Consider the following 71,336-nt stretch of genomic DNA (forward strand, 5'->3'; position numbering starts at 1 on the left):
TGATATTTTATTGGTGAGGAACTCATTCTGATGAAGTCTTGGGGATATTTAACAAATATTTGTACCAAAGATATCACTTGGCAATAAACATTTCAGGGCAGATTTGGGAGGACATTAATGAGTTATAAGAAAACACGGTTTCAATTTTTTTTTCAAAATCTGAATGTGGAGGGTGAAGTTTTAAAAGGCTGATACCTTTTATTGACAGCCTATTTCAGGAAAAATATCTAAAATAAAAATAAACTCCTCAGTTTATTGGGAAGATGAGAGAGTGGTGGTTCTACCAAACTGTGGTTCTACCAGAGCTTAAAAAAGGTAATTCATCATGTAAGGAGCCCAGGTTGCAAAGCTCTCATCCCATGAAGCAATACACAATTAATCCAGCCTTAGGGATATATGCTGTAAATCCTGATGACCCATTGGCAGTGTGTTACAGAATGAGTAGCTCTGGGCACATAGAATGAAGTTCACCAAAGACAGGATGCCCTGGAGGAAAAAGACTACCTGGAAAATTAAAAAGGGAAATATCTCTTTCTCTTCTGCCATGTTCCACTCCCATCCCCATGTCTGCACACAACCTTTCATGTCTTAATTGATTTATGTGTGGGCAAACATCACCTGCATGACTTATTTCTGAAAGGATTTTAATGCTTTGGAAGTACTTAAGGGGGGGAACAGCCAGATTCATAGCTGGCATAACTCTGCACAGCTCTGCTGAAGTCAGGGGATTTATAATGACTTGAATACTTAGGAACCAGGCTTAAAATATGCAGCAACAGAACTGCAATGCTTCCTTACTCAGAAAAGTTTTCCTTTGGGTGAATCTCACACTGAAAGATGAAACAACTCAACCCTTTCACCAGGAAGAAAGAAGGAATGGTTCATACTGGACCTGTCAGAGCTGCTACATTTATGACCAGTATGGCTTAGGAAGATCTTCTGAGCACCAGCATGTGGGAGACAGCTCTGTGCAGGGAAGAGCAGTTTCTATGGATATCTTTCTGCCTTACCTGCTCTGATGCTGTGGCAAAAATTTATTTATGTCTGCAGTGCAGCTCTGTTGCTGCTGCCTTGTCTGAAGACACCATTTGTTCCCATCTGCTGCTGCAAGGGAGGAGCTAATGTAGCTGGATGGGAAGGGGAGCCCATGACCACAGTCTTTGCTGTGGATACTCTGCAGGCAAAACCCCCAAAACTATTTTGGTGGAATTTTTTGAATAGGTAAATGCTCCTGTGGGGAACCTGATCTCTTCTCTGGACAGACCATCATTTCTCAGGTGGTGACTGAGCTGGTGCAGTGCTCTCTCCAGGGGATCCAGTCAGACTCCCCAAACCTGTCCTGTGGTCCTGCCTGACCACTACAAGGAATGCAGGTTCCATCACTGCTCATTACCTTAAACTAGGTACAGATCAGCCCCACCAATTCAATTGTTTGGGGATGACTGGGAGGTGTCCTTTAGTTGCCCTGTGGCACATCGCTCTGATGGAGCCCAAGAAAAGATGCAACCAGAAAAAAGGGATGGCTCCATCCTTGCCTTGGGATCCCAACCACCAAATGAGAGACTAAATCAAGGACCAAACAAACTGTGCAGCCAGAGAAGGAATCATCTCATTCACACCAAGTTTTCCCTCAAAGTAGGTCTTGAGGAAGTATGCCCTGCAATGGGCTCCAACTCCACTGCTCTTTGAAGGGGGGTGAACAGAGGAGTAAGACCTGGAGCAAACTCAGAAAAGGAGTAAGATCTGGAGGAAACTCAGAGAAGGAGTTAGATGTGAGGCAAATAAAATGTTCAGGGTCATTTCAGGGTTGAGCCACTTCACTTCCATGAGATGACCTTATGCAACAGAGGAATGAAACTTGGCACCAAATCCTTTTAAGGAACTTGAAATATAATTTGTGTATATGTGAGAAGCAAAGTTATGCATCAAGAGTAGCCCCTGTGTTCCTGCTGCTTATCAGCCCTTTCAAGACAGTTGGCTAACAGCCTCATCTGGGAATTTTGATTCCTTTGAACATGGAGTTCCATTAGCTGCAAATTAATTGGATCTGTAGGTCAGTGGGAAGTGGATTACCACAGTGGAGGAAAGTGGTGAGCGCACTGCACATTTGTAGCACATTAGAAAACCTCTCCAGGAGCAATCTTTGGAATATTTCCACACAGGATGCATCTTGAGTCCTAGGATTTCAACAGTAGCCTGTGCCTCCAGCAGCAATGAAGACTGCTGGGAAAAATTGGAAATTGCTTTTCATTGTCCTGCGTATCTACTGGAGATATCCCTATTCTATTTTAAATAATAACAAACTTTTTAGTTCAGAGTGAGTGCCAGAGTGTTTTCAGGTGGCTTAGAAGGAATCCAGGCCTGTCCCAGACATGCTGTGGTCATAGGCCCAGGGCAGTGGCTGTCCTTTGTGCTGGCACTGCTGAGAGACCTCAGGTGCTGTGTCCAGTTCTGGGCCCTCATGGCCAGACAGACCTTGAGGGGCTGGAGCATGTTCAGGGAGGGAAATGGGGCTGGAGAAGAGTCTGGAGCAGCAGGAGCAGCTGAGGGAGCTGAGGAAGTTCATTCTGGAGAAGAGGAGGCTCAGGGGGGACCTTCTGGCTCTGCACAACTCCCTGACAGGAGGGGACAGCCAGGGGGGTCGGGCTCTGCTCCCAGGGAACAGGGACAGGAGGAGAGGGAACGGCCTCAGGCTGTGCCAGGGGAGGCTCAGGTTGGACATCAGGAGGAATTTCTTCCTGGAAAGGGTGGTCAGACCTTGGCAGGGGCTTCCCAGGGAGGTTTGAAGTCCCCAGCATAGAGGTGTTCAAGAAAGGCCTGGATGTGCTCTGGGCTGGTGACAAGGTAGAGATCAGGCATGGCCTGGACTCAATGGTCTTTGAGTGCTTTTCCAACGTCAGTGATTCTGGGATTCTGTGAGCAGACTGGCTTCCAGCACTTGATAGCATCCAGAAGCCACATGTGTGAATTTTAAAAAAGGGGTTGAGCTCAGCATCACAAATATAAAGAAAAAAGCGTGAGAATAAAGGTATGGTCTGAAAGGACAACTATGACATACTTAAAGCCTCTGAATTTTAGCTTAATTTTAAACAAAAAGTGCTCCAAATCTACTGAACTTCTGAGCTTTCCTAAGATTTTCTGTGGCTCTCCATATACACATTTACTATTTCCCCCTTGCTTTCTGTTTGGAGATTTTTTCCTTTATTTGTTCTGCTTGTTTTTATATTATGTTTTGGGGTTTTGGTTTTGTTTGTTTGGGCAGGGTTTTATTTGGGTTTTTTGTTGTTTTTTGTTTTTTGGTTTTTTTCTGGTTTATTTTTTTTTTTTGCTTGGTTTGGTTTTGATCTTGGTCTTTTTTCTTTTTTAGCAATTTCCATGAATTTATATAAACAAATCTTTAGTTCTTGTGATTTCCACCCCTAGTCTCATAATTTTCTGTTGTCCCTTTCAGATTACATCCTCGCCATCAGCTTCCTTCCTCCTTTTCTTTATTTCCTGTATTCTTTATTGGCACAGACTGGTAGTGGTTTGCCACAATGGGAGCTGAAGAAATTAATGTAAATCCCAATTTCCCCCATATCTTTACAAGGAGCTAATACACAGCTAACAAGTCATCTTCTATTTCCCAGAAATATCAGCTGCACTGAGCCAGTGTGTTAGATTAATTCAGTTTATTGTTTCAGCAGGTTTACAAAGTTTGCAGAATTCCACAGATTTCCGCAATGCTGGGGATTGGTGATGTTTGTATGGATTGGCCTGTTCCCCAGTGATGAAGTGTGTGTAATCATCATTTTCCAATATGCAAAAATTAGGAGCAAAAGCAGCCCAGTGCCTCCACTCTGTGATAATTGATGCTGGCGTTATGGATTATATTTTCTTTAGTGAGTACCTTCTTGCTGAGCAAATTTGACAAATGAAAACACTTGCTGTGATTTTATTTCTCTGGCAATTTTCCGTGTTCTCTTCCACTAGCAATATCATATTTTTGTTTGTGAAAGGAAGAGTTATTGTTTATCCTCATTATTTGCCTCTTAGAGCTGAAGTAAAAATAACTGATATTGAGGACACATTAAAATGGAAGCAGGTGGAAAAGAGCAGCTTCAAAAAAAAAAAAAAAAGCCATAATTATACAAAATTTTACAAACTTGCTTGTGGAAAACTACAACAAGTTACTCCAGAAGACAAATGATGATTAACTTACTGGGATATTTGGCTTTTTAAAAATCTTGCTGGACACCTTAAAAATCTAAAACACGCTTTTAAGAATTCCATTTATTTGTTTTTCTCTGGTAAGCACCAAGTCCAGGCTGTGCTGGAAATGCAGAGCAGGAAACAGCTCATTTTCCTGGGCATATTAAGCAGCTGAAGACATAGGATATATTGGAAAACTTGAGTGACAATGTCTGTTTCCCAAGCTCCCTTTCTGGAAGATCAATCAGCGTCCAACCTTCTTTTCCTGTCAATCTTTAGGAAGCACAGCTCACACGTGGCCCTTGGGAGATGGGTGAGCAGCACCAACAGGATTTATTCTGTCCATGGATACTTTGGTAAAGGGAAATAGGTGTGTGTGCAGCTGAAGGTTGGAATCTGGGACATCCTTGTTGTGGACTTACTGCTTGTTAGGGTGTACAACCAGAAGTATCTCATTTGTTCCTTCTGGAAAAAAATCACCAAAGAGAATTGTCCATGGAATTGCCCACAGTAAAGAGAAGAAATGCAGTGACTGTTTTTGCAAGATGACCTTCAGGACTTGCATTAATCATTCAGCTCCACCTGGCCAAGAAATATTCATCATAAAACAGCTGTCATTCATCCAAATGGCATTTAGGCATCATATGAAACTGTGGGGGTGTCTAAAATATTCATAGAATCCCAGAATCCCAGAATGGTTTGGGATGGAAGGGACCTTAAAGGACCTTAAAGCTCATCCTGTGCCACCCCTCCACGGGCAGGGACACCTTCCACTATCCCAGGTTGCTCCAAGCCCCATCCAGTCTGCCCCATCCCATTTCAGGTGCCCTCTCCTCTGCCTGGGCCACACAAACCAGTCTCAAGGTGTGCTCTGGCTGTCCCAGAATCTCTAAGAGGTTTTGCAAAACTCTTACCTTTTCAGGAATGCACAAAGCAACAAATTGGATTTAGGTTTTAAGGTTTTGGAAAATAAAGAAGACAAATAGACACAAAGCTTTTCAACCAGGCACATGGCTCTGTGCCATGCACGGAAATTAACTGGAATTAATCCTTTTTCTCTGCAAGTCTTGCAGGAAAGATGCCTCCAGACGCTTCTCACTGGGTAGGAATTCAGTATTTATCAGCAGATAAATGGGAGAGATGAGTTTATACACAAAACAAATAGGCTGAGAACTGGGATAACCACACTACCCCAAAGGGAATGACCTGGACAATGCTTATTTTTTTGTCAGAAGCTGAAGAAAGTGTCACTGTTAAATTTTGATGAGGAAATGCACACTCACACCCCCACTTAAAGCATCATCTGATGCTGATGTCATGAAATGTGGATGAAAACCGTGATTTTTTTTTCAAGTCCAAGCTGTCTGCTGCAAAATCTGTTCTTAATCAATCTTTCTTTTTCTTCCTTGTTTGTAAAGTGATTGAAATGGTCAAGCGTGGAAATTTCCAGCACTTTCTTTGTATAAATTAAAAACTTCATTTAGTGGCTTTTTAATTGAAAATTTTAACTTATTCTAACAGCATTTACAGTAAATAAAAAATAAACTTAGAAAAAGAATATTTAATCATTTCACTAGTGTAAAACAAAATTTATTTCTAATCTTAGATTTTATTCATGCAATGAAGAAATAGTTTTAGTAACCAATTCAGATACTGGCTCAGGCTCTAAAACATGATTTAAGGTGTGCTACAGCACAACAGGGCATCTTTAATTGTCACACTCTTAAGAAAAGTGTGATTGATGTCCTTTAAATGTTTCACAATTTTTTCTTTAAAAGAAAATAGATTTATTGGCATTCACTGGGGCCCAAGTTCCTCTATTATGTATGTCTGGAGCTGCTTAGAAATTTCAGATATAGTTACATCTCTTTTACATTCTTTTTTCTTTAACTTCATTAAGCAACCTTAAAGCCATGGGATCAGATCTGGTATTACTGATTTACGATTATCTTTTGAATTCCTTTTGTAACCTGCATATAAACCAATCCACAGAAGAAGCAGCATTTTGTTAAAGACAATCGAAAGACAAAATAATTCCACATTTCTTTTCATGTTTTACTGTTTGAAATCCCATTGAAATATTACTGCCAATTTTTTACCTTCTCTGTGCCTTAAAACAATTTAAGAAGAAAGTCTAATTAAAGCAATAGGTGCTAGTGATAAAAGAAAGGGTGACAACAATTCTTCTGTACTGGTAATTACAGCATAATGCAGGAATCCCTGTGAGGGTGGGGAGGCCCTGGCACAGGTGCCCAGTGAAGCTGTGGCTGCCCCTGGATCCCTGGAAGTGTCCAAGGCCAGACTGGATGGGGCTTGGAGCAGCCTTGGCTAGTGGAAGGTGTCCCTGCCCATGCCAAGGAGTGGAATGAAAAGATTTAAGGTTCCTTCCAGCTCAGGCTATTCTTTGATTCCTCTTTTTTTTCCTATTAATTATAATGAAATATATTTCTATTTAAGTAAATTACCTTTCCAATTGGTTTGTTTGGTTTTTGTTGGTGTTTTTTGGTTTCTTTTGTTCATTCGTTTGTTTTTTTTTGGGGGGGGGGGTTTGGTACTGTTTTGGATCTCAAAGTACTTCATAAGAAGCAAAACAATTTCCTTAGAATCTGTAAAATGGCACATATGGGGGGATTTAGCAACTTTGGAAGGATTGCTTGTGAAGGTGATGTGCATGAAGCAGTTGTCTCTCCCTATGCTGTGAACAATGGGATGGCTCTGGAGTCAGAGCAGGAAGAATGTTAAAAGCTGTGGGATATTTGTTGATAAATTTGCAGGAGTTGCAGTTGGCTGTACTGCTTCCCTCCCCCACATCCTTCACTGCAAATTCAGTGCTGAGTGACTCTCCCACCCACTCCCTGTCAAAAACTCTCTGAGTGCTTGGTTTGAAAAACATAATGTCTGAATTTTCTGTTGTAGCTGTTGCCAGCTCATGTAAACTCACAAAGCACCAAATTTTCTCCAAGCTCTAAAGGCAGAGCTCATGTTAGAAAATCATCTTCCCCAGATTAGTGGGGTTATTTCAAAACTTTGAAAAAAATAATAAAAAAGCTCAGTGATTAATGCTTCTATTAGCCAAATACACAAAGCAAAGAATGTCTTAAATTGTGTGCTTTGTTGGGAATTCCAAAAGTGATGGGTCTCCTGGGGCCTGTATAATTCATACAGCACTTTAACCTGTGATTAATTACAAAGGCAGCAGAAGCTTTGCTCCTTCTCACTTGTGCCTTCATCAACACTGAAAATCCTAAAGTAAATCTGGCCTGGGCTCTAAGAGACCCAAGTGACTTGATGGGCTGTTTATAAAGCAGCCATCCTGCCGAGCCTTGGAGCAGCACTGGGGAAAACCGGGATCTCTGGGAGGGAAACGTGGACCAGACACCAACGCTGGAGAGAGCAACTTTGTCATTGCGAGGTGAAAAGTAACATGGAAAGACAGAAAAAAGGGTTCTGCACAAATGCAAAGCTGGTATGTGGGATAACTGGTAGGAATTTAGGATTTAGGAATAGTGTTTTTTTATGGGGGTTTGTGAATTTCTGATGTGCTCTGGGGGTGGGGAGAGGAAGATGGTGATAACGCCATGGGAGCATCAGCTTCAGCTGAACCCCTGCAGTTTCGGGAGTTTGGCCATGAAATAAAAGCCTCTTGGCTGATGCTATTTGAAGCGCACATCTTCCTGGCTGAAGGTGAATGATCTGTGATCAGGGGTTTGCTCTCACTGCAGCCTAGAAATAAATGTTCCACAGAAAACCCAGCATCATTATGTGAACTTCTCCCCCAAGGACTACTCTGCTGTTTTTCTGTTTATTTGTGTTCCAGAGGCTCTCACAAAACTTTGAGGTTATTTGAATAAGGTGAAATGAAAGGGAAAGATAAAGAGCAGAGGAATAAGATTTTGTTCTGGATTTTTTGTTTGGTTTGAGCCACTTTTGTTCTTTGTCAACCTATTTCAGCCAGAAGCTGGGTCAGCCTTGTGTAGTGGAATGGTTTTCTGCAGATCATGAAAATGGCTCCCTGCCTGGGCTCTGCTGTGGCTGTAGCTCAGGAACAGAAGAGAAAGGAGGTGGGAACACAAGATCCATCTTCTTGTGAGTGGAGAGTGGGCACATCCAGTGCGTTGACTGAAAAAGAAAATATGGGTTTGTGGAAGGCAGCCAAGCTCTTGGGAGAGCTGGGAAAAGCAATCAGGAATACCTCTGGGAACCACAATTCCTTGAAGTGTGTCTCGCCCAACACAGAATGTATTTGTGAAGGATTAGGATCACTGAGACCACATAAAAAGCTGTTTACTATTACTTCATCATCCCCACTTTCCTCCCCTCACAGATTCTACAAACTTCATTGCTCTCAGCAGGAGGTGGAAGTGGAGAGCTATGAAAGTTGTGCTTTGGGGCTCGTTGTTGTCACTGTGGTGGTGGCACTGCCCCAGCTGTTGCTCCCTCCCCTGATCCTGCACCTGCCCCAGGGCACAGCCGGGCTCTTCTCCCTCCTTTCAGAGATATTCAGGGAGCTGCAAAAGGAAGTGAGATAACCCACATGAGCAAAATAAATCAGAGAAATAAGGAAGTAAATGGTTTTGCCTTTCATTTTTTGGAAATGCACAAGGAGAGGCAGCAGCTGGAGCTGAGCAGGGGAAGGGCAGAGCTGTAATCAAGATGCTCATTTTTCGGCAAGCCCCAGATGCAGATCAAGAAAAGCAAAGTTTGTGCTGACGAGGAGACAAGGGCCTCAGTTCTCATCCAGCAGAGGGTAAATTAAAAAATAATTATGGAGAACAGCAATTTCTCTCAAAGTGTTCAATGCCTTGCATATTTACCCCAGAGTTATTTTCTTAATGTGGATGAAATTGAAAGGTCTGGGGAAATTTAATGCCTGTTTGTTTCTCTAATAGCCCTACCCTGCCCACAAGCCATGACCCCTCCAGCTGGTAAGCATGAACTGGTCTGGAAGGGGAGTTTTCCAGGTGGTGTGGCCTAGGAGAGGTTGGAAAGAGTATAAGCAAACTTGTAAATGAGCAGAACTCCCAGGCAAGGAAACTCAGAAAAAGCAAAGACAGATTTTGCTCATTTGGTATTGCCATGGATTGAGAGAATTCAGTTTTGGGGGAGTCACAGAATCACCAAGTTGGAAGAGACCTTCTAGATCATTGAGTCCCACCCAGCCCTACCTAACACCTCAACTAGACCATGGCACAGAGAGCCACATCCAGTTTTTATTTAAACACATCCAGAGATGGGGACTCCACCACCTCCCTGGGCAAACCATTCCAATACTTTATCACCCTTTCTGTAAAAAACTTTTTCCTAATATACAACCTATATTTCCCTTGGCACAGCGTAAAACTGTGTCCTCTCGTTCTGTCAAGTGTTGTCTGGAGAAGGAGACTGAATGGAATGGACATCAGCAATATTTGCACACCTAAGTGAATATTGAACAAGTTTCTCAGGCTTGTCCTAGAAATATCTAAGCAGCCCCACTGCTGAATCATGGGTTCAGTTCAGCATAAACATGAAATCAGTGAAAATATCTGGGTCTTTGGTCTCTGGTCCTTTGGACAAGCTCACATTAAATCTTGATGTTACCCCTATGTGAACTATTCTTTGTCTGTCCTAACCGATAATTGAGATAGGTCTATAAAGAGTGTGGATTTAAGGAGAAAGTACATGTTCTTGGCCAGTTAAGTGGTTTTTATTTTATATTTCCATTGCACCATACATTACAGCATAGGCTGCTCTTCAGTATATCATGGGAATGCAGAGAAAATATGAATAGGTTGGCTCATACATTTAAAAGCACTGGATTGTTCCGTGTGTGCTCCCAGCTCCTCTTTGAAATTATCCTCAGCATAAAACATGTATTTACATTCAGATCAGAAGTATCCACAAGAGGCATGCAGCTGTGGAATATGTTACATATTGTAATTATAAAGATATATTTGTTCCCTTTTCCTGGGAATAGATTCTGGTATTGATTTGTTCTCACTTCTGCTCACCTCCACTGAGGCAGTGGGGGGAAGGTGGATTTTATGGGAAACAACGTTAATTGCCTTATCTCTGGGGAAGAAATACAGTCATTGAAAACCTCACTTACAACTGGGTAAGTAGTTCCTCCAAACAGACTTAGAATAATGATCCAAGCTACATTCTTTCTTAATTAAGACTATAGTTATAGATGGTTACTGGGATGCTTGGAAGGTTTGGGCAAAAGAGAAAGCCTAGAAAGTTAAAGGGGAAAAAATAAAATGTTGAGAACACATTTTTAAAATCAAATGAAAGCTGTAGATTCTCTAAATTGTTTTGAGGAGTTTTCCATCAGATTCAAAGGCATCTGATAAGAGAAAACCTGGACAAAAGCTCGAGTTTTGCTTTTAATCCTTAAAAAAAAAGAACCAACAAAGACTCAAAAGACCAAAAAAAAACCAACTCAATCCCCAGACCCCACAAAGAGATCTTTGTGGAACATTCTGACCCTCGGACTTGGCTCTTGTTTCCCTAGACATCAGTGGAGACAAACTCCACCAGAATAAGCAGATGAGGCCAGGGAGGCATACAAGGTCTATCAGTCCAGGATTAGCTGCATGAACAGAGAGGATTTGTAAGCTCTGAACCTTCTTTTCACCTCTCCTAGAGGCAGTGTCCCAAAATTGCTCATGGGCTGGATTGCTTTGGAGGTGCTGCTTTGAAAAGCAATAATGAGTGTGAAGAACTATTATGTTGGGTATTTTTCTTGAGCTGCAGGGCTTTTTTAGTTCTAAAATATGAGAGCCTCCAAAATTACTGCAGCAATATGGATATTGTTACTAGAAAGTTTTTCATGGTTGATATAACCCTTCTATTCCAGTTTGTTTTAAGAATGGTTACAATATGCCCATTTCCAAAAAAAAAAATAGAGGCGAGGAAAAACAAACTCTGTGTTGCAGAGAACGTTGCATCAGATAAATAGATCCATTTTCTTGGCAGAATAACAATATTTTTCCTTCTTTGATATGGGGCAAATGGAACTGCTGAGCTGTGTTCTCCGCTGAGATTAGAGATGTATTTGGAGCCCAGAGCTCCCCTGTATCTCAAGTTAGTATTAACAAAGCCACAAAAACCTCTCTGCTTTAAGCACTGCTGCTACTGCTATTAAAGAGTGTTTCTACCTGAAAGTAGAAATGAATGGCTCTGGCTTTTCATCCACAAAGAAATGTATTCAGCTCCTTCGCTGAAACACTTCGATTCATGGTGTTTGTTCTGCTGTGGTTTAGATGGAGACAGCACAATGGTTCTCTCTCTTATACCCCCAAGTGGAACATCCTCTCCCCTCTCATCTCAGCACCAACCCAAGCCAGGTCCTCTTCCTTTCCCCATTTTTGGTTTTCCAGGATTTTTTTTTTCTCCTTTATTTTCCTTCCCCCTTGCAATTATCTTAGGCACCTTTTGGCCCAGATGGTCTAGCCTTGCATGAAAATTAGATTTTAATTAATCTCTCACAAAAATTTCTGCGTCGTGTGGATGATGTCACATTCCCATTATCTAACCCTTAATAACTGATTATAGCCTAATTGAATGTACTAGAGGAAAAACGACAGGATGTCAGGATATAAAGTTCATTAAGGAAAATCAATTTGCAAGGCTTTAAATTGCATTAAGGGCTACCCTTTAAATCATGTAATGTATTTCCTCCTGGTTTGGGAAGGTAAATAGGCACATTGTGGAGAAATATGTGCAAGGAGAAGTGGTAGGTTTTGTGGGTAAATTAAATTGCAAATGACTGAAGATCAGACAACAATTCCATTATCAATGACAAGCTGCCAAGGTACTCAAAGAAATACTTTGCCAAGTGTCTTGTGTTTTCCATTTCTTTGTCATTTAGAAATAAATAAATCTTGCTTGGAGGCTGGACCGAGATCTTTCTCATTTTATTAAAAAAGCCAACCGAGAAGGGTTAATGAATATCAACTCCATTACTTGCTCTCCAGGATGGATTTGGCAGCCCCTTTCCATGCCAGACCGGATGTTTTCATCTTTTTCAAGTCTATAAACAGTGGAAGCTGCTCAGAGTCATACTCTTGGCACCAGCAGCAGCTTGGATGCATTTCAATTCGTGTCTTTTGTGCTCTGGAGTGAATTCATACCTTCGTGAATTGTTCAACAAAAACAGTCAGTGGGAGAGAACCTCACCTTGGCAGGCAGCTCCTGGGCTTGATTGAGGTTGGGGTGACACACTGGTGACAGCTGATGTCCCGTGGAACTGGGACACAACAGACATGGGGGTGTTCATGGCAGGGGCTCAGGGTACCTGCACCTGCTCCTGGCCTCCTGGGTGCCCAGGGGAGGTGAAATTTGGAACAATTCCAAGAGGGAAGGTAAGGATGGTGAGTGGACTCTGAGGGGTGGGGAAGGAGGATAAGGATGATTACTAGGCCCTGTGGTGTGAAGAAGGAAGATAAAGATGATAACTGCACTCTGAGGTGTGGACCAGCCTATGCTACCTTGCATGTACTGGTGTGGCCTGGCTGGTACTGGACCATCCCTTGCTCTTCATGATCTCTGTGCTTTAGCACCGGTCAAAAATGGGTTTGTTCAAAACCTAAATAAAGTTATAGGAAAACCCCACAGTTTTACAAAATAAATTCACTCAGATTCCATTCTGGAACAGAAGCTTTTATACCTAGCACCCAGATTTCTTCTTGATGCTGTTTTGGGCTGGATTTGGGGATCATAACAAGGACTGGTCCATTTATACCCCTTCTCTTTTAGCCTTTGGCATTCACACATTCCCAGCACTGACAAAGGTCTTCCTCCTGTCCCTGATTTCTTTCCAGTCCTGTTGTGTTGACTGCAAAGGTACATGAATAATAAAATAAATCCAGTATCATGGACCTGAGCCAGTCTCATTCTGCTCCTGGAATTCTTTGTCCAAGATCCAACTGTTCACCACAGTTCCAGGGTCTTGCTTGGCTTCAGTGGGATGAGGAACCCAGATATCTCAGTATGCAAAAGCAGCTTCCTGTTTATTGTGATTCTCAGGAAAAGATAATTAATTAGGACTTCAAAGGAAGAAGGTGGCATGTGTAGCATAAGCTTTAAGTCACATTTTGTCACCTCCCTAGAAGTTGTTTTAAGAGGGGAGAATTGGTACAGTGTGTCTTCCTCTCTGAGATGATTTATACAGTGGTTTTTAATTACTTTGGAGATTTCTTAAATGTAATTTTGTATGATGGCATCTGGTACAAACTGGATGCCTCGCTTTGATCTGCTGGGGAAGAAAGGGTGACAGTTTTCTTCAAATGAAGAGTAACATCAGCAGAAAAACAGAGAGGGAATTAACATATTGGAGCATCACTTTTCTTGTAATCATCACCCTATTAAATATGGAGGGGAGGATTTTGAAAATCAAGTTTGCATTTTGAACAACGTTACTGGGGCTGAGTTGCCCTCATTAGCTATTTTGTATTAAATTTGATAAAAAACATGATGCTGACAAGCACTGGAAATGCTTTTTTTTATCCTGTTTTTAATCATTTTAGATCACCTACTAAATATCTTTTAATATTTTAATGGGTCTCTCATTCACAGTAAAAAGGGGTGAATAAATTGAATAGAGAAAATAAAAATGCAAAAATCTTCTCAGGCTTTTCCTCCTCGTAACAGTACCAGAATGAAATTTATGGTGCATCTGTGTTTTGCTTTACTTTCAATTTGCAACCATATTTTTACATATTTGATATGACTGGAAAAGTATGTTGCATATTTTTGCAATGAATTTGCATTTCAGGTACTAAATTTTGGCCAGTTTTCTTCTAAATTTCAGATGACTCTAAGGCCATTTAGGGCTCTTTTTCTCTTTTTTCAGGATTTTATGACATTCCCAGTGTCTTCCCTGAGTGCAAATAAGATGCATCCAAATATACAGATGCTCACTTTTATGTCTTATCATCCCACAGATGAACTCCCAGTGAACATTTTCATTCTGAATAGGTTCCATTTTGTTGGCTTTATTTTCAAACCTACATATTTGGGAATGTTAAAGAGGGAGAAGATACCTTTTAATAATTCTTTTTTTGTTTATCGTGAAAACAGATAAAAATTCCTACAAATATTCATTGAAGTCTTTCTTCACTGAAGGCTTTTATTCCTAAGTGATATAATTTCTATGTTTTGTGTGCCAAAAGCATCAGGTTAATTTTTTTCGGGGGACTCCCTAAATCCTTTCTTTCAGGAGAAAGTTGCTGCTGGAAGGTTCCTGTTTTTTCAAGGCACTGGTTCCATGACAGACATCCAGAGAGAAGGGAAAGGCCAGTGTCCTTTCATTGACAACTCTTCTCTCAGATGGTTGAAGGGGGGCTTTAAATATGGTTAACCTGCTACAAAATTTATGATTTTGTAACATTCTTTTAATTGAAGATTTGTTGTGCTGCAGCATCTCCATCAGAAAAGCCATTGAATTTGGGGTGAAGCTCTTCGGCCAACAGTTCCAGTCTGTGCCATGTACTGTGGCCTTGGCAGCTCACCTCAGTCAGCCAGGGAATCATTAAAGCTGGGAAAGACCTCAAGATCTTCAAGTCCAACCTCTGGCTAAATCCCTCATGCCCCCAGTAACCTGCAGTAACTGACATCTCTACACATTTTATGGGCACTTCCAGGGATGGGGACTCACTCCACCACTGCCCTGGGGGGGCTGACAACCCTTTGAGAGAGGAAATGGCTTCTTTTTAATTTCAAGAGCTCTCTAAACCCTTCCCTTGGCTTTAATTGTATCAGGACAGCAGAGGAAAGTGGAATAAGGACCCAGCAATGTGTGGTACCAAAAAAAGCATCTCTTGGTCCCTCTCTGCTATGGTAGTACCCTCTTTAGAGTTGACAGAGGGGGTTTTGGAGGTGGGGAAAGACAGCAGGAAATGACACATCCTTGTGTCCTGTCCATTGTGCATCCCTGAGCCTGCAGGCTCCTGATCATTTGAATTGGCACTGATGGCCTCCTCCTTCTTTCTCCACAGCTCAGCAGAATCCCTGTCACTTGAGGCAACTGTGAAAATATTTAACCAAGTAGCCCAGTTTTCTCATTTTCTTAAGAGCTGGGACACCTCTGGAAAATAATCTTAGTAAAAACATAATAATTATGGTTGGCTTGCTCTTTGCAATTAGGAAATTTTGTTGTGTAAGGATTGCTGCTTAGCATGACAAAAAGTGAGACAAAGACAGAGCAGAGCTGCAGCAGGAAAACAGTAAAAGTGGTAAGGAATGAGAGGGAAAGCAGGGCTTTGTTAGGTTTGGGACAGTCAGAGGAGTGATAAGAAAATCCGTTGTGTGTTTTCCATCCTGCTGGAAATCAGTGCAGTTTAGGCAGTGTGGTTGTGCTGCAGGGATGGCAGGGAGAGGGAGGCAATCTGATAAATAAAATGATGCATAATTCAGTGCTGCAAGGGCAGTGTAGGAAAACAGTATCATCTCCAGACAAATTAATCTGTCTTACGTTTATGACTGTCTCAAGGCCGTTTGTTTCATTGTCAGTTCAGTCACAGGTAGAGATGTGATTATTATTTCCAATGGAAAGTTGTTTTCCAACATCCATTTTTGGAAACTGCTGTCTCAGAGCAGAGTCCCTTCCCTGAAGTAATGCTTTCATTTGGAAGTACAATAGCAACTGTCAGTTTTGCTTCCTTTTGTTTTATTTCCATCATCTGTATGTTATCATTTCAGCAAGGAAATGTGTCTGTGAGCAACCAGTGCCAGATGTCTGAACTTTCACTTGTCATTTGAGGTGTTGGCAGCACCACTCACCTACCCCAGTCACAACCAGCTGCAGGAAGTTGGCTCTACTCACAAATTGCAACAAAATCATATGACAGAGAGGGAAAGGAATATTATGGCACTTTGTAGGAGACTGAGGCATGAAGAAGTTTGGCCCCCTGCCCACAAAGGTGTCAGGAGGAGACCTGACAGGTATCTGTTGGAGACCCTTGTGCAGCTCTAGAAGTATCTGTCTGCACACTGTGATTAAAGTCCCTCAGCAAGGGCTGGTGCAGCTGGGACTGGAGGTTTGAGCTCAATGGATGAAACCCCTGGATTTATGATATCCCATCTTTGACAGCACTGAGGTTGACTCTAGATGCCACTAGAATGGATTCATGATAAATAATGAGTTTAATATATTTTAAATTATAATGTATATAATTATTATGCATAATACAATGTAATAGTGTATTATGCAATAATAGATGTTAAATATAATATATAGATACAATTACATACATTATATACATTATATACATTATATACATTATATACATTATATATTATATATTATATATTACACAGTCTATATTTATATATTTATATATTTATATATTTATATATTTATATATAAATATATTTATATATAAATATATTTATATATTTATATTTTATATTTTATATATTTATATTTTATATATTATATATGCAATTATAAACCCCAAGTTCAGCTTCTGGAGTGATTTCCATTTTCTCTCCTTTTATAGAATTGTGGAATGACAGAACAATTTGGGTTGAAGAGACATTCAATCTCATCCAGTCCCACACCCTGCTATGGGCAGGGACACCTTCCACCAGACCAGATTTTTCCAAGCGTGGCCTTGGACGCTTCCAGGGATGGGGCAGGCAGGATGGGGGCAATTTCCCCAAATATAACTCTGATCTGGAGCTTCTTTTCTTCTTTTCTTTCAAGTCTGGATATGTTTTCTTTCCTAGACATGACCAGCCTGAAATGAACAGGGCACTGAACCCTGCCCAACCTGCAGCCTGTGACCTTTCCAGGTGGGTTTGGTTTTCCAGCTGAACACACCTGGGCAGGAGGAGTTCAAATGTGAAAAAGCTGTATCCAGGGGGAGATGGAGGTGAAAGAAAGAGTTGTTTCAGCCTTGGCATTAGGGATTTCACATATGAAAATGGAAGATGCAGCAGCTTTTGTTCTCTTTAGGACTAGACATGCCAGGAGCATGTCAGTGGCTCTTATCCCTCAGGCTATCTGACAAAATTACAGATATTTCCTGCACTGTGGTGACACACTGAACATTCACACGTCTCATTCATGTCTCATTGTTCACAAACAGGGTCATGGCTTTAACATCCAGGGACAGAAAAATGTCCTTTTGAATTAGGCTAGTCCTTGTTCTGTGCTTTTTATCGAGTTCCTTGCCTATTACAAGAGGGTTTTTCTGGAAACAATAGAAGGCAGCAGATAAGGGAGCAGGCTACAACAGATAGGAGCACTTAGTTTCTGTCAGTAGACAAGCAGCTCCCTTCCTTCCTGATATAACGCCTAAAAAACAAGAACAAAAGCACATTTTCATTCACCAAGTTCCTTCAGTGCTGGAGCTGATAAAATCTGAAACATTCATCCTGAGCCAGCAGCAATGGAAGAGGAGAAGTGGGTAGCTAACAAAGGGAAGAGACAAAAATCCTAAATTGCTTAGTGGGAAGCAACAGGATAGAATTTGGGGAAGAAAGGTCGTGGGAGCAACGCTGTGATTTAAATTTCATAGAATTCAGAATGGTTTGGATTGGAAGGATCATTAAAGCCCACCCAGTGCCACCCCCTGCCATGGGTAGGGACACTTTCCACTAGCCCAGATTGTTTCAACCTGGCTTTGGACACTTCCAGGAATCCAGGGACAGCCACAGCGCTTCTCTGGGAAGCCTTTGGGAGCGCTTCCCTTTTTCTCAGGGCCTCCCCACCCTCACAGGGAAGAGGGGTAGGAATGTTCTCAAATTTTCCTTTTTTTTTTTAAAAAAAAAAAAAGAAAATAAATTATAGTACTTCCCTCATCTTTCTGGAAAATCTGCTATAGGAAGTAAGCAAGTTTAAACAGCCAAATCAGTATCGGTAGGTCTGAAATTATCTATTTAATTAGATTTTATGCTTTGAATCTACAGATGTTGGTATTAATTTATACTTAATTTTACAGAGCTGCCCACAAAGTATGCTGTGAAGGAACCAATAGTGTGTGTTGCTCACTTATTTCAGTCGGACCCAGAGTGTGTTTTAGGGCCCAGCTGGGGTTTATGGAAGGTTTGGGAGGAGAAACAGCACCAAATTTTCACTGCACCACTGGTGCAGGTGGGGAAAATTTTGTCTCATGGCTCTTTTCCCAGTGAAAACTGTAGTTAAAACTATCGGTTGAAACATTTCTGAAGCCAGCAGCTTTTTCTTTGCAGAATATTTCATGTTTATAATCAATGATTATGGCACTTGTTCCATCTGCTTTCATGTTATCGTTTACAAAGCCATAAAAAGAGAGATTTCCAGAATAACAATATTATTTAAAAAAAGGGAATAAGGAAATTTTCGGTTTCTCACCATAATATATTTATTTGGAGGAGATGAAATTTCCTCATATTCATAAAAAAACAAAATTTCTCTTTGGCCATCAGGACTGAGTCTATATTTCTAAAGGTTTTATTTCTGAAGGTCCTGGTAATTAGACTTTGTTCTTTGTGCACTGAAATATAAATAAATATTGTGTATCAATTTTAAACTTTTATTCATTTCAGAGGATAAGGCTCATAAAAATATCTCTTACTCCACTTGCTAATATCGAAAAAGAAACATTAAGACAGAGCACATAAACACAGCAAAAATGTAAATGAAAGAATTCTGGGAACAAGTGCTGCCTGAAGACATCCTCACCACACAGTGATATATATTTCCTCAAAAATAACTTGAAGATCTTTTTCTCTGCCTCCTGCACATTATAAAACACTCAGGAAAATATAGATGAAGTCCTGGAATGCATTTAGATCATTATTTGCAGTGACAACAATGCAATTCTCTGAACAGTGTGCATGTCATATATACAGAGGCAGTGGAATAAATAAGACATCTATTGCATTAGAAAAAAACTACATGTCATCATTCAGGGGCTTGGGAGAATAATGGGGACAGGGAGAAATCCCCTCAAAGAGATTATGAGAGTAATTGAATTGATTGATTGAATTGAACTGACACTGTGAGTAGTTGGTGAAGATTCAGTGAATAATTGCAGGCAATAATTTTGTTTTCTGCAATGCAATATAATGTTATACAAGTATATCAGCAACAGGGTAAACAAATCTTGAAAAACCACTGGCCTCAATGAAGTGCCACTGTCAGGGCAAAGTTTCTGCTTGGTACAGGGCTCACAGAAACACTGAATAGTCCCTTTGAACTCTGAGGAGTCATGGAATCATCCAGTGCCACCCCCTGCCATGGGCAGGGACACCTTCCACTTTCCCAGGTTGCTCCAAGCCTCATCCAGCCTGGACTTGCACACTTCCAGGGATCCAGGGGCAGCCACAGTTTAACTTCAGAGTCCTAGAAGGTTATTTCCAAGAACCTGCTGATGGCTGGGTTTGTTTTCACTCTTAAAGACATTGTGGTGTAACAACAAGCTCCAGTGATCATAGAGCAGAGGGGTCCTCATGGCATCAGGATGTGCCTAAGTCAGTGGAGTCAGTGGAGAAGTGACAAGGCCAAATCTCACTGCACTGATCATTCCTGTTGTCCTTTATCAGCTGTGGAAGAGACAGGAATGGAAAGCTGGAATTTTTGGGTTGTAAGTGGCCTATGGCAGATCAGAATTTCATGTCCATTTTAAGACATTTTAAGGGCTGGGAAAATGGGAAGCAAAGTCATTAAAAAGGATGCAATAACTGCCGTGCTTCGTGTCCCCATGCTTGGGGGTCATTAGGTCTGTGCTAATCATTAGGACTAAGGCTCATTAGCCAGCACTAATGATGCTGTCTGTCTATGGGATCAGTGAGCTAAGGGGAAGAATGTTTTTTAGATTGTCCTGAGGACTGGATTAAGGAGTGATCCACCCCAAAAATCTGTACCTGCAACAACAACCTGCACCAAAAGGCCATTTGGGCTCTTCTACCTACAACACTTCTGGTTGTTCTGCCAAAGTCTGTACCACCAACAGCCTGGGATCAGCTGAGTCTCATGGCATAAACCAGAACTAACAAACCCCCAATTCAAGGGCAGTCAAAAACCATTCAGCTTCAAACCTTTTTGAGTAGCAATTTGTCGAGTTCCATGTCTGTCATGCTGGAAACAGCTTGCTCTGATTGAATTAATTTTTTGGGGATGTGATTAGGAGTCACTGACATGAAATATAATGTGATAAATATCAATAATTGAATGTTGGATCGGTTTTCCTAGGACAGCTTAAATCCATTCACCCTGATTTGAAGACCTCATATTTAATAATTTTGTCTGTGTTTCTTTATAAATTGTGTTTTCACCAATCTTGATATTAAAAAAAACCCTTTGTAATAAAGTGCCTCAGAAATCCTGGCTGCTTTACAGTTTTTGTCTGGCCTGCTTTGGAGATTAGTTTAATTTAGGTGATATTTGATTTCCCTGCTGCTGCTGGTGATGTGATTTTTTTTGTTTTTCTTCAGTTCCTCTTCTTTTCTGCTTCTTGTGGAGATTAGCTTTCTATAAACATGTTATCCATAACATAAATCAAAGAAGCTGGAAATAGTAATATAGTATGGTCATGTATATTCATGGTTGTTTGATGAAGGAAAGACATTAACATATTTCTAGATTCTCTGTCATTCTCTTCCATTTTTTTATCTGTAAAAAAGAGAAAGAAGGAAAATATTCTGATAAATTCACATATCCAGGAGAATAAAATTCTCAAAACAGGTAGGGAAAGAAGTCTCCTTTTCTCTCTAATTTGGTGAGCTGTAAATTAGTGAGAAAAGAGCTGGGGTTTCTTTGGTTCTGTCGATCAGTGGTGAAGCAGATTTTACTCATGTAATTTAGTGCAGTTCTTCCTTTGTCCCCTTTACATGGAGAATTTAAATGCTTTGGAAATCACCACCATCAGCCCTTTGGGAAGCAGGAACACCTCTAGTGCTGCAAGTAGAGCTCACAGGAGCTCTGCACACCCTGTCAGGTGCATTTTAGTCCTTCCATCCATCTCCTGCTAGTGTAATTCCTGTTGAGTTACTTATCTGCTGCTTTGGATTATAGCTGAGACAGCCCTTCCTGCAAGCTCTGGGCCATCCGGTTATTCAGGAGAGGGGAAGGGCAGAATCTCACCTGGAGAATTCTGTGCTCATCCTACTATGGGCTCTTTCATGGTTTTTATACCTAACAGTCACACCAGAGATAAGAGTGCTACACCTTCTGTTCTCTTACAAGGTGACAGAATTACTGCGCGCTAAGTCAGGTAAATTCTTCCTTAATTTAAAATTAGGGTCATTCTTCCTTTCTTTACAAAATCTCAGTCATTCTGATCAACCTAACAAAGGTGTCGGGAAAGCTCAAGTTCTCCCTCATGCTTGGAGGTCTCATGTGAGCTGTCCCAGAGCTTTTCTTTGGTCAGGAGATCCAAATTCCTGCATCCATACAGGCCTGTCTGTACACTGAGCCTTCCAACCTGCATTGCATAACCTGCAATGGGATGTGGGGCTGTGCAAGACAAAGTCAGCACCTCTGACAAGCTGGATTTACTGTTCCTGCATGGAAAAATGCCAGTTCAGGCTTGTTAGGGCTCCTAAGGAGCTCCACTGGAGATAGAGGCAAAGGGGTCTCACTGGATGTGAATGTTGAAATGGCTTCAATGATTGCTGAAATCTTTGGCTTATTTATTACTGAAGCTAAATCAACAAATCTCAGCAGACCACCTTTGAGCTAAATAAAACCATAGCTTCTCCTCTCCTTTAAATATTTCATACTTAAAACAGATAAAACTGGTTTTTTTGCAGCAGCTTTGGTTATACCTGAGGTGGAGAAGATCAAAGGTGAGATTTTCTGTCCATGGGATATCTGTGATTTGACAAAAAAGGGGGAGAGGTCATTCCTGCATTTGTGAATGAAAAATTGGAGTTCTGAAAGTTTCCCAAAGAGGGGAAAAAAAAAAGAGAAAAAGATAAAAGAAGCTTGGCAATAAATGAAATTGAAAAGCCTGCAGTGAGCTGGAGGCTGTGCCCAGTTTCTGGGGGTCCCCTGTGCAGCCCCTCTCTTCTGTCATTGTCCCCAGCCCAGGGCAGCAGCCAGGACAGCCAGGACAGGAGATTCTGGATTCTCCTCCAGCATCAGTCATATCTGCAGACCTTGAGAGTATGCTAGGAGCTCTCCAGGTTTCTTCAAGCTCTAGAGGTAGGAGGGAAGCCCTGATTAACCCAAGGTTCCTTTGCAAGGCTTTCATCACTGCCTTGTTGAATAAGTGAAGTGAGACCTAGCACTGCAAGCTTAGATAAGCCTGAAGAAAGAAAAAACTGACAATTACCAGTTTGATCTAATAATGCAGTAATGTGAGAAACTGAATTTAATACACAGGAAAACAATATGAGGCAATGGTGATACTATAATTAAGTAAATAACTTAATACATACAGGTTTAATTAAACCCCCCATTTATCTGAGAACACTCTGTTTGGAACAGCAATTTGAAATCACTAAAGCTCAAGCTGAACAATATAATTTTCATTTAATACTAATCTTGGACCAACACATTGAAGACATTTATTAAGCACAGTGGAAATTAGATTTTCAGGGAACTGTATCATAGGTTGTCTCTGGAATCCCAAACTGTGAAACTGTGGATCATGGAAGCCCTTCACATAATTACCCGGGCTGCATAATGCAGTGTCCTGACTCTGGAATAATATTGTAAGGGTTTCTAATTGTAGTCTCCACAGCTTTGAAAAAAACCCAAATTTCATTCAAGATGGAATTTGGAATTGTCCAATTTAATTTTAGAATGCATTGGCATTGAATAAAATCACATGCTCTGTGTTTCCTTTGATGTTTTATACAGTTTATTTACAGGGAATTGGAAAAATAGTATAATGAAAATAATAGTATAATATAAAAATAGTATAATGAAAAATTAATCCCTTCCCTTCCCTTCCCTTCCCTTCCCTTCCCTTCCCTTCCCTTCCCTTCCCTTCCCTTCCCTTCCCTTCCCTTCCCTCCTCTGCCCTCTCCCTTTTTTGTTCATTTTGTTTGTTTGAAAAAAAAGTTCCTTTCCCCTTTTGTTCATTTGGGATTTTTATGTGTTTAGTTGGTTGTTGTGGATTTTTTTCCCTCCTTAACAAAATACTATGGAAAACCACATGCATTTTACCAAATGCTTCCAGAACTATGGGCCAAACAAAATTTATCCATGAAAATGCAGATAATAGGAAAAAATGAAAACTACAATTTCAGAGTGCAACAGGGTGTGAAGTGAAGCTGGATTTGTGGAATGATGTTTTCCAAGAACAGCTTGGGGCTTAATCACTTAATTATCTCACCACATTCATTCTTTTCATACTTTCACTGATATTTTTCTTTTTGTTTCTGTTTTAATTTTGTAAGAATTAGAAAAACACTTACAGAATTAAAAACTTGGCTTCAGCTCTTATAGAAGCTTCTAGAATGTAATGTTTTTCCTTTGAAAGTCATCAAGCTTGACCTCAGCTTTCTTACCAGAACTCTTAATCCACTTATTGGAAAGAATGAGACATTTCACTGACTTTTCTTTTATTGAAGTTTCCACATGTCCCCTCTTGTTTTCTCAGCTGGGCACTTAAGCTGCTTCCCAGGAAGTTGTAAATGTCATTTTGTCAATGTTGCTTTTGGATACACAGGTTTTTGATAGCCTCAGTTATTTGGAAGGTATGGACCCTCCAGAATGTGGTGATGGAACCAATGGAATTATGGATTGGGTTGAGCTGGGAGGGACCTTAAAGCCCATCCTGTTCTGCCCCTGCCATGGGCAGGGACACCTTCCACTATCCCAGGTGGCTCCAACCTGGCCTTGGACACTTTCAGGGTTCATTCTTCCACCTTGTTCCTTCCTTGTTCTAGCTTGTTCTTCCCACTGTTGGAATTTTGAATTAAATATACATAGCAGACTTCCATGCATTTATATAATGAAAAATATAAATGGAATGTGGAAATGCTGCTGCTGGTGGTGGTCCTGGTGAATGAGTATTACACAGGGTCAGACTGAGGAAGAGAAATGACACTGCCCGCTCTCCGGCCACTGGTGTTCTGGCTAGCTCTTGGCCGATGGCAGTGCCAAGAGTGGGGAACCACGTGGGGACTATGTTTCCCAGCGCGGAACCCTCAGAGCTCTGCGTACACCGGGCTCTGTAGCTCTCGGGTGTCAGCGGTCGTGGCGAAAGGACCTGAGAGGAATCAGTTTCTTCAACTTCCCAGGAGCAAGTTTATTTATAGGAACAGGGAGCTAGACAGGGTGAGGGCTGGGACGACAGGAAGAAGCCTGAACCAAGACTCCCCGAGCACCTCTGTGCGTCGGGTTATAAGGACAATGGGCGGTCAGAACATCAACCAATGGGAAGATCGTGAGGGAGGAGTTGGGGGAGTGGAATACAACATCAAGGACCAATGGTAGGGACGCAGGGGAGGGGCGGCGGCTGTACAAGCAATGGGGCATCGAGGAAAGGGTGATGAGCAGGGAAGGGACTAGAACAAAAGGTGGGGTTTACATTGACTGATAGGGCTCGGGGGCAGGATAAAGGTGATGGATGGGGAACACTCTGGAAAAAGGGGAAGGGCTTACAATGATTGAGAACTGGGGACAAACCATTCAGGGATAACAGGGGAGCAACTGGGGCAAACCAACTTAAACTTAACATCAAACAAACATCAAACGAATAGGCGGCAACATCTCCCCCTTTCTTTTTCAAGAAGAGGGAGATGCAGGGTTTGGGGGAGCAGAGGGTACAGTGAACCATTCCGCGGATGGAGAGGGTGGAGGAGGAGGATGAGAAGTAACATAATTGACGTGAGGTGGGGGGGATACAAGATGTAAAACGGACTGAACTAAACATCTTTTTAACACTGCGAAAGCAGCTAAAACTATAAAAATGACAAAAACAACCCATAACACAGTTCGAATAACGGAGGAGAGTCATCCGGACACACCCAATCCTGAGAACAAGTTAGTGACCCAGTCACCGGTTTCCTGATGAATCTGCTGGATCATGCCCTTCATCTCGGAGATGGTCTTCTGAATGTCGGGGCTCCTGCTGGTAAGGTTCAAGCAGCAGAGCCCCTCGAAGTCTCTGCAATCATGGTTATGGAGGAGCAGTAGGAAATTGATGGCTGCTCGGTTTTGCAGAGTGGCCCACCTGGTTATTTCCTCGTCTTCGAGGAGGTTGCTTAGCGCAGTTGACATCAAATTGGCCTGTTTAACTACCCAACACTTGAACTGGCCTAATTCACCCAGGGCTTGAGCAGCGGCCAACCATGGTAAAAACACAGACACTGCCACCCGTTTTGGCTTGCTCCAATGAAAAATTTCGGAATCACAGTCCGGGTCTAGGTCTTCCAGACTGCGCTTCTTGATAACCGAATTATTTTTTGGCATCCAATTTTCAATTTGGGTCGCGCTGGGGGAAAACAGGGACAACTGGCCTAAGGTACACAACCCTCCGAGAAGGCGAGAGGGGATGCCAGCCCATGCCCAGTCCCCACAGATCAGGAACATTCCCTTCGGCAGCTTAAGAGGGTGAGAATCTAATGTGGAAGGCATTCTCACGTGTGCGATGTTTTTGCACCACGCTGCTGCCTGGAATTTTTTGTTATCTTGAATCATTTTTGGATATAGGGAAGGATTATCTGGGTAGTAACGGAACTGAATGCAAAAGGGTGCCGGGGAAGAATTTAATAAATCAAATTCTTGAGGCTCAGCGACAGCCCACTCCAGGTAAGCCTGCCAGTCCCTCCAAAGGAGGAGGGGATTCTGGACGGGTTTCTTTACCTTATAAGATGGAATGGAGCGGACCACTCGCTGAGCTGGCCTACCTTTGTTGGCCTCTTTCACTAATTCCATCAAGAATTTGGGGTACTCCTCTGGCTTTAATGGGATCCCCACCAGGCAGGTGGTCATCGGATTTCCTGCCGCTCCGGTGGACAAACATAACTCATCCCTTTGCAGAGACTTCGCCAACATTACCCAAACATTCTGCTTGGGTTGGGGCACGATCCACGTGGCTATCTGGGCCACCAGTAGAATCAGGAGTGCAATGTTCAGGGTGAGACTCGCTGCTGTCATTTTCGGATGGCTCTCTGAAACGAAAAACGGACACTTTTACTCAACATAATAAGGGAGCAGTTCATCCAAAGGAAAGGGGAATTCGAGATCTTCCTTCTCCTCATTGCTTTCAGGGGTCACAGGGGTGGCTTGCACAGACACAACGCTATTTTCTTGTTCGTCTGGTGGCCTGGTAGGATGTTTTGGGACATAAGGCTTCACCCACTTTTGTGGGATCCACCTTAGTCCCTGGGGCGAGGAAACACAAGCATAGCCTTGCCCCCAGGTCACCAGATCGAACTGACCCAGAACCTTTTGGGTCTCTGGGTCTTGGACCAGCACTGGAGGGCGATGTTGTAGCCTGTAGTTGCTGGTGGACTGGAAGTGCCGGGCCACTGGAGGGTTGGGATCCTGGTCACTGCAATTCAAAAAGTTGTTGGTAAACAATGCTTTATATAATCTCTCATGAGGCGTGCAGCCTCTCATCATCCCTTTCTGATGGGCTAAGACACGTTTGAGTGATTGGTGGGCTCGCTCAACAACCGCTTGGCCGGTGGGGGAGTGTGGGATGCCTCTTTTGTGTTCTACTCCCCACTCTTGCAGGAATTCCTCCAGTTTCCTGGAGGTATACGATGGGCCGTTGTCTGTTTTGAGTTCCTTGGGGACCCCCAGCATGGAGAAAGCTTGCATGAGATGTTTGCAGACATGCTCAGCTTTCTCCCCTGTGTGGGCAGAAGCAAAGACCGCACCTGAGAAAGTATCGATGGAGACATGTACAAACCGAAGCCTACCAAACTCGGGGATGTGCGTCACATCCATTTGCCACACTTCACAGCTCCCCAGGCCTCGAGGGTTGACTCCCGATCCCAGGGAGGGCATGGCGGTGGTCTGGCAGTGTGGGTATGTGGCCACAATGGCTCTGGCCTGATCCCGCCGCAGGTGGAATTGGCGGACCAGACCAGGCACATTTTGATGGAACATTTGGTGGCTCAGCTTGGCTTGTTGGAACAGATCGGTGAATTGAGCCATTGAAACAGGGGTGGCGAGGGAATCGGCTATCCGATTCCCTTTGGCCACTGGGCCAGGGAGGTCCGTGTGTGACCTCACATGCATTACAAAAAAGGGTTGCTTTCTGTGGGAAACAGTGTAAATTAATGCAGATAGCAACTCTAACAGCTTTGGGTTTGAGACCTCCTTCAGGGCTGCATGTTCAGCCCTGGCAACCACCCCTGCTACATAAGCCGAATCTGTTATTAGATTGAAAGGTTCAGAAAACCTCTCAAAGGCCCTGACGACTGCATCCAACTCAGCAACTTGTGGAGATCCCTCCACATACTTAACATCTGTTTCCCATTGCTGAGTCTCGGGATCTTGCCAAGCCACTACAGACTTGTGAGATGCCCCGGCTGTGTCAGTGAACACAGTCAAGGCTTTGAGGGGCTTTCTGCTCCGCACTGCTTTTGGAAGTGCATTGAATTTGGAATTGAAAAATTTATGGGCAGGGGCATGGACGGAAACTTGTCCTTCATAGCTGTCAAATGCAATTTGGAGGATCTCATTTTCCCGAAGCAATTGATCGAACATTTCTTTGGTAACCTATCTGGGGACGCTTTGTCCCGAGACTGGTAGTCGAATGCATGCAAAATCACACCCGGCCATCTCCCTAAGCCTAGCCTGAGCTCTCCCGATGAGCTGAGCCATCAATTCCTGTGGCCGGGTGACACTTTTGGACCTTTGATGGCTCAAGAACACCCACTCTATTATCAAGAGGGGATCCTTAGAGCCTTGGTCCCATTGGAAAATCATCCCATGTAGATGTGGTATCTTTCCTAACACTATAAACTCAAATGGTAGGGTCGGTTCATACCGATGCACCTGCCTCTCAGCCAAGGCATCTTCTACCTTCTCCAGGGCTTTCTTCGCTTCTGGGGTCAGGGTCCTGGGAGAACCAAGCTCCTTCTCCCCCTTCAAAAGCATGAAGAGGGGGGCTAGGTCCTCAGTAGTGAGGCCCAGCCAAGGCCTGACCCAGTTCAAGGTCCCACACAGCGAATGGAGGTCCGCCAAAGTCTTCGGATTGCTGTTAATGGCCAATTTTTGCGGCACAATGGTCCGCTCAGCAATCCGCAGACCCAGATACTTCCAGGGCGGCATCCTCTGAACCTTGTCCTCCTGGAGCTGAAAACCTGCAGATGTTAAAATGTTAACCACTTGGTCAAGAGATTGCGTAAGTAGATTGTCATGGGGGGCGCATACCAGGACATCATCCATGTAATGATGGATGATGACCTCCCCCATTTCGGCGCGCAAAGGGGACAGCAGTGAGGCGACATACCACTGGCAGATAGTGGGCGAGTTCTTCATGCCCTGGGGCAATACCCGCCAGTGGAATCTCCTCACTAGGGCTTCTTGGTTAAGGGTTGGAACTGAGAAGGCAAACCGCGGGGCATCTTCAGGGTGTAGGGGAATCTGGAAAAAGCAATCTTTAATATCAATGACGGCCAAATTCCAATTTCAGGGGAGCATAGTCGGGGTAGGCATCCCTGGTTGGAGGGGCCCCATGTCAACAATGACTTTATTAATAGCCCGAAGGTCACGGAGGAGCCGCCACTTGTCCTTCCCCAGCTTCCGGATGACAAAGACCGGGGAATTCCAAGGGCTCATGGTCTCAACTATATTTCCCTTCGCTAGTTGCTCCTCCACAAGTTCGTTGAGCGCCTTTGTCTTTTCGAAGCGGCCACTGATCAATCCAAATAGCTTCATCAGTGGTCCAATCTAACTTTTGGAAAGGGCGCTCCACAGTGGCCGCTATCAAAAATCCTGAGGGGTTTTCGGGATCTCTATTTTTACCCCACATTGTGACATTAGGTCCCTCCCCCACAAGGGAACTTGGAAATCCACAACGAATGGGCGTAAATTTGCCAATTGCCCATCCGGCCCCATAATTTGCACTACGCTCTTTGAGATTTGTGCCAATTGGGTACCCCCTATACCCTGTATTTTGCCAGCCACGGGTTGCAACTCCCAACGTGACGGCCATCTCCTTTCGGGGATGATCGTCACATCTGCCCCCGTGTCAAGCAGACCCTTCATGTTGATTAACTCTGCACCTTGCTTGACACTGCAATCAACTATAGGTTTGTTTTCTCCCACCACCTCTGCCCAGTAGACGCCTGGTGCATGGTCGTCTACTGGGATTCCTTCAGGGACAGGGATGTACTGGGCAATGATGTGGCCTTTGGGAAGGAAGTATGGTGGGTGATTGCAACGCGCCAAAAGAATGAGATCCTCCGGACCACCTGGGAAGGTGATCGGGGAGATCTCAATCTCTGGGGGTGTATGCTTTGTGTCCCCGATGGCAGCGTACTTACACACGTGTCTGTCGTCCATCCGGTTTCCCTCCAGTGAGTCCACAGCAACTACTATCCAGTGCTGGGACCGAAACAGGATGTCTTTCACGGTTATCAAATGTCGTGTCCGGTGAATTGTCCAAGCCTGGGAATGTGAGCCCCCCTCCCTCGCGACACCTGCCCCATTTGTAGCATCACGCGGGGCAGGTTCGTGCTGCTCCCCTAGTTTTTTTTTATTAAACTTTCTTTCGCCCTCGCCCCCAAGTTGCTCCCTTGGCTAGGGTGTGCTGCTGGGCAATCCCTAGCCATGTGCCCCGGCTGTCCGCAGCCATAACAATGTAGTGGTGGACGCGCTGGTGTTGCTGGCATTGGCTGCGTCATGGCTGCGGTTGGTATCTTCCTCAACAGCGGCGGTGGTAAGGCCCTGGACATCCCTGCCATTGGAGCTTTCTTGGTGCACGCTTCAATCAGGGTGTCCAGCGTTGGGGTAGGATAGAGCGGCAGGCTGAAGATGATTTGACGGCAGAGCTCGTTGGCGTTCACCTTCACCGCTTCCAACACCATTTGTTCCTGGAGCTCCGCCTTTTCAACATGCCTTTCTACCTGCTTCTGTAATCTATCAACAAATTTATTGAAGGGCTCATCTGGGAGCTGGTAAATACTCATTAGATGAACTTGGGGTCCCTCCTCAGGCAAGGTATAAAATACCTTCTCAGCAGTCTCCATGATTTTTTTTATCACAGGCCGGGGCAACACCCTGTCCTGCTCTTCCAGTTTATCCCAATCCCCTTCACTGCACAAATGTTCCAAGGTTAGAGGGACTCCATCTGCGACATCCACAGTTTCATTACTGCGCAAAAGCTCTGGAAAGATGGTTTCCAATGATCTCTTCCATCCCTGTTTCCACAGCCTGAAATCGGCTGAGGAAAGGAGACAGGACTTAGATCATGGGGAACCATTTCATTTGCTGAGAAGGTAGCCTTTAATAACCCTTTAAAATACTCGCTACCCCTCCCAAACTCCTTCTGTGCCTTGCACAGCTCCCTCTTTGTTTGGAATGAGAAGGCTTCCCATTCTCGGGATCGCCCTCCCCTCCCACGAAAAGACACCGGTGCGGCAAGGGGGATATTTACCAGTTCCGGGTTCTGGTTCTCATGCCCAGCTCCCCCGATTCCCAAAGCGTGGGAACCGGATGTTGAAGCATGGGAACCGAAGGGGGAGCGTGGGAACCAGGAGCCGGAAGGGGCGGGACTGGAGGACCCACTGAGTAGGAGGGTGAAGGGGCGGAGTGGTAACCGGAAAGGGAGTGGCTTGGAGGAGTGGTGTTGTCAGGACCCACCCTTGAGGAGGAGGAACTTCTTGAGGGGTAGTGGGAGGAATCATGGTAGGGGGAAGGGGAGGAGTTAGGGAACCGGATGTTGAAGCATGGGAACCGAAGGGGGAGCGTGGGAACCAGGAGCCGGAAGGGGCGGGACTGGAGGACCCACTGAGTAGGAGGGTGAAGGGGCGGAGTGGTAACCGGAAAGGGAGTGGCTTGGAGGAGTGGTGTTGTCAGGACCCACCCTTGAGGAGGAGGAACTTCTTGAGGGGTAGTGGGAGGAATCATGGTAGGGGGAAGGGGAGGAGTTAGGGAGGAAAGGGTTGAACTTGGAAGGACGGAAGGGATTATGGGAAGAAGGGGCACAAGGGAAGGTCCCAGCTATGTGGTCCCCGCCATCTTGTGCCCTTCGGGAGCCATTTTGTGGATCACAGGTAGGATAGGGGAACATAGGGGAGTAATGGGAAGAAGGGGAAACTGAGGCACAGGGATCCGGGGGTAAAGGCTGGGGATTTGCAATGTCACACAACGGGGGATTTTGAACCTGGGGAGTATTTAACTGGGGGTTTACAACTGGGGAAGCAGGGGAATGGGTGGGTGCTCTGATAGCTTGGCCAGGGCTGCCAGGGCAAAGGTTCTGCAGGAGATGTGGGGAGCCAGGGATCCTAGTACCCTTAGGGGAGCCCTGCGCAGGGCAGCTTGCTCTGCAGGTCACTCTGCAGGTCTCCCGCAACTCAGGATCAGGGGGAGAGGAACACGGGGAAGGAGAAAGTGGGGAAACTGGGGACGATTGGGGTGGCTGCTCTTGCACTTTCTTTTTTGCTATTAATGCGCTCCAAATTAAAATAAAAAGTGTAACCAATTTAGAGGCTGATTTGTCCTCCTCATTCACTAGTTCAGTTAATTTAATTCCAACAGAATTCCAAAACTCCACCGAATTCACCTGGTCGGGGGTTACATGTAGGAAGTGCAAGAACAACCATCTCACTAATCGCTTAACCCTCCCTTTTGAAAACTTTTTGTTCCCCCCTTCAAGGATGCCCACAACTTGGAAATAAACTCTCATTTGCTGAGCCGACATACGCGCCCCCATTCTGCCCCCGGCTCAACAATCCTACCACCCCCTAGCAGCAAACGCGAACTTTAAGAACTAAAAATAAGGGTCAGGACTGGGCTACAACACACTACTCCCTCCCCGAGAGAGTCACAACACCACACAGGGGGTCCACCACACACTCCCCCTCTTCCCCCACTGGGGAATACTCACCCAGTCCTGACAGGAGCTGCAGGAGATGTCCACGACCACCAAAGCAATCTTCGGCACGTCAAAGACTGCTGCCTTGATCCCCAGGAGCGCCACCCGACGAAAGTGGGTCTGCTCTGCACTGGGGTAACTGCTGCCCACAGTCTTTTGTAAATCCACAGGAAAGGTTTACACGACCACTCCGGGGGTCTCCTCATGGCGGAGAGGCCCCACTTTGGGCACCAGCTGACACTGCCCGCTCTCCGGCCACTGGTGTTCTGGCTAGCTCTTGGCCAATGGCAGTGCCAAGAGTGGGGAACCACATGGGGACTATGTTTCCCAGCGCAGAACCCCCAGAGCTCTGCGTACACCGGGCTCTGTAGCTCTCGGGTGTCAGCAGTCATGGCGAAAGGACCTGAGAGGAATCAGTTTCTTCAACTTCCCAGGAACAAGTTTATTTATAGGAACAGGGAGCTAGACAGGGTGAGGGCTGGGACGACGGGAAGAAGCCTGAGCCAAGACTCCCCGAGCACCTCTGTGCGTCGGGTTATAAGGACAGTGGGCGGTCAGAACATCAACCAATGGGAAGATCGTGAGGGAGGAGTTGGGGGAGTGGAATACAACATCAAGGACCAATGGTAGGGACGCAGGGGAGGGGCGGTGGCTGTACAAGCAATGGGGCATCGAGGAAAGGGTGATGAGCAGGGAAGGGACTAGAACAAAAGGTGGGGTTTACATTGACTGATAGGGCTCGGGGGCAGGATAAAGGTGATGGATGGGGAACACTCTGGAAAAAGGGGAAGGGCTTACAATGATTGAGAACTGGGGACAAACCATTCAGGGAAAACAGGGGAGCAACTGGGGCAAACCAACTTAAACTTAACATCAAACAAGCATCAAACGAATAGGCGGCAACAAGGAAACACCTTTCTGTATATGGGAAACTCCTGCTGTGTTGTGAAAACAGGAATTCCTACCATGGTAAGTGGTTGGGTAGCAAAGCCACCAGATCCAGTGAAAAGCCAGGAATAACTTGGGAAGCCAGCTGGAGCCTGGCCAGTGCTTTTTGAGAAGAGTTTGAGGTATTGTAGAAATCTCAGCTTTTGATGATTAACTGTGTCTTGGACAAGATAATCCCTCCAAGGGCTGTCTCCTTGATTTGCAGGACACAGCAGAACTTGCTCAAACTGCAAGATCTTTGGGAGCAGTTTGCCACTCCCACAGATTTATGGGAACAAAACAGAGCCTTGGGAAAATGGTGGGAAAATGCACACGAATTCCTGAAATTTGGGTTCCTCATTTACACTGAAATTATTTTCTGTCTGAAACAGGACTTGGAGATTTAATAATCCGTGTTTTAAAATACTTGAGGCATCCAGTGGAATGAACTGTACAGATTTTGCCCTCTGTTGTGCTATGAAAATGAAATGTATGGAAGCTGAAGGCTTTGCTGCTGGAAGCCTCATGGAGACAATGTGGGTGTTGCCTATGTTCAAAGCTGATCACTGGTTTGTTTGGGTTTTTGTGTTAAAAGCTGGAACTTTAAAAAGAGGCTTCTTTTGATGAATTTCCTGTTCTGTGTTCAGGTTTTGTCAATTTGTTCAGCAAATTCTTTCAAGATGTAAACGCAATACATAGTGGAAAACAATAGGAAAAAAACTAAAAAAAGGATAAAAAAAAAGTAAATTTAAATTTGGTTGAAATTTGACCTTTCAGGGGATCCAATACAATTTGGATGAACTTTAGATCTGAAATATCTCAGCTTTTGCCTTTTTTCCCAGCTCAGGGCACATTTTCTTCCCAAAGATCTTGTAGAGCTTGTGGCTTGTGATGTGTTTTTGCCATGCTCTGCTTAACAATGGGATGGTCCCCAGATATAATGATTGTTTCAGAGGATTTGAAGAGGGAGCAGCAGATGTTTAGAAGCCTAAGCCTAACCCAAACCCTTACCCTCTCCTAACCCTAACGCTTAACCTCAAAACCCTAACCTTAGCCCAGACTAAATGATATGTTAGAGAATTTGAAGAGGGAGCAGCAAATATTCAGAACCTTAACCCTAACCTACCCTACCCATAACCTTAACCCTTAACCCCTGAACTCTAAACCCTAAACCCAACCCCAATGCTAATGCTAACCTTAACCCAACACTAACCCAAATCTAACCCTGACCCTAACCCTAAACCCAAACCTTAAAACTTTTGGGTTTTTTAGAGTTTCTTTGGAAATTATTATTTCCTTGAAATCTTGGCAAATGGTTCTTTATTAGCTTCTCTCTCCTCCCTAAACAAGCCCAACAGACCTGAGCCCCCAGCATTTTCGTGTCCAGAAAAATCTCACTTCACTTGAGGCCTCACCATGGAATGGGAAAAGGGTCCATTCAGTGGAGATTTTCTGCTGAGTTTTCATTAAATTTCATGGTAGGATTCCAATTAGTTTTCAGCTGGGGCTCAAAAATCTTCTGTAACTGCTAAAGCCTCAGGGAGATAACACCTCCCTGCTCCCCCAGACCTGGTTCTTGCTGAAAATTTGCTGCATGTGTTCTCATGAAACTGAGAATTTTCAAAATGTGTGGTGCCAACTGTATGTCCTTCTTTTTGCTTTATAACATCAGGTGGGGCTGATGAAATACAGTTGTTGGGGTGGTTCAATGAGGAAAGTCCTGCATGTGTCGGTATTTGGATGAAATTACCTGGATTTTAAAATTTTTTTATTTAAAAGAAAACACTATTTTTCTTATTGACTGTGTATTTTAAAACACCATAGTGAATGAGGTGGTAAAATCTTTGGGAAGTGTGTGATCTAAATGACTGGCATGTGAGGAAAACAGATTTTCTGTAAAAAAATTAATTTATTTAAATCAACCTGTGCAACCAAAGTCATGCACATCACTGGGAGCCTAATACCCATGAAATCACTGTTCACCACAATCACAACAGCACAGGGCCCTCAAGGCTCCTGATTCCCTGTGCATGTGTAGCATTTCAGGGACAGAATTAGGGATGGGAGAAGAGCAAAACAGCTGAAAAAATCTTGGCTGATTTTCCAGCTTGAGTGGCTTTTCCAGACATGCTAAAATAATGCAAATTTAAATGTCTCCTATTTTGCATCAAGCTGATAACTTTATTGTCAGCTTTCATATTCTTTAATCTTTGATTACTTCTCCTAGGTGCTATTTATTATATCCTAGAGTCCCAAAATCCCAGAATGGTTTATGATGGAAGGAACCTTAAAGTCTATCCAGTGCCACTCTCTGACTTGGGAGGGACAATTTTTGTTAGCCCAGGTTTCTCCAAGCCCCATCCAGCCTGGCCTGGGACATTTCCAGGGATCCAGGGGCAGCTACAGCTTCTGTGGGCACTCTGTGCCAGGGACTCCCCACCCTCACAGGGGAGAATTTCTTCCCAGAATCCCATCTAACCCTGCCCTCTGCCAGTGGGAGGACATTCCCTGTGTCCTGTCACTCCAGGCCCTCATAAATAGTCTCTTGTCCATATCCATGAGGTTTCTCACAATTCAAGTGTCCAAACATGAGGGGACTGTACCAATTTAGCTCACTGGTATTTTAAACAAAGTTGGTTGAATTAATGTGTCTCTCCATTTATTTCTAATTTAATTGTGGTCTCTAACAGTGGTTAGAGCTTAGTGATGGGTAACTGCAAGAGACAAAATGTCCCAAGAACCACTTCTCTGGGAATTACCCAGGAGAAAAACAGGATTTCTATTCATGAGGTTTAAACAGCATCAAGAAATTGCTTGTTTATTGCAAATCTTGCTTGTAATCTTAGCAGGCCCACTGGAGCTGAAATTCAGACTTTTATCTCTTGGGTGCTTTTTTGTTTTCTTTTTAACCTTTCAGGTTAATATATTTTAAAAACATATAACTCTGAAAAAAAAAAATCACCTTTTGGGAGTAAAACCTTCCTGATATGAGGGCACTTTTGGAAAGAAGCTCTGATTGCAACAAGTTGAGCCCTGTAAAACAGCTTAAAGAGAGTTTGGGCACCAAAATAACTCTTTTTTCCATCATGAAGCATGGACCCAGCAGAGACTTTAACTCAGCAGCACTACCCACAGTCAGCCAACACCTCAGATAATCACTTGCAAGGCTCTATCCATAAGGGAATTTGATTTTGTCACTGCTTTCCTTGCTAACATCCCCCTCTGCTCCAAAGTTGCTAACCACCATTTCATCTCAGATTGTCAAGCTAATTAATGTAATTAAGTTAAACTCATGCTGCCACCCACAGCTGTAGGTGGCAAAGCCATTTTTAGGGAGTTTGCACCTTTGGTCCCCCACAGCCGAGGCAACATTTGCTAAAATATCATTGGCGTCTTCTCTTGGAGGAGGAAAAGCCAGGGTGAGCTTCTTGTGCTGGAGCTCTGCTGACGGATGACATCTCTTGTGTGCCATTTGCTCTGATTTTGGGCAAAGGAGGCACAACAGGCTCAGGATGAAGGTGATCTGCAGAGGTTTGGTCATCTCTGAGCTTTTCCTGAAATGTCTTGGGGAGGAAAGGGAAGGGCAGGGATGCCCACGAGCTGTGAGGGCCAGAGGCCTTTGGGGATTTGTCGTTCTGATTGGGAACGGCGATAAAGAACGACATAGACTCTCTAGGAGTCACAACAGGAGAATCTCTCTAGTTTATTGCTCTAGGCTTGTCTTATAGACAGATACGTGGAAAAGTACAGAAAAGAAACTCTTATTGGTTAGCAAAGTGCTACATCACCATCATTGGTCAGTAGGGCACACTACCCCCCTAACTCTCTCCTGCAAGGAAAACAAGAGGACAGACAAACAGCACCTGGCAGTTGTTTTCTGTCTCTGAGGATTGTTTTGAAATCCTCCTATGAAGTTCTCAGGCTAGCTTCTCAGGCAGGACTGAGAGGCCATGGGCCTGCAGTTTCTGCAGCTCCCTGCAGCCTGTTCCAAAGCTAGCATCCATAGGGATTGGGTGCCTGTAGCCCCTTTCAGCTGGGGAAGGCACAGGGACATCACCTTGACTCAGCCTCGTCCAGAAGAGGACACTGCTTTAATCCTCTTCCCGTGAGGGAATGGACAACATGGATATCAGGATGCTTTACTGCAGGGACGCCAGGATGCATGGGAAACTGGAGTTTTGGGGACAGGAATCTTGTTAAAGTGGTGTGATCTTTGTGTCAAGAGCAGGTGGGGGACCAGGTAATGGAGAACTCAGTGTTCCCCAGTTTTCTTTCACTGGTGTTTAACCTATAAAAATGCTCTCATCTCCAGCTGTATAGTTTGGTATAAAATGGGAAAAAGGAAGTTTAACAGCCTTCTGCAGTTTCTGTTGCCTTCCCATCTGTCAAAGCTTTCTTTTATATGGAGCTTTCTGGCTTCTATGAGTCACTGGGGAGGCTCTGCCTTGATTTATGTTGCAGTGTCATAAAGCAAGGTGTGCTCAATCCAATGCTAATAAAAGCTAATGATACAAGTAGAACAATAAAAGGTGGGACAATGCTAATGTTATACCTTTCTGAGAGCATAGAAATAAACCTTTGTCAAGTTTTCTACCTCTCGGTGTGGGTGTTCCCCCAACATCTCAAGGTTACATTTACATATTTTAAAGGGTTTGGTATTTGTGCTGAATTCCTCACCATAGAGGACAATAGTGGTGTATGTGTGTTTTTTAATCACTGATTGATTTGTTCTCTATGAAACTTTTCAGTTGTTTTAGCCACAACGAAAACCCTCACTTCCATGGAAATCATTCCTGGGTTTTGGTAGCTGAAAATCTGGTCATCTTCCTGATTTTAGGAGTTAAAACCCAAATGCTGTGCTTTCTCCACAGGAGAATGAGGCAAGGAAGTTCCATCCTACATCTGGGAGTAATTCCCAGCTTCTGCCTGTTGGTACAGTGCTGCACAGACATCCTTCACTTATTGGGTCTGGCAGGGGAGAAGCTTAGCAGAATTTCAGGTGTCAAGCACAATTAGGTGTTAATTAAAATGATCCATTTGCTTGTCCCCCAAGGTCCTCTGCTCCAGTTCAATGACAACATGCAATAAAAATATCGGGGCACGTTTATTTTCCAGCTGTCCCTGTGACAGGGCAAGTGACAAATACCCTGTGACAGAGGGGGAGGGAAATCTTGTGAGTCCCCCTCTACTAATTCACTTTTTCTTGGGTATCTTGTCCTGGGTGCTGGGAGATTCTGCTGGAAGGGGTTCACAACATACAGAATCCTTGAAAACTCAGCATTACACACATAGTATCTAACTGCCATGTAATTAGGCTGATTCTTCATTACCCCCACAGTAGGGAAATTTTGGACTCTGTTGCTTTTCAGAATGAACCAATGCTTGGCTTCTTGTCTTATTTTTTGCTTTCATTCTTTTCCTTAAGGTTTAAAAACTTTAAAAAAATATTTTACACCCTCTAAACATTTAAAATACATGAGTATTTTTATCCTGAGTTGCTAAGCATTGCCATTTGAAATATTTCTTTCCTATATTTCGATTTTTCTTATCTTCTGGGGCATAAATTCTGATATATTTGCACAGCATAAAATCCCACTGTGCCCTCAACCAATATGAATGCAAGGTATGACTTGTATTTAGGAGTAGGAAGTGATCAGTTCCTGCCCAAAGCCATAGGAGAAATATTCTTATCTTTCCCACTGGGATTCAAAGCCCAGGAGCAGAACAACAACCATGTGACGTATGTGAATAATCATAACTTGCTGCTCCAGCTGGAGGGTGGATTGCTCAGTACTGATGGGTGACAGTGTTTTGTCTTTGGGTAAAAAAAAAAGGAGAAAAAGTTGTAAACGAAGGGAAAATAAAGGAAAAGAAAAAATGTTAAAGAAAGTAGAGTTTGATCTGGTCTAAATCTGCTTGGTGATATTACAAGCTGAATATTAAGCTAAATTCAGCACATAAACATATGTTCACCCAGTTTTTTTTGTGGGATGGGAGTAGTGGAAGAATGGGAGTGACACAATAAGTTTTGCATTACTCCTCTCTTTTTATTTTGTCTCCTAAACTCTGTATGTCTCATTTTCTTCCACTTTGAACACTCCCTTCCAATGTCCCACTCCTTTTCTCACACTGGCAGCTTAGTATTCTCTAGAAGTTTGCTTTCCAGTCCTACCCTGCTTCCACCTCCTCTTGGCCTGTGTCTCACTGGATGATTCACCCACTTCTGCTGTGGCATGTTCTCCCTGCATCCGGATGCATCTCACTTTGCATCTCCAGCTCTAATTCTTGTCACAGCTGATCCATCAGCATTAATTCAAGGCCATAAATTAATTACAGATTCATTTTGCTCTCAGCTGGCTCTCCTCTACTTTGCGTCCCTGGGTCTTTCCTCTCCAGCCACACCGGAGACTTGGCTTGTGAGGTTCCCGTGTCCTTCACCCCATCCTTCTCCCTTTGTACTCTCATTTCCACTGGGATTTCTCCATTCTCAACTACCCATTCCTGATCTAAACCTTCTCCATGACTTTTTATGAGTTTTGTGTCAAATAGAGAATTTATTTGGAGTAGAAATTCAACTCCTGTTGGCACAGCAAATAAAATGGAGAGTATTGAATCCCAGCATATGGGAGAAGATGTCATGGCAGTGCAAGACAGGCTAAAAACTTTTGGGGGGAATGACTTAGACATTCAGAACTGTGACAAAACTGAAGCAATTGATGCCATTGTAGGTCCCAATCCTGTGGATTTTGGAGCTGATGAGATTTGCTGTTTCAAAGTTGTAGTGTTACAGGCAAATCAAATGTCAGAGAAAGGGAAGCTGGGAATTTTTGCGTAGGAAATTAAAGGGGGAGGAAGAGTTGCCAGGGAGGATGTTGTGGTGCTCCTTTCCACCTGGGAATGCAGTTTTGCACCAGGTTTACAGGATGTGAGATGGAATGCATCACAAATAAGCAAATTTTCCTTGCTGTTAGCCTGGTGTTGAAGTGGTCAATGCTGGCAAAAGAGAAGACAGAAAAAAATTATCAAGTGTTAATTAGGCCTGCTTTGTTTAGCCAAAAATATCTGAAATGTTAAAAGAGACTGAAGAGAGACAGGAAGTCAAATCCATGATGGAAGATGGGTGTCAGGGTGCTTCTGTATGAAATCTGTTTTTCTTTTGTATTCAACAAAACAGATGATTTTACGAGAGTGTTTGAAAAGTGGAAAGGATGGACCAAATGATCTGCCCCTGGATTTCTGGAAGTATCCAAGGCTAGGCTGGACAGGGCTTGGAGCAGCCTGGGCTAGTGAAAAGTGTCCCTGCCCATGGCAAAGGGTGACACTGGATGGGCTTTAAGGTCTCTTCCAACCCAAACCATTCTGGGATTTTATGATTGGTGAACAAAGATAATCTCTAAAATTATTCACTAATAAGGTATCAGGGCAAATTAATAAGCAAGACAAGTCTGATATCCTGTCAAAAAATATCTTACGTGAACAACTGTTCACCAAATATTTACTGCTGGGAACAAATAACAAGGTAAAAGATGGTCAAAAGCCACCAAAATAAATTTAAATTAGTTTTGTAGGAGAAAAATTTAGTGTCTGATGCTTAGGAACAAACACTGATGAAGGAGGAAACGCTTGAAAATCTTTATGAAAATCAGTTCGGTATGAAATTGCCTTCTTTGGAGCGTCTCTCATCTGTGTGTTTGTGTTAGGATTAAAATTTTTCCTTTTTTCTTTCTTTTTTTTTTTTTCTTTTTTTTTTTTTTTTGATCAATCATAAGATGTAAGAACAACCACATCAGCAGTTTTGTCAGCAGAGAACTGAAGAAAATATTCAAACATGTACTTAGCCTCAGCCTCGATGATATTTGAGGGTAGTTAAAAAGGCTTTTCAGGGAGAAATCCGATGCAATTAACCAGCTTCCGATCTGCCTTATCAGCAAATCACATATTTGTGTGTGGAGACAAATGCTGACACACAGCTCTGGAAGTTTACTGAGTTTACTGCTAGACTGAACTAAAGAGATTAAAAAGGCGTTTGAGGCAGAATCTGCAAAATGAGCCTGTTGATGAAAAAGAATGAGTTCACTCTCACGTTTCATCAAACAGATGAAGGTGTAGAGATCTACAAGGGAGATGGTGAAGGACAGTTTACAAGGGCCTGGAGTGACAGGAGAAGGGGGAATGACTTCCCACTGCCAGAGGGCAGGGTGAGATGGGATATTAGGAAGGAATTATTCCCTGTGAGGGTGGGGAGGCCCTGGCACAGGGTGCCCACAGAAGCTGTGGTGGCCCCTGGACCCCTGGAAGTGTCCAAGGCCAGATGGCCTTGGTTAGATGGGGCGGGGAGCAACCTGGGAATGTGGAAGGTGTCTCTGCCCATGGCTGGGAATTGGAATGATGATTTTAAAGTTCCCTTCCAACACCAAACATTCTGGAATCCCCTGATTCTATGATCCAACAGAGGTGGTTCACTGGTACCACAGGATCCATTCCTGCTTTCAGGGAATATTTAAGAGTTACCTTTTTGATAACAGTGGTTCTAATTTAATTTTTGATGATTTCTTTATTTATTTTAACTCTTCAGACAGCTGTGCAGTCAATCCTGCTTCCAGACACTATCCTGGGCTGGGTACTTCAGGTTCCTCCAGACTCATCACCCCAGAAGGCACAAAATCCTTTATACTTCCTGTGAGCCTTGGACAGCAAAGTTGTCTTTCTTTGCCTCAGTGACACTTGAGACTGTTGCCTCAAATTAATTAAAGGTGTGACATGAACACATTAATTAAACGCCATGAACACCTGCATGGATCCTCTCAGTCATAACTCATATCCTGTTAAATTGCTTTTGCATAATAACAGACATACTTTGGGACTGAGCAGAACTGAAAAGGGCCCTCCTGAAAGCAGACAGGAAAAAGCCCCTCCCTTGCAGGGGCTTTGGCTTGGCCATGGCCTTGGAACGGGGCCCAACCTCATAAAAAACCTATGAGAATGTTTTAAGCACACTTGGGACAAGATAATTTCAAATGAAGGTGACACTTGTGGTCTGAGGCAGCAGTGAAACACCATGATTTGGAGAGGACTCTGCTTGGGGACTGAAGATTTAGTGGCCTGTCAAGCTCAAAGTCAACACAGCAGAATTTAATGCTGTGTAAATGGGAGCCAAAGACAAAGCCCTTGTGAATCCACGGGATAGATATGCACCTGTCCCACAGCTGCCCTCTCCAGCATCAGGGCTTTGCTCAGAAATAACCATTATTCCTAGCAAAAAGAAAACACTATTGATTTTCAGTCCTCACTGAAGCTTTCTGAAGTATTTTTTACGTGAGAGAAAGCCTTTGCAGTTTTTAAATTAAAATTTCCTCTCTATTTTTTTCCCCCCGTTAAAAATCTGGTCAGGTGAACTTGTGAGCACGGCCAGAATTGGATGCATTTGAGACTGATCCTTGAAGGAAGGAGTAAGTAAGAAATGTCTAATCCATGCCACACAAAGATGTGCAGGACCCCAAACAGCTGGAATGTCTCTGACAGTCAGTGACACTTCTCCTCATGAGCTGCTTTGCTTTTTTTTTACTGAGCTCCCTCTCATGGAGTGCTTTGGCTACCTTTAACTGCATGTTGTGATTTCACCTGGCAGCTTTCAGCGCTCCCCAGCAGCTGAAGGATGTGGATAAAACATGAGAAACACTGTAAGAAAACAAAGCTGTCTCTTGTAATATTTGAGAGCATTTTTAAAGTGAAGTTTCTGTGACACTTCAGTGCAGCAGCGCTTGGTGAAAGTGGAGAGGTGTTTTATTTATGAGTTTCAATGAAGTTGAGGTTGCTTCTTCCTCTTTCGTATAAACCAGACAGTCTTAGGAGTAAATAACATCCCATGCTGGGGAAGTGCAAGATAAATGCCTCTTCAAACTAAGGTGTTCATCCTAGTATGGATTTTTTACCAATTTTTTAACATGTGGGATGCATATTCTCTATTTCATTTCAGACAGACTTCTCTCTTGCACCTGTCTTTCATTTTAGTGATATCCTATTTTCCCCAGTTTCACATCCATGTAGTGTTTGTCTGAAAAGGCTGTGTTCACATTAGCTCAAAGCATGTTGACTTTATTCCTGGTCTTTTGCTACACAAAACTTGTTAAACTTTCCTGCAAACACACTAATTATCGCTGAATGTAACTATTTTTAAATCAGATGTCATTTATTCTGATTTTGTTTTGATCAGGAAAGGATTTCAACAAATTTCTTGTTGGATTGATTTCAAACTTATTTTTGAAAAACTTTAATCAAAAATTAATTCTTGATGAAAAGAACAAATAACTAAGCAAGCTAAATGCTTGTGGAGTTTAAACAGTCGCAGCAGTTCTCAGGCCTGAGAATACTTACCTTGTCCCCAGGTTTTCCTCCTTTGTTTTTCCTACAGAAAATAAAGGAAAAGAGAGAAGAGTTGAAATAACAAGCCTAAGTGCCTATTTGTTGATACTTCAATTTTCTTGCTATGCTACCAAAAAAGAAAAAGAAAAAGAAAAAAAAAAAAAGAAAAAAAAAAAAAAAAAAAAGAGGAAAAAAAGACTCTTATGGAATCTTGTGGCAAGAATCCCTTTAAAATGAAGCTAAATTAAGTTGTTTGAAATGTGACCTTTGGCAAAATGTTTCAGTTATTGTCATCCCCTTTCCATTCCCCCACCTCCATGCTGCTCCCATTTGTAGAGCACACCTGATTCAGAGCATCTGCCTCTAAACATGATGAAGTTGTTATGGAGAGAACGGCTAGAGAATATTTCTGTGGAAAAGTGGAATCCCTCATTTGTTTGATGGAGGCTGCAAGGTGTCTGTACTACAGAGCTGAACCCCAGCACAGCCAGTTTGCTGGATCTTTTGGGAGTTTAAGGGATGACAAACCCAGGAGCCGCTGGGCCAGAGATTGCCATGGACACTGCAGGGAGAGTGGGAGGATGAAAGCTAGACCAGGGGCAGAGAGATAAAGAGAGACAGCAGGAAGCATTTAAAGAGCTTCAGAAACTTATGAGGTAGAAGGTTTTAGAAGTAGGAGCCTTCCCTGGGAAGGCTGCTGCTTAATTTGGGATCTGTTGGGATAGTTACAGCAAAAATGCTGGGGTATTTGGCTGGTTTGGAGGGGAGTGTCTCCATGGCAGTGTTTTTCTGTCTGACTGGTTACAGAAACAGGAGAGAACCGAGGAACTCTGGTTTTTGTGCCAAGCTCACCTTGATGCTTTGGAAATTTACACTCAGAGGCAAAGCTGAAGTAGACCCAGAGGATCACCTTGTTTTTGGGGCTGCATTAGTGGTCATGTACATCTGTGCTCATGAGTCACTTTGCTGCTGAGGGTGACTCAGGAAGAATCCAGGTTCTTCTTTCTCTGGACACCCAGAGAAAGCAAAGCCAGGGGCGAGTTAGACTAGTTTGTATTCCAGATCTATTTCCCAGCCTGCACCCCTGACATCTGAGCAACCTCAACTCACTGAGGAGAAAAGCTCAAAGCTTTGGAAAGAAAGGGTGTAATGAATGTTTTCCAAAAGCAGGGACAGCAGGGAGCACAGCTCTGCAGAAGGGCTGAATCCACCTGAGTGGGTTCATTCTCTGTGTTTTGTGTGATGAATGAATGAGCTCTTCCTCTTTCATAGATCACTTCAATGCCTCTCATCTTTCTCTTTCTACCCAAAGAGAAAAAATCTCCAAGACCAACTTTATAGAGTTTGGTAACACTCACAAACTTTTATCTTTCCTAGAATCAGGAGGAAACAGAAGTCTGAAATTTCTTTACAAATGTATTTGAAGAACTTGTTTTTAATCTTTCTGTCTTCCCAAGTTTTATAAATAGACCCATATTATCAATGTTGTGGTTTTTTTTCAGAAAGGAAACTTCCCATTGTTGCTATGCATTCCTAGCTAAGCTCTGTCTATTCTTACGCTATATATTGTCTTCCACAGAAGTTTGAAAAGTTTTGGAGCTCTGACTTCATTCTCAATATGTCCTTTCCCAGTACTGTGGTGGCACAAGAGGAAATTTCTATGCTCAAAACAGACTCAAAGCAACTCAAAGCTGTCCAGACTGCAGAGAGGCTCTGGTAGCCAAATCATCTGGTGCCTATGGGGGTATTCTGACTCAGGGTGGACCTACAGGGTTATGATTTGGAACACACAGGTCCCAGTCCTGCAGTCTTAAATGCAGAGTGCAGTCAGAGCCCCCCAGTAGAGTCAATTCATATAAGCTTAGGAAAGTCTAAGCCTGTTACACTGATGCCATCTATTTTTATTTGTTTGTTTCCCTTGTATATCCATTTCATTTATTTTTCACAAAGTGATTCCTCTATCTGTTTGTCTGAGATATCACATTTCTGCTAAGTCCAATTATTTGTGTGCATTTCTTTTTCTGCCATAGTTCTGTCCTCCCTGGTTTTGATCTCTTGCAGGAGTACACACTTTTATTCCTCTCCTCTCTGGGAAAAAACTGTGCCTTAGAGCCACCAGACAGTAATTATGTGCATAGTGTACCATTTTTTCTTGCATTTAGAGTAGTTGCAGTGGTAAATAATATTTTATTTCTCTTTAGTATTCAGGGAGCAGAGAGGATGAGCCTGGCGTGACTGTCCCTGGGCGATGGCAGATCAGAGCACAGACATGAGGCTTCTTAACATTTCATTCCAGTGCCCTGTTAACCCCGGGAGCCAGCAGCAAACCCAAAGATCTTTGCCAAACTCCAATCTCTCTGTTCCTCCTGGACAGCACCTCACTGGTAAATGAAAGTATTTCCGAGTCCAGAGTGGGTCTGTGACATGAATAAAGCCAACACATCTGCCCTCTGAGCTCAGAGTCCAAGTGAATGCATGAGTTTGCAATTTCATGTTTGAAGTAGTTAAAATGGGTGAAAACAGCCAAGCTCCAATTACATTTCAGACAAAAAGCCTGATTAAGCTCTGTGTTTTCTGCTGCAGTAAAACATGTGAAATACAAAAATTCCCAAGAGGCAGGAAGCACAAAAATGCTGCCTCTTATTTATTTGCTTGATGTGACGGCACAATTTAGAGAGGGCTGTGCTGAGCCAGGGTGGAACAAAAGCTTTGTCCCCCTACCCTACTCTTCAGTGCATCTTCCCATCTCTGTTAGGGATTTCATAATGGACCTGGAGATAATTTCAAGCTCCTGTTGATCCGAGATGAGTCAGACAAGCCAGCGCGATGATGAAGCAGGCAGTGAAATTCCAGCATGCGAGGGAGAAGATGAGAATTTGCTCATGCAGAGATATTCCCCAATCCCAGCAAACATGGAAATCTGGAGTTTGTTTTTCACAGGCCTTTGTGCAGCAAAAATAAACAATCACTTCCATTTACACCCCATGTCAGGGTGAGCTTTGTCTCACACTACTAAAATACCAGATGGCTGACATTAAAACCCTGAAATCTGCTGTGGCAAATCTTTGCTGCTCCAATTAATATTTTTCCATTACTGTAAAACAAGAGGTTAATTGTTAAAATTACATGAACAATACTGGCAGCAAATGTTTGTTGCCCAGAGAAGCTGTGGCTACCCCTGGATGCCCAGACATGTCCAAGACCAGGTTGGATAGGGCTTGGAGCAGCCTGGGACAGTGGTAGGTGTCTCTGCCCATGACAGGGGATTTGAGCTGGATGAGCCTTAAGGCCCCTTCCAACCCAGGCCATTCCAAGATTCTGTGATACTGTGATTTGTTAGCTTTGTGGTCATGGTTGTTTCCACACTTCCCTACAAGAAAACTTTGTCAGCATTTATTTACTCTTCACCTCCCCTGTCATGTGTTTATCTTGCTACAACATCCTTTGCTGTCTTAGTGCCCTGGCTTTTTGTGCAGCCACGTGAGGTTTCATGCAGCAAAAAGTGAGGTTTTTCACTTCTCACACCACCTCCCTCCTTCTCTCTACTCTATTTTAGTGCAAACTCTATGTTGCAAGGAGGAAAAAGAATTTAGTAGAAAATTTGTTTTTCTGTTTTCAAAGACAGACACCAAAAGCTTTATAAAGCAATCAGAAAGGAATGAAAGGACAGTCTAGCTTTGGAGAAGCTTTATTACACTGGGGAAAAACCCTGCCTTATGCAATTTTCTGTGGAATGATCCCATGCTGTCCAATTTGCCGGCTAACATTTTAATTGGATAATCCTACAAATGCTAAAGAACTGATCTGACTGCTCAAATAGGTTGAGTGAAATATGGGAGCGGTGTGGAGGTCTCTTGGTCTGACAGCTGGGAAGTGAAGGAAAACTTCTCTCTGCATGTCTTTAGCTGGTTTTCCTATGATTGGCTATGGCCTTTTCATGCCTCTTGACCACTGAAGGTCTAAGAGGTGGTGAAGCCACTGAAGGAGGTGGCTTTTCCTGCCCTCTTTAGAGATTCCTCCTAGGATAAAGTCCAGATTACTGTGTTAGGTAGGAAAAAAGTGAAGCTCCCCTAAGTTCAATGCCTGCTGAAGAACGGCAAGAAACGGAGTATCTGACCTACTCTGCTTGGGTTTGACCATAAAATAGTTTCATTTCAAAACCTTAGAAGAAAATAGATGAATTAGAAATATTTTTACCTTTCTAGACCTTTTACCTGATACTTGATTTATCAAAGAGTCATAGAATGGCCTGGGTTAGAAGAGATATTAAAGCCCATTCAGTTCCACCCCCTGCCATGGACAGGGACACCTTTCCAGGCTGCTCCAAGTCCCATCCAGCCTGGCCTTGGACACTGCCAGGGATCCAGGGACAGCCACAGCTTCTTTGGGTACCCTGTGCCAGAGTTTCACCACCCTGACAGAGAACAATTCCTTCCCAATATCCCATCTAACCCTGCCCTGTGGCAGTGGGAAGCCATTCCCCCTTGTCCCGTTACTCCAGGCCCTTGTCCTGACACTCCATTTTTCCTGTTCGCTTCTTCTGGAAAGGAACAATTAGATCACCCTGAAGCTTCTTCTCTCCAGGCTGAATAATCCCAATTCTCTAAGACAGATTGAATCCTGTGGTGCAACACCAATCCCCAAAACTGCTGCTGAAATCTGCTGGTGGATACATGATTTTTTTTGATTCTGCTCCATTGTAGTTGCACTTCTAAAAATGAACCAAATAATTCAATGTTGCTAATTGAGAGGAAAAACACATTATAATCTTGGGTGTATACATATGTACATATACACATACAATGTGCCAGCTGGGAATACACTCTCAGCTCTGGATGAACCTATGGACAAAAAGCCACATATGGGCTACTGGATTCACCATCCTCTGCTGCATCTGGCTGCTCCCCTTTTGGGGAGGAACATCAATAAACAATCAATAAAAAGTAGCCTTTCATATGTTAACCCCCACCCATCAGTCTTGCTCAAGGTTAAGACTGAATTCCTTTACTTGGAATATTCAGTGGGGTTTGCTGGATCTGTACTTCAGTGTAGTTCATCCTATGTAATAAAATAAGTGTAATTACAGCTGTAAATCACTTTATTAGTTCTTCTGCACACCAGCCAGTATGTGACATAGTGAAAACATCTGCTTTACAGAGATAACACATGCCCAGGTCTGCTGTTACTTTTTGTACTGTTATACGTTTAATTCTGAGTATTTTTCTTTCCTGGTTTGGCAGCTGAAGCGGGAGGTAACCCAGTTTGTGCTGCTGTTACTGACCCAGCTAAATCTTCTGCTTCAGCCACGATTGGTGTCTAGCCAGGATCCTACCAACTGCTTTGTTTTATAAGTGCTACAGAAATCTGCCTCTTTTCTATGTCTGACCAAAACATGGGCTTAATGAGTCTGGGATAAAGGAATAAAGAGCTGGGAAACCATGCAGCTCCAAGTCAGTGCCTCAAGGCCAGGGGCTGATTGTGCACCTCTGCAAAATGTCTGTGATCTTACAGACCTCTCCCTTTCCTGCAGGTGACAGATACTGGGCTTCTCTTCATTGCAACACTGCAGGTTTGTAAAATTAAAACCCCCAAGGGTTTTATTTATGTCTCAGAAAAAAATCTGGGTTCTTAGCTCTGAGAAGTCTCATTTTCCAGGATGGTGGATGCTCTGGGGAGATAGCTCACTGTCTTGGACTAAGCTACACCTGGTGGAAGATGAAACTCCTACCCCTCTGGAAATAGTTTTTGTGAGTCCTCAGCCCAGGCATCTATAGCAAGGGCTGCCAGCTCTCTTGCAATGCTCTTCAGGGCTCTGCCTCTCTCCAGGCCATTACAGACAGGGAATTACTTTGGGAAGCTGGTATTTAGGCTGAAACTCCTGAAAGATGGATTTGAACAGGAGCTCTTGGTGGCTATGTGTGTTCCCAGACTTCTGCAAAAATCAGAGAAAGCTGGTGCCACATGAGGAAGAGCCTTGGACACTTCCAGGGATCCAGGGGCTGCCACAGCTTCTAAGGCCGGGGCCTCACCTCCCTCTGAATAAATTATGTCATTGCCTTCCAAGGAACAGGTTCATAATCAGGAAGAAAGCCTTGGGAATCTCCCAGATCCCACATATTTCCGTATATTTCTTTTCACAATGTCTAAGCTCAACTTTTGTAGAGGCTTTCAGAAAGAAATCCAGAGCCAGAAGATGCTGTCACAGAACATGAATGGGACACGGCTTTGTGCTCCTCACTGAGAGCTGAATTTCTCACATCAATTAAATAAAAAAGGAATAAAAAGCCTTGTTAGCACAAGTATTGACATAATTTCTCCAAGTTCTCTATTTGAAGAAGGGAGGTGTCCTTCAAACAGAAGGGCAGACTAAGCAAGAGTGGAAAATAATTTCAAAAGGACAGAGGAAGCTACTCCATCTTCAGGAGTTGAAATGGTGCATAAGATTTTGAGTTTTCCTTGGTAATTATTCAACTGTAACCTTCTCAATGCCTTGTCACTTCTTAATTTATTCTGTATTGTAAACACCTGCAGGCGCAGATGGCTGAGCTATTCTCTAAAGCTTTGGCTATTTTGCACTGCTAAAATGAGGTAGGGCACTGGTGCAATACAGATTAAGTTTGTTGTGGAGATCTGATGGAATATTCACACTTCTACATTTTTGCAGTTCCTTTGAGTCTGTCCCAGCAAACTGGCTTAGGATCCTTCAGCACCCTCCTTCCCTTAGGTAATACCTTCTGGTGATTGAGTTATTTGTTGTTAATCTTTTATTTTAGTTACTTTTTTTTTACCCCTGATTTGGGGTAGCAATATTTCTCTGGGCCAGATTTTGTTTTCTGTGCTTTCATAATTTCAGGCAAGGCAGCAGGATTCTGATTCTTATTATATCCCTGCCCTCTGTTATGGAATCATGGAATCAGGGGATGGTTTGGGTTGCAAGTGACCTTGCAGCTTATCCAGTGCCATCCCAGACAGGGACATCTTCCAGTATCCCAGGTTGCTCCAAGCCCCATCCAACCTGGCCTTGGACACTTCCAGGGATCCAGGGGCAGCCATACCTGCTCTGGGCACCCTGTGCCAGGGCGTCCCCACCCTCACGGGGAACAATTCCTTCCCAATATCCCATCTGACCATGCCCTCTGGCAGCAGGAAGCCATTCACCCTGTCCTGTCACTCCTGATGAATTGTCCCTCCCTGGCTTCTCTGAAGGCTTCTTCTCCTTCATGTTCTGGAAGGTTCTGTGAGGTCTCCACATAACCTTCTCTTCTCCAGGCTGAACATTCCCATCTTTCCCATCCCAGTTCCATAAAGGAGGTACTCCTGCCCCCTCAGCAACTCCATGGTCTGCTCTGAACTTGCTCCAGCAGTTCCATGTCCTTGTGTCTGGGTCACAAGAACTGGACACAGTGCTCCAGGTGGGGTCTCACCAGGGTGGAGCAGAGGGGGAGAATCTGAAGTTCCATCTTAGTAAACAATGTTTAATTGATCTGTTGCATTTTCTGATAAGTAAAATGAGGGGGAAAAATCAATTCCCATCATTTGCTGCAAGCAGTCCTTGGAGGCTGTGACCTGAATTCCAGCAGAGCCAGGCAGGATGGACTTGGATCTTGACTAGTGATGGACATGGCTGCAGCATGGAGAACAACATTGATTTCTGTTTCCTTTATCACTGTGCTCATCACAATCAAATCCCTCTCCATGCACCAAGGGCAGAGGAAAAAAGGGATTAAAAGTCACTTGTGACCTCCACCAGTCAAATACCTGAATTCCTTAAGAATACTCATTCTGTCCTAGTGGGTAGCCACCCACTGGGAAATTTTCCCTGTACATGAATTAAAAAGAATGGAAAATTTATTACAACAAAAAAAATTGGAACAAAATCGTATTTTCAGAAAAAATAAGATGTTGTGGGTTTTGCATAACATATTTACATTATTTTTATTAAATCACTCAAAACTAGCTGATGGTTTACAAAGCCACTGAAAATAACATCTTTAATACACAGTAGCCATCTAAGAATAAAGAAAAAACCCTATTTTTTTCACAGATTAGAAGTATGTTGTGTTTATTATGCTGATTTGGGGATTGGAGACAGCAAATTGAAGTATCATTTTTCCAGTTCATTAGGATTTGACTTTTGACTACTGCTCTGCAATTGATTAGTTTAATTATGCAGATACAAAATGTTCTGAAGGCCATGAACATGGCCACATTCTACCTATGATAAAATGTGCTGTTGGTAAATGATAATGAGAGTTTTTCTAGAGAGGGAACTGCTCCATTTGGCTGTGAGTCCGAAATCCACCATCTCTTGTCAATACAAGCCATCGTGGTGTCCTGTAATTAATACATGGAGCATACATGTTCTTTGAGTGATGGAAATTGCATCTAAAGTGACAATTAGCCTCCACCACAGAGCAAGACTTTCACACTCCATTAACAATAAAATTAGGAATAGCATTTTCTCAGCATAATCCATGGTCATTATAAAGCCATCCATGGGGATCAAGAATTGTGGTTGTTATTGAAATGTATCATTATAACAAGGGTAATGATTGCAGTATTCATCCAGCTGTAGTCATCAGTTGCTCTTTTTTGCTCTGATTTGGGTAGGAAAAATCTGCAATTAAAAAGCACATAGTCACAGAAAGTCACTGCAATTATTTTTGTGCCACTTCTGTGCTTTAGAACTTCATTTTCCAGAAAATTCAAGAAAGAGGCAGAATAAACATTATTTGGTTTTCTAAAATAAATAAATGACAATTCAAATTCTATGTAAGTTGATAGGATCCAGCATGTGTACCTAGATATTAAACGACACTATGTAAACATTTGACTAATTGTCATCTCTCTTTCCCTTTCCTTGCACTCCTGATTCTCAGAAGATGACTCATGTAATGACATCACTGTTTTCTGTAGGTCCCCTTAAGTCACTGGAAGGTCACAATTAAGTCACACCTTCAGGCTGAACCATTTCAATTCTACTTTCATCACAGCAGAGCTGCTCCATTCCTCTGGATTATCTTGGTGCCTCCTCTCGACTTGCTCCAACAGATCCATGTCTATTCTGTGTTGGTGCCCCCAGCTCTGAGGTCCCCAGCTCTTTTTCCGCTGTTTCTTTTGACCAGTCCCCTTCAAGTTTGATAGTTTCCATTTAATTGTCCAAATCCTCTTAAACCCAGCAGTTCCTTTCATTTTACACCATTAACCTTAAACTGATGGCTCACAAATCTGTCTCCAGATGGGATATCTTTGACATGGAGGAAAGCCCAGTTCACGTCACCAAAATTTTTTTTTTCTCCATACCTTAATCATTTAAAAGATGTTCAAACTGAACACCAGTTGTTAACCCTCTAGAGTCTGACTGTAGGTCCTTATTCAGGAAAAATAATTGCATTTAATTTCAAACTTAAATTTCTTGGATGTCAGTCAAGTGTGAGTGCACTGGCTGTGCACAGGTGTTTTCACAAGATTTCAAGTGTCCTGTGCCTTTCTGCTTCTTCCTCTTTGCTCTACAAAATCCCTTTCCCGGTCTCCAAAACAACCTGCCTGTGAGTTGCTGAACTCTCCTGCCTCAGTGAATGCATCCTGGAAAGGCATTTTGCCAATTTTGTGTAGTTACACCAACCAGCACTGGGTGAAACTGGTTTTGTTGACACAACATCTGGGGTGTGTGCATAACAGGGACATGTTAGTGAGATTTCATCTCTTGCCATACAATTAATAGCCTTGAACATATGCTTAATGGGGACATTTCCAACAACCTTTGCTGGATAACAGGGGTGTTTAAAGAATGTTCCTTTCTGCCTGCATTCAGCTGAGGTGCAAGTGCACGTCTGAGAGGTCAGGTCTGGTGGTAAATGTTTCACTTGTGTTTTATGGCTGTGTTTGCTGATGTTTCCTGGAAAACAGGAAATTAGGAGAGGCAGCAAAATCCAGAATACATTTAATTCCTCCCATCTAAACCAAATAAATTCAGACTGCAAATCAGGCATACATTTGTGTATTTCTAGTAGCAGAGCAGTCACATAGCAAAAGTAATGCCATTTCCCCCGTTGCTGTCAGGGCTTTTAGATTTTGTTGGAGAAAATTCCTGAAAAGTATAATCTAGGCAAAAACCGGGAAACTCTTTTTGTACAGAAAGTCATGCTAGTTGATTGCCCCTGTTCTTTCTGGCCTGACTGGTTTTAAATGGATTTACTTTATGCTAATAGGGATCTTGGGACCTTTACTTCTCTCAAGCCTATAAGACATATAGGATGAGCCCTGGAGCCAAAGTTTGTGACTCCCCTACAACATTGAAATTCAGTGCAACAAAATAGTGGGGTTTTTTGTTGTTCCCAGTGAAATAAGTAGAAGGAGATAATGTTATATTTTGGGGCAGTTCAAAATGTTTTGAAATGTTGGTTTTCCTGCAGCTATAACCATATTAACCACTTTAACAATATTTTTCCATTTAGATGTATTTTTAGATGAACCACAGTTAATTTTTTTATATTTCAGAATGAAATAAACTTCTATTTTAATAATTAGACACCAATCTCTTTCCTTTCCTTGCTTATTTATTGAAATCTGTTAGGGCTCCTATTTATTGCAAATAACTAAAAATAAAACAGTTCTGCTCACAGCTTAAAATGTACAGCTTTTTAAGAGACAATTTTTTTTTTCTCATTGTCTGCTTTGGCTGGGTGGAGTGGTAAGGAAAGTTTACCTACACCAATTATTCCTTATTGTTTTATAGAAACTTAATTAGTCTTTCAATGGCTTCAGTATGTGACAGCCAGGGAGTTGTTGTTGTATTACAAGTGAGATTTTTTTCCTTTGAATAATGCAATATAAAATAGAAACTGTGGAGTATTTATCCTGTGCTCCCTGCCCAGGTTTCCTCTGCTCATAACCAAGCTGAGCTTTTCCATCTGACAATATTTACAAAGTAAAAATCTATTTCAGTCAGTAAACGATATTGCTGCTAATAGCTTGGACTGCAATCCCATAAAGAGCTTAAGCATATGGATAATATCTGCTGGAGTTAATTGAGCTGCTGGCATCATTGGAATGACAGACACACAAAGACCTGGGAGCAGGAGCTTGGCAAGCTCCTCTAAGTTGTGTTGGGGTGTGAGATGCCCCTGGAATGGGATCTGGGGACCATATCCCTCACTCACCACATGATGCTGGGCTTCAAGATCCCTCTTTTGGGATGATCCAGCCTGACATGGTTCACTTCTCATGGAGAATCATTAAATTATTAAAATTGTTCACTCTTGTAGTCTGGTAGGGCCCTCATGGGCACCCCTGTGGACATCCTCAAGCTTCAAGTCATGGTGAGCCTTAGGGAAGAGGGAAGCTCAGGTCACCGCCTGGCATCACTGCTACTATCATTTCTCAAAGCTGATACCTTTTACTTTAGGTGGAAAAAGCAGAATAGTCAGAAAACAGGGAGAATATGTTGGGAACCACTTTTGTAACTGTTTTTTAAGCTCTATCTTAGGCAAATCAAGCTGTGTTTGAGCAGGCCAGTTCTGGCCATGCAAATGGGGCTCCAGGGTGTTGCTGAGGTGGGTGGTGGGCCAAGCCCAGCACGTGTGGAATGGGAAAGGCCTGGAACGTGTTGGTCTTATTTGGGATGCTCATGAGCATATTGATGGTGACAACAATCCTGAAGGGCCTGGAGCATCTCAGTGCCCAGGAAAGGCTGCGGGAGCTGGGGCTGCTCAGCCTGGAGAGGAGCCCCAGCTGAGAGGGGCCCTCAGGCCTGGCTGGCCCTGGCTGCAGGGAGGGGCAGAGCAGGGCCCGGGCTCTGCTCTGGGGCCCAGCAATGGCACCAGAGCCACGGGCAGGGCCTGAGCCCAGCAATTCCCCTGCCCAGGAGGCAGAGCTTCTGCCCTGGGCACTGCCCAGCCCTGAGCAGATTGTCCAGAGAGCCTGGGGAGTCTCCTCCCTGGGGATATTCCAGAGCCCTCTGGACACAGTCCTGGGCCCTGGGCTCTGGGATGGCCCTGCTGGAGCGGGGAGGTGGCACCACATGAGCCACTCTGGGCCCTTCCAACCTTACTCATCTTGGGGTTCTATGATTCTCTTCCAGCAGAGTGTTGAGGTCCAGGTTTTGAAAGTTATCCTTTCAGAATTATTTATTTATTTCATAGAGAGAAGAAAAGAGCACCCTTGTTTATAGTAACTACCTCATTCATCAGAGCCAAAATGGTTTGATTTTTCAGGACAGAAATGGGAGTTAGGCACATTCCATTGCCAGGATGAGAATTTGTTTGCTCTTTAGAGGTTCAGTTCTGAAAAGCTTCCCAGTGTGTTTTACAGAATCTGTATGAATCACCACACTTGTGTGATATCAGTGGATTTGAGCTGATATGGGACCTACTAGAACAAGATGAGAGCTGTCCATTCCTTAGGAATTGGTAGAATCATGGAACCCCTGAATGTTTTGGGTTGGAAGGCACCTCAAAGCCCATCCAGTGCCATCCCCTGCTGTGGGCAGGGACACCTTCCACTATCCTAGGTTGCTTCAAGCCCCATCCAACCTGACCTTGGATACTCCCAGGGATCCAGGGGCAGCCACAGCTTAAGTATCACTTTATTTGGACCACTTGTCTTTAGTGGCTGTAATAAGAGGAAGACCAGCAAATTAAATTTTGCCAGTCACTAGCCATGGCTTCCTACACACTCCTAGAGTGTCTGGAAAAAGCACTCCGCAATAGGTTCAGGAATGGCACATCCCGAGTAAGTGAAGCTGACAGAATGAACATGGCTCTGCCCACTTAGAAGTGATGAGTGTGATGTTGAATAACACCCAGAGAGGTGTGTGGTGGGGCATGAAGCTGATGCTATATTCGGGGATGGAGATCATACTCACTCATCAGGTAAACTTCTGCATCGGGACATTACCTCCAAGTAGGAGATTTATTCCACTGGTTTAACTTTCCTGCCCTATCAGAAGTTCTCTTTATCGTCCCAGTATATCACCTTGGCATTTGCCTTGACTAAACTCTGCTCTCACTGCTGTTTTTTAGTGTGTCTGCAAATCTGTCTTTGCCCCTGCTATGTCTCCCAAGTCACAACTATAGTGCTTAATAAAAGGTACAGTGAAGTCATCTTCAGTATCCTTAGTTCTCAAATATTCAGAATTAAAGTCTTGTCCAGAACTGTGGTGTAAACAGGAGTAATTCTATGTCAGCTAATGAAAGCAGACCTGTGGAAAAAGGGGCTCTGCCTCTGATCCATCCTGCTGGGTATGGATTATGTATCACAGCAATCTCCTACTACAGCAGCAAATACAGTCCACCGTGTAATGAACCCAAGCACAGAGGTTCACATTAAAGACATTTTTCAGTCATTTAATTGAATTTGAAAATGTCACAGTAATTCAGGCTCTACTTCACTTACACCTGTACAAATCTGTTTATGGCGGCTTGATGTAATTTTGTCCACTATAAACTGGCTTAAATGACCCAAAAAGGGGATTTGTTTTCCCTTTCAATTCCCTGAAAGAAGTTAATAAAGCAACTTCTCTGTGTTGTTTTTGCATCAGGCAAAATCTTCACTGCATTTTTCCCTATTTAGTTGTTAATTTACCCCAGTATGAAGGAGTGTGATGTCATGGCCATTAATAAATGACATAAAAAAGACTTTTAATGTGTTTTGGGAACATTTTTTTTGCCGATTTTCATTCTGGACCCATTTGTGAAAATGCAGGTAACCTAAAGGATTCACAGGCAAGGGACTGATTCAAGGGGATGTGTCTAAGTTTTGATTTAAGTTCATATTTAGGACAGAAGGATGGAGTGAGACTTTTATGGCATTTTTTGTGATTCAAAAGGATGTCTTCTTGAAAGCTGGACAAAGCAGCAGTTCATAGTTGAGACTGACCTCAGAAGTTGGGGTTTTTAAGAGACCCACTTTGGGAATAAATGAGTTGAATGCTCTATTGATTATTTTGCATAAACCTCCCATGGCCTCTCTTTTCCCACCTTCTGCTGGCACAGTTGGCCTAAATAAACACAAACACCTTCCATGTGGCTTCATGACTGCAGCACACTGACAGTATTTCTGTTTAACTCCTCCTCTTCCTTCTTTTTTGGTTTTCCCTTCCTTTCCTAAAACCAACTCAAAGGTGGAACATGTTTCCTGATCTCTGTCAAACATGTATTTGTTGTCAAAAACCCCAGTAGTGGAATGTTCTGTGCCACTTCCACCCCTTATCTATGGACTCAGCAGGAACAGCCAGTGCAGGAGGTCCAACAGCTTCCCATTGTTTTCCTGAAGGCTCTACCAAAGTCACTTCAATTACATGCAGCAACTTCTTCACTGGAAAAAATGTCTGCAAAAATTCTGTGACCCATGTAGAACATCAAGTCCAAACATATTTGGACATATTACTAATATTTTTTCTAAAGATAGAGTAAGATAAGAAGAAAAGTTTTGTGGTTTTTGTGTCCAGCCCACAAAATTAGCCTGGACCCTGCTCTGCCCCCCCCTGCAGCCAGGGCCAGCCAGGCCTGAGGGTCCCTCTCAGCTGGGGCTCCTCTCCAGGCTGAGCAGCCCCAGCTCCCGCAGCCTTTCCTGGGCACTGAGATGCTCCAGGCCCTTCCTCAGCTGCGCAGCCTCCGCTGGCCCCGCTCCAGGAGCTCCCTGGCCCTGCTGTGCTGAGGATCCAGAGCTGGACACAGCACCCCAGAGCTGCCTCCAGGGCTGGGCACAGGGGTAGGATCCCTTCCTGACCAGTTGGGAATGCTCTCCCCAGGATCCCATTGGTCCCTTACCCACCAGGGCAACCCTGGGAAAATTTGGTTTGGTATGGTAAAAGGGAAATTGAAGTACTAAGGCTGAAACAAAATGATAAAGAAGCCTTGTATCAGAATATTGTTACCAAAATAAAATGGGAGGTGCAAAATTAAATCCATGGATGGCCCCCGTTTTTAAATTTCACCAAACCTAGTCTAATTCAGATTTGTCATTGTTTCTGACAGACACTTTCTGTCAGCCATTCTAATGGTAACAACATTTTCCTGTGGAGAATTTTGACTTTTTCTAGACCAGGCAAGGTCATTAAATCATTTTTTTAAAAGCCTAAGATATGCTGAACATTGATAGATGTTTGTTTATGAGCACTAAAAAAACAGTGCACTGTAAATGAGTTCCTATTGGTAGCAAATGAACTCTTTCATGATTATTAATGAAGTCTGGAGTTGCTATTGCTGTCTAATTATACCAAATGTATTTCTCAAGGTTCAGGGATCTACATAAATCAATAGAAGAACTGAAGTGAAAGCAGTTAATACACTGCTTGATTGGACCTTACTGATGGTTATTAGATACTTGGGTTTTTTCTGGTTTAATTTTCTCAGTAGCTTGAGGAGTCTTTTTGTTCCAAGGCACTTTTGAAGAGCTGGTATTTTTTGGTAACCTACCTGGAAGTTATTTTTGCACTGTCAATGCAGTAACCACGAACTCTCCCCATATAATTGCTGTGGGGTTATGGAATTTTCCCTGCAGTGAGTGTTAATTATTCTGTGCTAATTAAGCAACTGATGCCTACTGTGAAAAATTCTCCCTTTGGAACAATGTGAGCAAAGGTGCATACATAAATTTCATAACATATGCATAAAAGCATCCTTTTTTATCTCTTGTACTAATTTCATGTCCCCATGTTGGGGCGGCAGCATGAATAAATATAACTCCTATAGCTGTATACAGAGTGCTCCAAAGACATCATATTCATATTTTCTCATAAAAAAAAAAAAAATAGCAGCATGGTATTTTTGGGCTTGTTGGATCCTCCCTTCAGTGCAAAGACTGTCACCTATTAAGAAGTTAGATTAAAAATGAGATGCTTAATTATACTTGAGTTAAAAGGAGGCTTGTTGTGCCTTACTGGAAAATAATCCCAGGCTGGTTTGGGTTGGAAGGAACCTTAAAATCCATCCAGTGTCACCCCCCTGCCATGGGCAGAAACACCTTCCACTGTCCCAGGTTGTTCCAAGGCCATCCAACCTGGCCTTGGATATTTTTATAATTTCAATGACATTGAAAAGGGAGCAGAGAAAGGGCAGAGGGAGAAGAAATTGAAGACAGAGGTTTTCTTCTGGAAAGTGCATCATCCCTTAGGCTGTTGAATTTATAGGACAGAGCGTTGCAAGAACTGGCAAGATTATAATTGGTGATGTGGAATCATTCTCAGACCACTCCAGTGGTGGGCAGGCAGTAGGAAGGAGGAAATTTGAAGACAAAATTAATGCATAAAAATGCCCAGGGAAGTAATTTCTGATCTAAATAAGTAAAACCTCTTTTATTCTACCTGAAACTAAATAGATTTTTTTGATAGCTGTGCTAGAAGTGACATATATTCTCTGAGAAAACTTTCACTGGATTAAAACCTAAGCTTTTTTTTTTCCTGAAAGAAGAGTCAGTATAAAAAACAAATCAGCATTAGTTGCTTCCACTGGTGGTTTGGAAAGGGAAGGTTTCTGCCTCTCAGCTGAAACACTGCACTGGTGCTTACGATGGGTACTGAGCTAAATGGATGGATAATTGGATAATTACATCATTAATGGAGCTCTGGGAAAACTGCTCCAGGTCCCTCCTCTGCTCCAGACTCCAACTGTGTCCGCTCCGTCAGGTGGAGGTGGCTAAGCCACACCAGGGATTGTGTTGGCTGTCACTGCTCTGCTGCTTTTGGAACACACAAAGTGCAGCTCTGGAACAGGAAAACTCTGTAGGACAGGGATGGACGGGCTTTAGAGCACCCCAGAATTGCCAAAGGATTCGATTTCCCTGCTTATGAAAGACATGGAGGCTGACCTAAAGCTTTGTTTTGGGGTGAATGTGACCTAGAGCATGTCCTGAGGGTGTTGTCACACCCAGATGGCTGCACTGGGGTGGAGTGTGAACATCTTTAGCCAAGCCCTGTGAGGCCAGGAATTGGAGGCTGTACCTGGGGGAATTTGGGGTTCAGCTATTCATCCTGCAAAGGGGGACCCTTGTGAGCCATTAAAACCACAACAGTAAAGTCCTCATGGGTGCAAAGCCCTGCTCTCAGCTGGGCCTGCTTGGCCAGGGGAGCTCTGGGGGGAAGAACAGGGGAGACCACAGTGCCCAGGCAGCAGCATCCTGCACCATAAACCTCCTGAGAGCCCTTCCAGCCTGAGCTGCCATGTGATCCTTTGGAAAACTGGGCTGAGTACTGAGCTAGAAATTTATCTTAATTTTTTTAATTAAGAAATTCAGGAAAAAAAACCCTCAAACCAGTTGTAAATTTATTTTAGACTAAACCCCAAAGATGAAATCACTTGTTTGTAGACAGCATTCTGTGTCACCTGGGTGTTCCAGCCGAGCAGACAGGTGGATATCCCAGTCATGATCCACCTGTGGATCCAGCAGGGCTGTGGAGATCTGATCCAACTGGACAGTGACAATGTCCTGGAGTCAGAAGCTGTGGCAGCCACATCCAAAGTGTGGAAATGTGAAAATGCTATCCTAGCAGCGAGTTGTCAAAAGCAGGAACACAGACTGCTTTCCACTTGAAGTTCTCCGTATGAATAAAAAAATAAAAGTCCATAAAAAAATAAATAAAAATCTGCATGAATCATCTTTAGAACAGCCCATTTTTTCCCTTTTCAAATTAAAGGTCTGACATTTCTATAGGTTTTTAGTTCAATTATCTTTAGCTCTGCTTAACTGGGAGCTCCTGGTCCTTATAAAGATACAGGGCAAATATTGTCTTTTGGCAGCCCAGCCTCATCTCTACTTGTCTTGACAAGATGCTTATAGAAACTACAGGTGTCAAAGAGGCTCATTTATCTAATCTATTACTTCAAGATACACTGGGAAAGTTCATCACAATGATTTCCAGATTTGCCATTTTTTGATCTTTCCATCTCTTCCTCATCTCAGCTGTGCTACATTTCAGGAACACACAGATATAAATCCATGCACTGTTTTTTTTTAACCTGTGTGTGCTCCCTTTTAAGCTGTGCTGGAGTTTTCCTTGCCATGGCAGCTGACACTCAATAATCAGATGAGAAAAGCTTTATGGCCATTATTCCCTTTTCCTCTGTTGAAGGAATTTGTACAACAAACTGTGGGACCAGTGCACATTGCAAAGCATCATCACAGAGGGCTCCTGACTGTTCTGTCTCGAGTCCCCAGAAGTCTTTCAGCTCCCTAAATTTAGAAATTTACCCCCAGAAAGGACTTTTCCTCCTGCAGAGGATGCCAGCACTTTGAATGGGTTTTCATTTTTATGAGAAATAAAAGGGAACGTTACATTTTCCTGTGAAAATAAAAAGCACGGCTTGCATTTGTCAAGGTTTGCTCTTTGATAGTCTCCAAACATAACTTTTTAAGTGGAATTAATGCCTTTCTGTTTGCTGGGGGATGGCCAGCAGTGGGGTTGCTAGGATAACCCAACCTGTGATGTCACTTTTGCTGCTCCCAGCAGAGACTCCCTGGGAGACTGACACTCTGCTTTGAGTGTTGCTCTCAGTCCTGTAGAGAAGCATGATGGAACATGGTATTACAGACTCATTTAGTTTGAAAAATCCCTCTGAGATCATCAGGTCCAGCTGTTCCCCCAGCACTGCCAAGGCCACCACTTGTCCATGTTCCCATCATCCCATATTCATCTACACAGCTGTTAAATCCCTCCAGGGATGGGGACCCTTCCCTGGACAGGAAGGTGCCACTTACCTGTTCATATGCTTAACCAGCCTTTCAGTGAAGAAATTTTTCCTTTTTTTTTCCAAGCAATGTGGTGAAAAAAAGGCTATTCAAATGCATAAATTATGCAATTATCTGATCTTTTAATTATTATTTAATTATTAATTATTTAATATTTAATTATTGTATGTCTCTTAATAAAGAAAAATGACAACTGCCCAAGTGCAATACTTGGTCAGGTTGGATGGGGCTTGGAGCAACCTGGAATAGGGGAAGGTGTCCCTGTCCAAGGGGTGAAATAAGATGAGCTTTAAGGTCCCTTCCAGCCCAAAGTACCCTGTGATTCCTGGATAAACTATATATGCAATGCATAATTACTTTTCCAATTTTGGGGCATGACTCGAGAAGGAAAATGGTGAGGGGTCTGCTTCCTCCGCTCCCTTCTACTGCCTGTGTATAGGGTCAGAATGTGTCTGCTAAAACACATCTCAAACCAAGCTGTAGGTCAGGTTTGGGGGGCAGGATGCAGAGCAGCATCTTCCTGCTGCAGCACATTCAGTGACAGGGAGGGTAGCAGACTTTGGAGCATGACAGATTCCAAATTGCTCTGCTTGGTCGGATGAATTCTGGAGTGCCTCCCCTCCCCAGTGCAGGGACTGTCATTTCCTGGAAAGGGCACCTTTGATCCAGGATCTGTTACTCTCCTGCCGAACAGAGCTTGCAAATTACTAATGATTCTGGCAAAAGAACTTTAATTTTGTGCCAGTGGGAGATTTCAGGTTAATTAAATGGTCTTGTAGCTCTGTGTTTCACCAGGTAACTGCTTTGGGCCGAGGCCGAGGAACTTTACAACAGGACCTAATCCTGTCTTGACCTGAACTTCACAGGCCAAGCCAATGTCACCAAGTGCCTGAAAAAGTTCTGAAACCTCTAAAAAACTTTAGGGCCACACCAGGACAACAGTGTGCTCCAGGTTGTGAAAGTGACTCCTGCTGCTTTCCACTTTTGTTGGTCTTCAAGAAAATGTCCAGAAATGTGAGAAGAGCAGCAAACCCAGCTGCTGAATCACATGTCATATAAATCAGGGGTCTCACCTGCATGGTGGTTAAGCAAAACAGAAAAGCAAGAAATCCCAGGGCAGAAGGGAAAACTCCAGAGCAAAGTTTTACCTGAGGCAGTCAGTGTTTGTGTCTGCAGCACAAAGAAAGGAGGTGGGTGTTGTGGGATTAAAAACTAGTGTCCTTGGTGTGGCAGAGCACCTGCCATCAGATCCAGTTCTTTCTATGCATTGACAGTCTTGCTGAATTCCACTTTGACTCTCAGCTGAGATAGGAGGATCAAATGGGATGGGACATTACACAGACCTCATATCATGAATATAGGAGAAGTTCCTATGGAGAGAAATGGGAAGTGGGAAGCAGTAGGGGCCCTGCACATTTGCTCAGCGGGAAATCTGGAGCAAGATGAGAGTCAGGGAGAATTTGAGAGACCAAATATTTGGATTTTTCTAAGAGTTTTGTGGACAGTGTTTCTGGAGGTATTGGGTGCCAGGAACGGAGGAAATTAGATGAGCTCAGAATTTAACATCCATGGCTGTCCAAAGATTTTATATCACATTTTGTGACTCTGATAAAGTGAAACAGTGAAAAAAGAACAACTGCAGAATGTAAGAGAAACATTGCTAAGATATCCAGGGGGGTCTTTGCCTGTAATGGTTGCCACCAGTGTTATTTCTTTCTAATTTAGAAACAAAAATCACATTATAATTAACAAGAAGAAAAATTGGACAAAAATATTACTGATTATTTGGACAAAAATAATACTGATAAAAGCAATCCAGGTTCTGTTCTGAAAGATGTAGTGAAGAGAGGATTTAAGTGGAAAAGGGAAGCAAAGTAAATAGAAAAGACATCCCTGGTGAGCAAAGCCTGTTCCACCTTTTTCAGTGCAAGGATGATAATAATTACAGCATTATATGATTTATTCAGTTTTTGTAGCCTTTTTCCTTGCACTCAAAAGAGAGATGGGAAGTGCTCAGGAAAATACAGAGAGGTGGGAAGGGCTCTGAAACAAAAATAGCCTGCCTGATATTGCTTTCTGCAGTTCTCTGCCTCTCTCCTAAAGGAATAAAAGATGTCAAATCTCCATATTTTGGGGCTCTGCCAGCTCTTCCCCTCTCTGTATTTTCCTGAGCTCTTGCAGGAGTGGCTGTGCCTGGTGAAGGCAGGGAGAGGAACAGGAGGTGTTCTCACCTGGCTCCACACGCGTTCTGACCCGCCGCACCCCATTGCTCATTAATATGGCATTTTTAGGTAGGATGGCTCCAGGCTGGCAGGTGACAAAATTGTTGGAGGTACGTGCTGCAGCTGGAGCCAGGAATTGCAGGGGGACAGGTGGAGGTCTGTAAATAAAGATACCTGGAGCCTGTCTGTGCGATGCCAAAGCCATTCCTGGCCAGGAGCGAGCTGCACCCTTGTCCCTGCTTTGAACAGCAGGTCACTGCTGCTGGTTCTGCTGCTGTCACCAGCAGGAAAAAGGACAGGATCTGCTCAGCTTTCAAGGGATAAGTTCACAAAATATGCAAAAACCCCCAAACTGGCCAATTTCAGACCATTTGTACAAGTTCACCTTGGTTTCTTACCCCATCCACCTCCCTTACTCCAGTACCCAAGGCACCTGCAGCACCTCTCCTGCTCCCCATACCCAGCAGGACAGAACCAAAAGGACATCGAGGAGCATGGGAGGAGCATCCCTCCCTGGGAAGGGAACAGAGCTGGAGAAGGGGCTGGAGCCCCAGGAGCAGCTGAGTGTGCTAGGACAGGGGCTCAGCCTGGAGAAAAGGAGGCTCAGGGGGGACCTTCTGGCTCTGCACAACTCCCTGACAGGAGCAGGCAGACAACCGGGGGGTTGGAGACTGGGGAACCTTTCTTCACAAAAAGAATTGTTAAGCACTTGCACAAGCCGTCCAGGGCAGTGGTGGAATCACCATCCCAAAAAAACGTGTGGGTGTGGTGGTTTAGGACATGGTTTAGTGGTGAATATGGCAGTGCTGGGTTAATGTTTGGGCTCAATGATCTTGGAAGGCTTTTCCAAACTTAACAGTTCTGTGATTCCATGATTCTAGGACCTGCTCCTATATCTGCCCATTTGTAAAGATCAGATCTAGGCCTGACCTTAGTAGGAAAAGCTCAGGAAGTGTGAGATTTGTGCAGAGCACCGTATGAATATTGTACACTCACACTCTTTTTCCTGAAGACAGTTTGCATTTAGCTACCTCGGGCTTGGTTTTCAATCCCATTTTTGTGCTCTAGTTTTTCTTATGCCTTTTCTCTGGTCCCTGCATTAGCATTGCTGCTTCATATTCTGGTGTTTTGGCATGTGCCTTTGCAAATGGTTAAAAGTCAAGATTGCCTCATTGAGTTTGAAGGGCAGAGTGGTCCAGGACTGATTTTTTCTTTGACATCTGCCTCATGAAATTGGCTCAATTGGTTCAATATGACTTATGGGCCATTTCAATTTGTTGGGATTCTGGTGGGGTTTTTTTCCATTGATGTGGAGGACTGAAGGCCATGCATGGCAATGAGAAGTTCGACCCAATCTGTGTAATAGGCTCAGGAGGTGGATTAGAGCAATATTATCAAACCATATCAATTTTTATGCAGGTCCATTAATGAAGTTCGTGTGGCTGGTCTGTTTATAGACAGTGTTGTTCGGTGTGTCATAGATCATTTTCTGCATAACTGAAATGATTATTGCAGACATGCAATCAATGAAATGTTCTTCTTCCAATTGGCACACTTGATTTTACTCATGAAATTTTTCTCAGGCTTTATTTGGAATAAATTTCCAGTCCAGCTAGGTTCTGAGGACATCCAGTAAGGACACTGCAAAGGTCTATCCTTTGCCAGCAGTCACTCACTAACAACAGCTCCTCAGGAAAGGAGCTGGGAATTCCAGTGGGTCATGCTTTTGGAAAAGGGCAAACATGAGATGTGGATGTTGAAACAGGGGAATGGTTCTGAAGTGGAATAAATTTGCTGCATTTAGTGACAGTGGCTGAGCACCAAACTTCAGGAAAATGAGACCAAATCAGGCGGAGTCCAGAGGCAGAGGAGTCAAGCTTTAGAAACCATGACCCAGAAGAAAAGATTGAAGTAATTGTGTGGGTTAACTTTAGAGGAGAAAAGACAAAAGGGAAACACAATGGCCCAACCTCCCAGCACATATGTGGCTGCTGAGTAGTTTCTCCCCCATGTCAGAGCAAAAAGTAAGCTGGCTTGGATGGCAGCAAATTTAATCTAATCATACAGGTAAATTAGGCTTATAAATTTTCTAATAGTTTGAAATACATGTTGGAATTGATTTTCTAGAAAGATTATACAATCTCAGTTGCTGGATGTTTTAAAGATGAGGGCCGTATATCCAAGAGGAATACAGCAGATATACTGAGTTTGAAACTCTTCCTCAGTCTTTCCATATTTCTTTTCTTGCAATGCATTTCTTTGTATGTACAAAAATCACATGTATTTTCACTTTTTTCTCCCCAATTTTGACATGCAGCTTTTGTTTGTGCTCTGTAAAGTTTGCTCATACATGGTTTCCCTTAAATAACACTCCCAGTGGGCTTTTCAGAAAGCCTTTTTTCTGGGAATAGGAGTGCTCAGATATTTGTGAATCACAAAGTCATGGAGTCAAGAAACGGTTTGGGTTGGAAAAGATCTTAAAATCATCTCATTCTAAATCCCTGGACAATGTCCATTAGTGGAAAGTAGTCACTAAACTGGTGAAGAAAGGAGAAACTCTATTCCAGATTTTTGGAGGGGTGCTCTAACCTGGTCTGTGCTGACCCTGTATCATGTATACTACTGTGAAAAAATAATTAATAATTATACAATTAATAATGCATATTTAGTGAAGAATCAATCATGTATAAATTTCCGTGTTTCTATCTTGATGAAGAAGAGTTTTGCCTGGATAATAAAGTGAATTTCATCCAACAGTAAGAAGATCTCCTGTGATGGCAGCAAACACTGTGTTGATGTCTCCTGCTTACTTACAGGTTACTGAGCCTTTTGGAATATCTTTTCAATATTTTTGGGTTCTTTTCACTGAATTTAGTTTCCTTTCTCTGAGCACAAAAAATAAAATATTTGGTTGTAATAACAAATCCTCGGATGGCATGAAAATGTTATTAAACAACTTCAATAACCTCTAGAAACATAAATGTAATATAGGAGAAACATTCCTTTACAAAAGTCGATTGGAGGTATGGTTTGATGCAATTTGTCAAATCCATCTTGTTGTTAAAGCATGATGGAAGTTAATATTGATTGCCATTTTAAAGCCCAGCTTGTGGGCTTTGTTCCACTCAGCTGCCAGCATTGTCATTCCCAAGGTTTATTTTTCCTGTGCTCTCAGATCACTGAGGCTACTGGAGCATGTTAGGGCTGGTAATAATACAGCTGCTGATAAACAAAAGCTGTGAATATCAGCACAGCAGAATGAAGTGGAATAAGAAAATCTCTCCCTGCGTGTGGGATGTGATCATGTTAAGAGCACTAATCAAAATTTATTTAGGGAAAAACTCCTGTAGTAACAACAGCAATCTGCCCATGGTATCATTCCTTTCTCTAATTTGCCAATAATGAATAATGTCTCAGATCAATTATTTGATCTGAAGTTTTGCCATCTGACCAATAGAATTAAAAATTCCAAAATTAAAAAATTCATTATTACCTATCTCTTTTCTATTCAAGTATGAAACTTTACCTTAATACATTTATTTAAAAGGATTTATCTGTTGACACTTTTGTGTTTTCCCAAATGTCTCAGGTCTTTCTCCCCGGAGGTGTCCCCACTATGCAGTTCTAGGAGTAGGGAAGTTATGCCAGACCTTTTTTTGTTGTTGTCACATTCCAGTGTCCCTGCAGAGCTGGAGCCCTGGTGCCTCAGACTCTTGGCTTTACAGGCAGAGGGACACAAGAGAAGCTTCCAGAGCAGCATCACAAACTCCAGCCTTACACAGAGCATGCTGTGCAGGCAGGAGGACAACTAGAGCCCAGAATTTGGTCTAAAATGCCAGAAGGACAGCAGATCCCAGATTTGAGGTACTGCAACCCACAAGCCAATAGGTAAGGATACTGCTGAACCTATGGACCTGCAGGAATGCAGGAACAGGAGTTCCTTCTTCTCCACCCTGAGGTGAAAGCCCTGAGCCTTTCCTTGGGAAAGGGAGGATAAAATGGGAGGATAAAAGATTCCCCGATAAAAACATCTCTGCCTTGTGCTGTCAGATGTCTTGATGTACTCAACACACTGCTACAAAGTGCTCAGAGTGCTGCTCTTCCTTTGAATTGCTGTTTTTCACAGGAAGGTTGCTCAGCTGGAAAATGTCTTGGCTGGCAGACCCTCAGGAGGTCAAGCAGAGCATCACTGTCAGGCCAAGTTACAGCCTCAGCCTCCTGCCTCCCCAGATCTGCTTCTGGGGTTTTTTCCATCCATCAGGACAGTTTTCTCCATATCCTGGTGAGACACAGAATGCTGCAGTTGCCTGTGGAAGTGAAGGCTTTATTAGCACATCTCCTTTGCACTGTCTGCTGATTGATGGGGCAAACAACCCCAAACTCCACATGGGTGCAAACTTTCTATTACTTTGCTGCCCTCAGAGAAGCATCACCCTAAAAGAAAAGCCTCACAACATGATCTGTGTATGCATAAAGTGATTTATTTCAAAGGCACACTGTATTAGCAGTGCTTCCACCCATGTGCTCTCCCCCTGACAGAGACAAATTGCTATCTCAGCAGCTGGTCCTGCCAAGGCAATTTGCACTTGCTTTGCCAAGTGACAGGAGACTCCACTCTGTACCCTTGTCCCCCCTGAGTTGTCTTGTTAAAGCGTTTTTGGGCTGCAGGAGCTGATCTGCAGCAGTCAGCCAAGGCACTGGGATGATCAAAGGGCTGGGGAAGTAGTGACGAATTTTCCTGCTGAAGGGAAGTTTTAAAAACTTCCCCCCTCCTCCCCCATCATTTGCTCTGGATGCTTAATCCTATTTAAATAACAACATGTCAAACATGCCCAGTCATCAGCTAGCAGGTGTCCCTTCTGAGATTTCCAGCTTGAAGTTTTCCTACGTCTTGTGCAAGGATTTTTTTTTTTCCAAATACTGACTTTTAGTTTTCAAGGTTACTGATTATGTGCTTAGGCACAAGAGTTGTTCAGCCCACATCAGGAAAAGAGGCACATAAGAAGATGGATGCATTTATCAAGCAAATGTTCTGGCTGGATATATACTTTTGGATTTACCTGTAAGACCTTGTTTGAATAAATCACTGTTTTTCTATAATTACCTGTGCAAACACCCATGAGCCCTTGTCTTTCAGCTCCTGAAAGAAAGAGCTCTAATTTATGATGTTTACACGACAGTGTCTGTGTGCAGGCACCAAACAGGCTTCAATCTTCATCTCCCCCAAGAAAAAAAAAAATCTTATTAAATAGCAGTGAGAAACCTACAGGATCAATTGTGTGACAGTGCTTAATGCTGCACTTCCAGCTCCAGGTGAGCCAATTACTGGAGATATGGAAAAGGACGAACTTCAGGCAGCACTGCTCCATCCTATTGCTGCAGGTGGGAGAAAGGGAGGGCAAAGCTGGATTTCTAGATCAGACCAAGTAACCTGAGCTGGCTGTTTCAGCTGTGACAGTGCTGAGGTTTTCACACCCTGCCACTACTTTCAGGACACCTGTTCCATGATTTAATAACTCGGGTGCTTGCAATTCTATGGCTGAACTAAAATTAGATGCCACGTTTGAGCCATTAGTCTAGCTCTGCGTGTCCCAGGAGCAACAGTCCAACAGTGCTATGAGAAACAGTGGTGATATATTTTTAAAATTTATTTCTTTTGAGAAAACAAGAACAACTAAATTAGTGCAAAAAACCTGCTACCCAACCAACCAATCAAGTAAAAACACCCAAAAAACAAAACAGAAAATCTTGTTTTCTCTGTATACAGATAATTTAAAAATCTTCAAAGCAGTAAAAAATTGGGAGGGAGGAAAAGCAGTTAAATCAGATGTTTCTATGGTGCTCTTAGGTGAAAAGCTGACTCTAGCAGTGTTCAAAGTGCTTGGTAACCTTTTGTCTGAATATTTCAAAACTGTATAAAGAAAGAACTACTTATTCAACCTCTCCCCCCCCACCCTTTTATTATTTTTTTTTTGTTAAATTTGGCCCAGAATAACTATTAAAGTTATTAACTGTCTGTGCTAGTTTGTCAAATTATTCTCACACATTTTGAGTGCTGTTTCAGGATTTTCGTTATAGATGTGGTTTTTTTGCAGTGTTCACCACACCAATCTCTGCCTTCCTAGAGAGTTTGTCATTCCAAACATGCCACCTTTTCCTCAGGGCCTGGCCTGATCCCGGCCACCCAGCTGGAATGATTCTAGCCAAAGATAATTAAAACAACAAATGGCAAAATGGAGAGCAAATAACAAATATTGAACCCCTGTCTGTGCAGGTAGGGCCGTGTTTGCACATGGGTACAGATATTGGGATAAATGGCTGTGGCCCAGGAATTATGTTTGCAGGAACTGGGAAACAAGGACAATGTTATGAAAAATGTTGAATGAGTCGTTGTGGATTTGAGCAGAGCAAACACTGTGCCCAGGACAGCTCAGTTTGGCTGTCCCTGCCCTTATTCCTACAGATCTGTGTGGTCACTTTGCTTTGGGAATCTGTTGGAGCTTTGCCAGCTCCAACAGGAACACAAACAATTTTCATAATAGCATTTAGTTGATATCAGTTTTCATCTTCCAGGATTGCCTTTGTCAGCTGCTTCAATTAGATCCTCTTAACGTCCACATTAATAAATGTTTTTAGTGGGACAAAATTGTATTTGGAAGGGAAAATGTATTCAATGTTAGCATTTAGATGTAATTCCATAGCAGTTTTTTGATATCCATAGATTCATTCACGTGATCAGAGAATCACAGAGCAGACTCAGAACATCTTGAGCTGGAAGGAGCCAAAAGAAGAAAGTCCAGAGGAGGCACCAAGGTGGTCAGAGGGATGGAAAGACTGGGAGAGTTAGGGTTGTTCAGCCTGGAGAAGAGAAGTGTCAGTATGATGTAACTGCAGCCTTCCAGTGCCTGGAGGACCTGGCAGGAACCATGGAGAGAGATTGTTTACATGGGATGGAGGGACAGGACAAGGGGGAATGGATTCCCACTGCCAGAGGGCAGTGTCAGATGGGATATTGGAAAGGAAT

The 71,336-nt window shown here is 43.2% G+C and overlaps 2 protein-coding genes and 2 long non-coding RNA genes across 4 annotated transcripts; 1 reads left to right on the forward strand and 3 right to left on the reverse strand.

Annotated features, from left to right (window-relative positions):
- Positions 1 to 24,337: 24,337 nt before the first annotated feature.
- On the reverse strand, positions 24,338 to 27,988 carry LOC147651476 (uncharacterized). Its single transcript, XM_086842774.1, has 2 exons — positions 26,986 to 27,988; positions 24,338 to 26,229 (listed from the first exon to the last, which is right to left on the reverse strand). The coding sequence occupies exons 1-2, from the start codon at positions 27,776 to 27,778 to the stop codon at positions 25,070 to 25,072; spliced, it is 1,953 nt and encodes a 650-aa protein (XP_086698900.1). The 5' UTR covers positions 27,779 to 27,988; the 3' UTR covers positions 24,338 to 25,069.
- Positions 27,989 to 28,597: 609 nt separating this feature from the next.
- On the reverse strand, positions 28,598 to 32,029 carry LOC147651477 (uncharacterized). The gene is made up of 2 exons (XM_086842777.1): positions 31,029 to 32,029; positions 28,598 to 30,804 (listed from the first exon to the last, which is right to left on the reverse strand). Exons 1-2 carry the CDS (start codon positions 31,950 to 31,952, stop codon positions 30,694 to 30,696), a joined length of 1,035 nt encoding a protein of 344 aa, XP_086698903.1. The 5' UTR covers positions 31,953 to 32,029; the 3' UTR covers positions 28,598 to 30,693.
- Positions 31,119 to 49,687, forward strand: LOC147651478 (uncharacterized). Its single transcript, XR_015274085.1, has 3 exons — positions 31,119 to 33,083; positions 42,432 to 42,490; positions 45,605 to 49,687. It is a non-coding gene; the product is annotated as an uncharacterized LOC147651478 (long non-coding RNA).
- Positions 39,068 to 55,199, reverse strand: LOC111932515 (uncharacterized). The gene is made up of 3 exons (XR_002866188.2): positions 54,566 to 55,199; positions 43,416 to 43,446; positions 39,068 to 40,034 (listed from the first exon to the last, which is right to left on the reverse strand). It is a non-coding gene; the product is annotated as an uncharacterized LOC111932515 (long non-coding RNA).
- Positions 55,200 to 71,336: the final 16,137 nt, after the last annotated feature.

Source organism: Cyanistes caeruleus, chromosome 9, assembly GCF_971803275.1.
Source record: "Cyanistes caeruleus chromosome 9, bCyaCae1.hap1.1, whole genome shotgun sequence".
Classification (NCBI taxonomy): domain Eukaryota; kingdom Metazoa; phylum Chordata; class Aves; order Passeriformes; family Paridae; genus Cyanistes; species Cyanistes caeruleus.

Bases quoted from the DNA above. Each gene is read 5' to 3' on its own strand.
- LOC147651476 (XM_086842774.1), bottom strand. From the start codon at position 27,778: ATGTTCGATCAATTGCTTCGGGAAAATGAGATCCTCCAAATTGCATTT. The intron at 26,230-26,985 runs GTAGGCTTCGGT...TTTTCGTTTCAG, and splicing joins GACGCACATCCCCGAGTTTG to AGAGCCATCCGAAAATGACA.
- LOC147651477 (XM_086842777.1), bottom strand. From the start codon at position 31,952: ATGGGGGCGCGTATGTCGGCTCAGCAAATGAGAGTTTATTTCCAAGTT. The intron at 30,805-31,028 runs GTGGGTCCTCCA...CCTCCTACTCAG, and splicing joins CCCCTTCACCCTCCTACTCA to TGGGTCCTCCAGTCCCGCCC.